Here is a 72,089-nt window from a genome sequence, read left to right as displayed (position 1 = left end):
TTTCCCAGTTTAGTCTAGTCAGTCTGGTATTCTGTGTTCCATCTGTTTTGCCCCCTCGTGGGTTTTGTTTTCCTGCTTTTGTCATTAAACCGTGTCTTATTTTATACTGTCTGCGTTTGGGTTTATCTCCACATCTCACCGTGACAAATCTACTGTAGTCTACACTGTAAAATAAACACTGTAAAAACAGCCACATTCTTAACAGTAACAATGTTTTACATTGTAACAGTAACATACTGTACTATAGGAAGCAATGCATTCCGAGCAATATTTGCAATTTACTATAAAGCAGCCTATTGTAATTTACTGTGAACATCTACAGATGCACTGCCCTACAAAGGCAAAAGGCCTTAACTCGCTAAAGTGTGGAACTGAGAAAAATGACTTTAAAGATTTTTAGTTGTCCCGCCAAATTAATTATAGGTAGGACACTGAAAATCGGTCAATTACATGTTTAAGTAATGAAATTTATCTAAATAAAAAAAATCTTGAGCTCAAACTTTGCTTTTGACCACTATTTTAAAGTTACTGTATTCTGCTTTTGTATTGTCAGCAAAAAGTGATAAGTCATGCCAAGGCAAAAGGCAGTAACTTCCACATTATCAAAATGTGGTTGCTGATCACCATTAACAAAATCATTATAGCAACACCTGTTTAAAATCTAGTGATCATTTCATTTATTTTGTATGATTTACAATTACTTATAGCCATCTACTTATTGCTATTCTGTGCTTTGGTTGCATTCCGGTGGCCCTATATTAATAGCCTATGTAACCCATACAAGGTTACGGAAGTGCAAACCTTCTAATCCGCCAGGGGGGTGGTGCGTGCACTCCAGGGAGTTTTGAAAAAAAACACACCTTTCTTCCGGTGGAGACGTTGTCCGAACGCATCAAGGACTGGTATGGAAATATCCTCTCAGAGATCGAAATTCAAAGAGAGAGAACTCGTACCAGATATTGATATATTGTGTCTCCATTAGGTTAAAAGCTGTGTGAGAGAGAGAGAGAGAGAGAGAGAGAGAGAGAGAGAGAGAGAGAGAGAGAGAAATCGCACGACTTTGCAAGCTCTTAAAGATACCTCCGGTAAGAGTGTTAATATTAGGTGTTATGCTGACTGTGTAAGATCCAGCATGGTGAAAAAACTGTTCTTATAAAACCAATCGGAGTTGTGATCCTGATTCTTACTATCTGATACCATATAGACACAGATTCAGATTGTTTTATGCTGTTTAAGATGCTCAGAAAAGATCGCTAATTTCGCTATCCGCGTGCTAATCACTAGTATTTACAATGTGAATTTGTCCTGATTTTAGCTCTGCTGTTAGCTCAGCTAAACTAGTAACTATTTAGCAGATCTTTGAAAGTAGTCACAACGTTAAGGGTGTTTTTATACTCTGTTTTGTTGATATAGAACCAATTTGATTGAGGGAGTATTTATTTTTGTTTGTTATCTGTAAGATGTAAGGGTGATTTAGTTCATTTAATTGCCAATATACATATTTGATATGTATATGAAGAACATAATTTATCTTAACTGTTACAAAGTATGAATATATTAAAATGTGATGTTAAAATGTCATTAAGATGCATAAATAGATTTTTTTTTTAGTTAAAAGTAAGTATCTGGGTTCAGAAATCTAATGATTCTATTTTATGCTGTGAGATGGAAGTACATACATGATTGATTGATTGTTGTTTATTGGAACTGACCTATCTTATATGGCGTGATGTGTAGCTATTCATTTACATAATGATTAGAGTGTTTATATCCTGTACAATTGGATATATTGATTTGACAGTTGAATGGAGATAAGTTGATTGGATTTGAATGAAAATGAGGCAATAGTAAAAAATGTATTCTGTACTGTATGCATAGATTGTTTTTTTAGAGAGGAACAAATCATCTGAATCTGACCTGCGGTCAGTGGCGAGCCAACCAAAGAAACCATTGATCGGACCGAGAGCCAGATGTGGCCAGCCATGGTATCTTCGGAACCATCTCCTGTGCCTTCTTTACATACAGATAAGAATACATAAACCTACCAGGGTAGTGAAACGAACATACATACTTTGAGGAACACACACAAACACTTTCACGGACTCTTTCTTTTGTTTGAAATTGTTTATTTTGGGTTCAGTGTGCGATTGTGCACTCAGGAAGCCAGCTTAGGTAGGCAGGGAATGTAAATAACTGTCATTAACTTGTACATTACATCTCTTGAGCTTCACCTCTGTTGTGTTTTCTGTTTTCTGCTGACATTTTATCATTTCAGGCTCCGTAGTCGTACCTAGAGTTCTGATATTAGCCCAGTTTGATCCACAGCTAATCAAATTAGTTGTCAGGTATATTTACAAAACCATTAGAAGGGTTACAAGTGGCGAGCCAGCCAGGAGTCTAGTTATGTTTTAGCAGTGAACTATTTCCACAGTGTGTAAATTCTGTTATCTGTTTAGAGATCACTCCCTACAAAAGATGGAATTCATAATGAGCTCAGGTATCAAAGTCCCCAAAGCAGTAATGGTGAGTGGTTTGCTTGAATCACCAGAAGATGAGGAAATCATAGACTTCCTTAAGAGATATGGCTCCATGAGACTCGTCCCAGTTACTGACATTAACTCAGAATGTTATAAAAACCTGATTATCGAGAATCAAGATAGTGTCGCCATTGAAGCCTTAGCCCCTCTTCTGCCCTACACACATGTACTTAAGGACCATTCAGATGTAAAATACTATGTTCAAGCTCTGGCAAGTGTGTACACCACTAAAGTTGGCTGCAGTGTTACCAAAGCCTACCTTGATGAAATAAAACAGTTAGCGAAACTGAGTGGAACGAGGCTTCGAAGAGGTGCTAAAAGACATGATGTCAGAGATCAGTGAGACAATCGAAACTGATGGCAGTGCTGATAATGAGTTTGGGCCCAGACAGCCCAACACGTCTCTTGACACATTTGAACCCCTACATCCCCAGCTGCTCTCAGATCCTCCACAGGAAAGGTCCATTCATAGTGGCGGTGAGCCATGCCCACCAGCTGACGTGAAGCGAAGTCTGTCCGTTGTGGAGAGCGACCTGAATCCACCTGAAATTCAAAAGGTCATTGTTGAGCACATTGTGAGGAGAGACGAGTTAAACACACATTCACACTTTCCCATCAAGCTTCGTTCATTCTCAGGCAAGCTCCCCAGACCCAATAGTGAGACAGATTACGACACATGGCGTTCACATGTCGAGCTTTTCAGAAAAGACCCCACACGGTCTAATCTTCAGAAATCACGGAAAATCTTTGAAAGTTTGCTCTCCCCTGCTGCAGATATTGTCAAAAGACTGAGCCATGAAGCCACTCCTGAAACCTTCCCTCAACTGCTGGATGCAGCCTTTGGAACTGTTGAGGACGGCGAGGAGCTTTTCGCCCAGTTCATGAATACTCTTCAGGATCCTGGTGAAAAGGCCTCTACCTACCTCTGCCGCCTTCAAGCTGCCCTGAACCTTGCTGTTAAGAGAGGAGGAGCTACTGCTGGAGAAGCAGATATTCATTCATTCATTCAATCATTCTCAAACAGTTTTGTCGCGGGTGTTGGGACAACCCCTTACTCTCTGACCTCAACCTCGAAGAAAAGAAAAGTCACCCACCAACATTTTCAGAGCTCCTGTTATTAGTTCGCACTGAGGAGGACAGGCAGGCAGCTAAAGCCACACGTATGAAGAAGCACCTTGGCAGCGGGTTATGGCAAGTTCTCAGAGTGCATGTGTCTGCAATCAACAAGCAGCATTCCAGCCTGAGTCCGATCCAATGACAGAGCTTAGACAGCAGGTTGATTCCTTGCAGAGCCAACTCACCACGCTGATGTCTAAGAAGGCCAAGAAGATGCCAAAGACCAAAGGGAATACTGAGCACCCATCAGGTAGGCCAGCATCTAAACTTGACCCTAGAGCACCAAGCTGGAAACCTTTCGACTCAAAGACAAGTACCCAGCCATGACCTTGGTATTGTTTCAACTGCGGTGAAGACGGACACATCTCCTCAGCCTGCAGCAACACTCCAAACCCCACTCTCGTCAATGAAAAAAGAGATCAATTGAGAGAAAATCGGCGCCTCTGGTAGACTAAAGAACACTCACCAGACAAAAGGGATTTTTAGATGGAGTCTCAGTTGCAGGGCAAACTATGGCTGGAGCAGTTCACCAACGCCCTGCTAATGATAAAAGTGATGCCAAACCCAAGTTCAGTGCTGCCATGAACCAATCTACTGTTAGAAAACACCCCTTCCGAGTCCCGCAAGAACTTATAGGCACAGAAAGTACAGGCCAAGTTACCATCCGGGGCAAACAGTTCAGCTGTCTCCTTGACACAGGTTCACAAGTAACCACAGTCACCAAGTCTTTCTATGATGAATACCTACATGAACAGCATATCGAACCACTCTATAACCTTCTGGAAGTTGAAGGGGCCAATGGCCACTCTGTGCCCTACCTTGGATATATTAAAGTCACAATCACCTTCCCAAAACAGTTCCTTGGAGCTGAATATGAAGTCCCAACATTGGCTTTGGTTGTTCCAGACAGCGGTACTTCAGGGTACCAGATACTAGTTGGTACAAATACACTTGATTTTAGCATATGGTATGTGCAGGGAAAAAAGTCCAGCAAACTACCATCCTGTCTCGAACGGCTACAGGACAGTGCTGAAAGTACTTCAACTGCGACGGGAACAAAGTCACGACAGTAACATCGGACTGGTGAGGATGCGAGGCAGAGACAGAAAGCTCATTCCAGCTAGAGGAAAAGTTGTTCTGGAGGGAGTGGCATCAGTTAAAGAGTTCCATACTGAGAGGTCTGCTATCATAGGGTACCCTTCATCCTCTTCTCTGCCTGGAGGGCTGCTAGTAAAGCCCTGTCTAGTTGATCTACCAGGCCGACTACCAGTTGTGGTCTTAAACGAGTCGGAACGCGACATTATTATCCCAGCTAAGAGTGTGATTGCTGAGCTCAGTGCAATCCAGGCTATCCTGTCTCACAAACAGAGCGTGACCCATCCAGCTGAACCAGAACACTCCAAGGCAGCTGATCTAGCCTTTGACTTTGGTGAGTCCCCGGTCCCTCCGGAATGGAAAGACAGAATTACTCGAAAATTAAATAGTATGCCTGAGGTCTTCGCCCAGAACGACACTGACTTTGGAAGGACAGACAAAGTCAAGCATCAAATCAAGCTGTCTGATGAAACACCATTCAAACTCAGAGCTCGGCCGATACACCCACACGACGTAGAAGCTGTTCGTCAACATCTTCAAGAGCTGTTGGGGTGATTCGTGAAAGTGAGTCCCCATTCTCCTCTCCAATCGTTATAGTCAGGAAGAAGAATGGCCAGGTACGCCTCTGTATTGACTACAGGAAACTGAACCTGCAGACGGTGAAAGACGCCTATGCACTTCCGAGGATGGATGACACCTTCACAGCACTCTCCGGTTCCAAGTGGTTCAGCGTCCTCGACCTAAAGTCTGGCTACTATCAGATCGAAGTCGACGAGGTTGACAAGCCAAAGAACTCCTTCGTATGCCCACTTGGTTTCTGGGAGTTTAACCGCATGCCTCAGGGCGTGACAAATGCCCCAAGTACCTTCCAGAGACTGATGGAAAAATGCATGGGAGACATGAACTTGGAAGGAAGTTGTTGTTTTCCTGGATGACTTGATAGTCTTCTCCAGAACGTTAGAAGATCATGAAGCCAGACTCACCAAGGTTCTCAACCGCCTGAAGGAGTATGGACTCAAGCTGTCCCCGGAAAAGTGTAAATTCTTTCAGTCCTCAGTCCGGTACCCTGGGCATGTAGTCTTAGAGCAGGGAGTGGATACCGACCCGGAAAAGATTGCAGCGTTAAAGACCTGGCCAGTTCCTCTGCATCTAAAAGAGTTAAAGGCTTTCCTCGGATTCTGTGGGTATTATAGGAAGTTCATTAAAGGCTATTCAAGTATAATGAAACCCCTGAATGACTTAACATCTGGCTACCCGCCTCTAGGGAAACACCTAAAGTCCAAGGAAAAGAGTGGCCAATACTACCACCCCAAATAACCATTCTTGAACCGTTGGACTCCTGCCTGCCAACAGGCATTCGATATGATCATCGGGAAGTTGACAACGTCCCCAGTTCTGGCTTTCGCAAATCCTGCACTTCCTTACATCCTTTACACGGATGCAAGTACCACCGGCCTCGGAGCGGCCTTATATCAGGAGCAGGAGGGACAGCTGCGCGTCATCGCCTACGCGAGTAGAGTGTTGTCACATAGTGAGTCCCGGTATCCAGCTCACAAGCTTGAGTTTTTAGCGCTAAAATGGTCTGTAACCGAGAAGTTCAGAACTACCTCTATGGCAATCAGTTCACAGTAGTCACCGACAGCAACCCTCTCACCTACATACTAACCTCAGAATGGAGATGCTGACGCACTATCGCAACGTCCCCATGGCGACCTGCTTGACGACCCCTCATCTCAAAAAGAGTGGGACAAGATCCGCCAGTTCACGCAATACCATCTATCAAATCCAGATAACATTGAGGCGGTGGATCAGGGGGTTGTTCGTGCCATCTGTGAGAGACAACTTGTTTATTGTACCAATGATGGAATGGGCAGCGGTGGAAGTATCTCCCTCGTTGAGAGGCTTGCCATCTCTGGAGATTCTGTACCTGATAGTTTTGAGCAGGAAGAAGAGCTTGGATGACTTCCCATCGTCCCACACTTATCAGAAGCCGATCTCAGAGACAAACAGAGGGTGGACCAGTGCATTAAACATGTTATCTCCCAGATTGAGTGTGGCGAGAAACCAGCGCCCACAGTAAGAGCTGTGCTTCCAGACCTACCTCTGTTATTGAGAGAGTTGACCAGGCTTGAACTGCGGAACGGCATCCTCTATAGAACACGCCAAGAAGAAGGCCACACACAGTATCAGCTAGTTTTACCTGAAGAACTTTGTGAGACGGTCTGCATGACAACATGGGTCATATGGGAAAAGACCGCAGACTGGACTTGGTCAGAGCCAGATTCTACTGGCCGAGGATGGCCTCTGACATTGAGAGGAAAGTCAAGATGTGTAACAGGTGTGTGCTCAGGAAAACCTGAGAGGGCAGCACCTTTAGTGAACATCATGACGACAAGACCGCTTGAACTGGTCTGCATGGACTTCTTGTCCATTGAACCGGACAGAAGCAACACGAAGTACATTCTCGTGATCACAGATCACTTCACAAAATACGCAGTGGCTATCCCAACACCAAGCCAAAAGGCTCAAACGGTTGCAAAGTGCTTATGGGACAATTTCATCGTCCATTATGGTAATCCAGAGAAACTGCACAGTGACCAAGGTCCCGATTTTGAGTCGCGGCTAATCAAACAACTGTGTGAAATTGCAGGCATACGGAAAATTCGAACAACTCCGTCCCACCCAAGGGGGAACCCGGTGGAACGTTTTAACCGCACACTTTTAGACAAGCTTGGCACTCTGGAAAACCAGGATAAGTCGCACTGGAAGGACTTTGTGAAGCCTCTGGTCCACGCGTACAATTGTACCAGGAGTGAAGTGACTGGATTCACGCAGTATGAGCTAATGTTCGGACGCCAGCCATGCCTGCCGATCGACCTTACATTCGGCTTACCTGTCAAAGAAGGGCAACAGAAGTCACACTTCCAGTACGTAAAGCACCTCAAATCCCACCTCGAGGAGAGCTACAAAATAGCTACAAGGAGTGCCGCCAAGGTAGCTGAAAAGAACAAAACAAGATTTGACAAGCGTTTGACCCCTTCTGCTCTGGACATTGGAGACAGAGTACTTGTAAGGAACGTACGTATTCATGGAAAGCACAAGCTCGCTGATAAATGGGAATCCACTTTCCATGTGGTAGTGCGGAAAGCTGGAGACCTTCCCGTCTATACAGTAAAACCAGAGACTGGAGAAGGCCCTTCGCGCACGCTGCATCGAGACCTCTTGCTCCCATGTGGTTTCCTCCAAGTAACACCAGAAGAACAACCCAAAACACTTGAGCGCCGCAAGACACGCCAGAACATTCGTAGTGACCCAAGAGAAGTTGATCAGTCCGCAGATGAGGATGATATCATTCCTGTTACATGGTCCCCAAAAGAACCAGTTCCAGAAGTAACCAGATATATTGTCTCGCGAGATGTTCCAATACATCATGGTCAAAGTCATCCTAAAGAGAATTTGATGACAAAACTCAACAAGGTGACTGATGATGTCCCAGCTAATGCGAATATCTTACCTGACATCCCTCCAGTCAACCGAGTAATGCTGGACATGAACTTACCTGGAAATAAACCTGTGGTAAGAGAAATGAACTTATCTGGAAATGAACCTGCGGAAAGAGAGACGAACTTACCTGAAAGTGATGACCTTGCGGAAGGCTCGTCGGAGAACTATCCTGAACAACTTCCAATCCTCTCCGACATGCCAGAATGTGATGAGACACCTGTCCCTGAAAAGAAAGGAGATTAAGGAGCTGGAGAAACCAGCAGATACTGATGACCTGATAAGGAGATCTGAGAGGAATCGTCAGCCACCTAGGTGGCTGGACTACACTGAATTGGGAACTCCTTTAGTTGCAGTGGTGAAGTCACTCTTTCAAGGGCTGACTACTGTGTGGAATGACGTCATAAGTGAGAGTGATACGTCAAAACATTCCCCTGTTTTGTCCCCTCCGGTGATAACCGTTTGAACACTGCCATGCACAGGGACGTGCATACGTTTGGAGGGGAGAGTGTTACCCATACAAGGTTACGGAAGTGCAAACCTTCTAATCCGCCAGGGGGGTGGTGCGTGCACTCCAGGGAGTTTTGAAAAAAAACACACCTTTCTTCCGGTGGAGACGTTGTCCGAACGCTACAAGGACTGGTATGGAAATATCCTCTCAGGGATTGAAATTCTAAGAGAGAACTCGTACCAAATATTGATATATTGTGTGTCCATTAGGTTAAAAGCTGTGAGAAAGAGAGTGAGAGATAAATCGCACGACTTTGCAAGCTCCTAAAGATACCTCCGGTAAGAGTGTTAATATTGAGTGTTATGCTGACTGTGTAAGATCCAGCATGGTGAAAAAACTGTTCTTATAAAACCAATCGGAGTTGTGATCCTGATTCTTACTATCTGATACCATATAGACACAGATTCAGATTGTTTTATGCTGTTTAAGATGCTCAGAATAGATCGCTAATCGTGCTAGCCGCGTGCTAATCACTAGTATTTACAATGTGAATTTGTCCTGATTTTAGTTCTGCTGTTAGCTCAGCTAAACTAGTAATTATTTAGCAGATCTTTGATAGTAATCACAACGTTAAGGGTGTTTTTATACTCTGTTTTGTTGATATAGAAGCAATTTGATTGAGGGAGTATTTATTTGTGTTTGTTATCTGTAAGATGTAAGGGTGATTTAGTTCATTTAATTGCCAATATACATATTTGATATGTATATGAAGAACATAAGTTCATCTTAACTGTTAAAAAGTATGAATATATTAAAATGTGTTGTTAAAATGTCATTAAGATGCATAAATAGATTTTTTTTTTTTAAAGTTAAAAGCAAATATCTGGGTTCAGAAATCTCATGATTCTATTTTATGCTGTGAGATGGAAGTACATACATGATTGATTGATTGTTGTTTTTTGGAACTGACCTATCTTATATGGTGTGATGTGTACCTATTCATTTACATAATGATTAGAGTGTTTATATCCTGTACAATTGTATATATTGATTTGATAGTTGAATGGAGATAAGTTGATTGGATTTGAATGAAAATGAAGCAATAGTAACTAAAGTATTCTGTACTGTATGCATAGATTGTTTTTTTAGAGAGGAACAAATCATCTGAATCTGACCTGTGGTCAGTGGCGAGCCAAACAAAGAAACCATTGATCGGACCGAGAGCCTGGTGTGGCCAGCCATGGCATCTTCGGAACCATCTCTTGTGCCTTCTTTGCATACAGATAATAATACATAAACCTACCTGGGTAGTGAAACGAACATACATACTTTGAGGAACACACACAAACACTTTCACGGACTCTTTCTTTTGTTTGAAATTGTTTATTTTGGGTTCAGTGTGCGACTGTGCACTCAGGAAGCCGGCTTAGGTAGGCAGGGAATGTAGATAACTGTCATTAACTTGTACATTACATCTCTTGAGCTTCACCTCTGTTGTGTTTTCTGTTTTCTGCTGACATTTTATCATTTCAGGCTCCGTAGTCGTACCTAGAGTTCTGATATTAGCCAAGTTTGATCCACAGCTAATCAAATTAGTTGTCAGGTATATTTACAAAACCATTAGAAGGGTTATACCTACATTAGAGATGACAAAATACCTCCATAGCGGTAAAGAGTATCTTCAAATGGTACGGAGTGGCATAAGACTTCTTAAACATGCGTTCAAAATAATCACGATAAAACAGATCCTCGCGCACATTCGACCCGGAGAAGGGTTTATAGCAGTGGATCTGAAAGACGCATAGCCTACTTTCACAGGCGCTTACCAAGATTCGCGTTCGAAGGTGTCACGCTCCTCGTCCGTTCACGAAAAGTAGCCTATGGAGTGCTTTCCCCCTTGAGACCCTTGTAACAGCTGGTCTAATGTTGTATGCACCAGCACTTCTTGCTTCCTTATGTTGTATTAGGGATGGGACGGTATGAAAATTTCATATCACGATTATAGTGACCGAAATTATCGTGATTATCAATATTATCACGGTTTTGTTGAAACAAGATGAAAGTATTAAAAAAGAACTGATGCTCACACTGAAAACATTTCAACAAGTTTTATATTTGAGAATCAACAAACAACAAATAAAACGAGCAGCTCTATGCACTTTTTAAAGCAAGATTCTATTCTGTGGCATTTCCTTCCTTATAATGACCGTCGTCAATAGCAACATATTATAACCATAACTCAACGCACATCCATGCATCACAACGGGCGCGCTCATTTCATTCAAACACAATTTGTCATCTCGCGTCTCCCTTTTTAGATTTTATTGAAAATGAAATCAGAGTTGATTTATTGTTTACAGAATTTGATAATATTGTTGTGATTATCTTGTCTGGACGAGTTTTGTACGCTGTACAAAATGGGTTTAACAGGTAAGAATAGAGACATTCATCTCTATTCAATATGTACCCGTAATTATGTGATAAAAAAAAATCGATGTAATAAGTATACAATGAATATACATTATTATCTCTTAAATGTCACTCTTAATAGTCTTGTTTGAACTTGTTTGTTTGTCTTTGGCTAAAAGCCAATTATTGCTGCAAACTTTTCTTCGCGGAAGCTTCAAGCTTATTTCAAGTGAGTGAGATAAAATATTTCAACTCCAAACAACATTTTGTGACAAAGTTAACTTGCCTTGCGTACGCTACAACAGTGGATGATGGTCACACAGAACGGCTCGGCAGATTTGAAGTGTTTACCAGTTTATCACAGCGACTTTTTTGAGCATGTTCTGCAGACAGAGTGACCATCCTCCATTAAGTTTCCCTCAGGATTTTTGTAAATGCTAAAGTATGACCACACCTCAGATTTGGTCCTCTTAAAGGGCTGAAAAATCTCCCGAACACAGTCACCGCCTTCCGCCATTCCTTCTCGAAATAAAAAAAACAACAACATTGCGCGCCTGCGTCAGACTGTTGCTGGCTGGACAGGATTTATAGTGAGTTATTAAAATCGTGATAATCAAACACGGTTTTTAATGATATTTGAATTTTAAACGATATTACTAACCGTCAGTACATTTTATCGTGGTTTATAGTGTAACCGGTAATCGTCCTATCCCTATGTTGTATGCACCAATATACCCTTGTTGCTTCATTATTATCACTCCCTGTGATATATTAATCACGCGTCGGCTCGACCGTGTTAGGGTGGTGCGCCGGCGAAGTTTTGGCACTCTGCCAGATACTGTAGATGCATGATTGTTTCAACCAGGTCCGGTATCCAAACTGGGTGAGGCAGGGCTTTAGTTCTTTGTTGTATTCACCTGCTACGGGATGTGTAATTTCTGTCATCATATATCCTTCGCTATCGTTATCGCACGTTTGTCGATGCGGGTTCAGACCGTACTAAATGTTCTGACCGCATCAGTGCAGGACAAAGCTCTGAGGACATCAGAAGACAGGGACTGATGGCAGCTGTACAAAGTAGTTACACAGGCTGAATCGTAATTTAACTTTTAATGGAGAGTAAAACAAAGGCAGAACACCGTATAATCTGATAGGTAGCATTATTTGATAGAACGCTGGCACAGTAACTTCATATTGACGCGCGGCTAAACAAAGGCAGAGTGGCGTAACTCAAGCGTGAGCATTCCAAAACAAAGCCAAAGAGCCGTAACTGGTGTTACGGTGTTCTGCCTTGGTTTCTCATGGGCTTTTGGAAGTTAAGGTTAAGACAATCCATTCATTTCTCGAAAAAACAACGGATTTGACTCAAGATACTTATCCATTTGATAAAGGAGGTTTTAAATGTGCCACAAATATCAATAACTCATTTTCGACAAAAAACGAAGTTAGGTATTTTGCCTTTGCACGGTAGTGCAGGTCATATAATTACTGTAGAATATCATCAAAGTTGATTTATTTCAGTAATTCCATTCAAAAAGTGAAATTTGGATCATATATTCATTCATTACACACAGACTGATACATTTCAAGTGTTCATTCCTTTTAATTTTGATGATTATAACTGACAACAAATGAAAACCCCAAAATCAGTATCTCAGAAAATTAGAATATTGTGAAAAGGTTCAATATTCAATGAAGACACATGGTGCCACACTCTAATCAGCTAATTGACTCAAAACACCTGCAAAGGCCTTTAAATGGTCTCTCAGACTAGTTCAGTAGGCTACACAATCATGGGGAAGACTGCTGACTTGACAGCTATCCAAAAGACGACCATTGACTTCTTGCACAAGGAGGGCAAGACACAAAAGGCCATTGCTAAAGAGGCTGGCTGTTCACAGAGCTCTGTGTCCAAGCACATTAATAGAGAAACAAAGGGAGGGAAAAGATGTAGAAAAAAGTGTACAAGCAATAGGGATAACCGCACTCTGGAGAGGTTTGTGAAACAAAACCCATTAAAAAATGTGGGGGAGATTCACAAAGAGTGGACTGCAGCTGGAGTCAGGGCTTCAAGAGCCACCACGCACAGACGTATGCCAGACATGGGTTTCAGCTGTCACATTTCTTGTGTCAAGCCACTCTTGAACAAGACACAGTGTCAGAAGCGTCAAAAGACAAAAAGGACTGGATTGCTGCTGAGTGGTCCAAAGTTATATTCTCTGAGGAAAGTAAATTTTGCATTTCCTTTGGAAATCAAGATCCCAGGGTCTTGAGGAAGAGAGAAGAGGCACAGAATCCACATTGCTTGAAGTGTAAAGTTTCCACAGTCAGTGATGGTTTGGGGTGCCATGTCATCTGCTGGTGTTGGTCCACTGTGTTTTCTGAGGTCCAAGGTCAACGCAGCCGTCCACCAGGAAGTTTTAGAGCACTTCATGCTTCCTGCTGCTGACCAACTTTATGGAGGTGCAGATTTCATTTTCCAAAAGAACTTGGCACCTGCACACAGTGCCAAAGCTACCAGTACCTGGTTTAAGGTCCATGGTATCCCTGTTCTTAATTGGCCAGCAAACTCACCTGACCTTAACCCTATAGAAAATCTATGGGGTATTGTGAAGAGGAAGATGTGATACGGCAGACCCAACAATGCAGAAGAGCTGAAGGCCACTATCAGAGCAACCTGGGCTCTCATAACACCTGAGCAGTGCCACAGACTGATCGACTCCATGCCACACCGCATTGCTGCAGTAATTCAGGCAAAAGGAGCCCCAACTAAGTATTGAGTGCTGTACGTGCTCATACTTTTCAGTTGGCCAACATTTCTAAAAATCCTTTTTTTTAATATATTAGACAGTCCAACATATTTTAACCTACATGAACTTAAAGTATAATAACCTATTTTCAAACAGTAAATTCACATTAAACAAATACTGCTAACCTAATTGGTCAGAGTACCCATTTCCCTCTAATTAGCGAGTAACAGCATAAATCACTGAAGAGGATTTAACAATATATTATATAATTCCCCTTTTAGCAATATGCTCCTATAATTTTACTCATTATAAATCATAATTTGATGATTTTTATCATTTGAATTAATCAATCAAACTTACTTGAAATCAAAGCTGTCCACTTTGGTGCATTAATAACTGCGCACATATATTCAAACGCACATAACTATAGAATCAATTCTTAATGCGCATGTGAACGCCATCAGCGTCTATCACAGGTTCACGTTTAAAGTCTGTTTAGAGAGAATGGTGTCTTCTTAGCGGCCCCTAATTTAATAACAAATGATCATTTAGACGGAAGTGAATCAATCAAAACTAACTTTAGCTGGAATTTTTTTTTCAAGAACCACTATAAAACCAAACCAATCTCTGTTACCTTAAATTATATGTTTATCTCTGTAAAGCTGCTTTGAAACAATCTACATTGTTAAAAGCTCTATACAAATGAGGATGACTACTGACCAATGAGAAGATGACTAGAAGGTTGATGGTGAAAGGTACTAGGGAGGAGATGATGGTGAGAGGAGCAAGAGCAGAGACGGGAGGAGCCAGAGGATGACCCAGAGCAGAACTATGATGAAGGGCAGTGGTGGAGCCGATGGAGGGAAGAGCCATGGTTGAGAGGCCAGACGGAACCAGGGGGATTGCTGACTGAAACAGAACAGGTGGAGGTGGAGACCCAGAGCAACATCGCTGGTCTGGAGGCCCAAGGCCGGAGTTTCAGGCGGGCGTGACCAAGTCAGACATGTGGGCTTGGCAGACCTGGGCCGAGTCGAGGTAGCTGAGGATGATTATGGAACCGGAGGGAAGGAGAAGCCCAGCGGAGCCATAGGGGTGGAATGTCAAGGTGCAGCTAATGACTGGAAAGCCTGAGGAAGAGCCAGAGTGACGATAGTCCAAGGTAGAGCCAGAGGGACGAGGAAGCCCTGCAGAGCCTGAGGGATGAACGACCATGGGGTAGCCGAGGTAGCATTGAGCCAAGGTGGAGCCAATGGGTCAGAGGGCTGAGGTGGAGTCCGGGGTTCATATGCTTGAAGTGGAGCGGAGGGATCCACGGGCCGAGGCGGATCTGATGACTTGGAAGCCCCGGTCAGATCCGTGTAGAACCACTGGAGGAGCCGAGGGGCTGAAGGAGGACAGCGGAGATGTGACTGAGGAACTGAATGGCTTAGGCAGAAGAGGAGGGAGAGGAAGGCTAGGTGAGACCATCCATGATGAAGGAGACTCGGAGCTGGACAGCACTGGAATGGTGAAGTGCCATATTGAAATATTCTTTTCACCGGAAAGGGATAAATTTACCCGTTCAACAGACATTGCTTGTTCCGAGTCTCCCATCTGCTGAGACACTAACAGTATGAAGGTATTTTAGGTGCAAATCAACTGAGCGCCTGTGACAGTGGAATTTGTAGTTGTAAAGAATAGCCACACATGTGTATCAGTAAACTTGAAGTCACAGAGAAAAATGTTTTAAGAGTTGCAAACTTGTAGATTTTTTTTCTCTCCCACAAACACAGCACAACAGTTACACCTTCTTAATTCTTCATTGCAGGTACACAAATTCTATTCTAGAAATCACAAATTAAGAAACTCGTACACTCACATATTTGCTAAAGTTGCTGCAGTGAATATGGTGCAAAATGCATCCACACAACCGCATCAAAAAAAGAAGTCACAGACAAATTTTGCTCATCCACAAGACAGTTTGTGAATTCATCCAATGAGAGTTGCACACTTGTAGAATATTTTCTCACAAATGTCTTTTATTTTTTATTTTCTAGCACAAACACAAGTGCAGTGGTGGTCAGAATTAATGGCACCCCTGGTAAATATGATAAAAAAATTACTTTAAAAAATAAATCTACATTGTTTATCCTTATGATCTTTCATTCAAAAAATTCGCAAAGATCTAACCTTTCATTGAAGTAAAATAATTGAAAGTGGGGGAGAAATCACATTATGAAATAAATGATTTTCTCCAAAACACGCTGGTCATAATTATTGGCTCCCCGTTATTAAATACTTTTTGCAACCTCCTTTTGCCAAGATAACAGCTTTGAGTTTTCTTCTATAATGCCTGATGAGTTTGGAGAACACCTGACCTGAGATCAGAGACCATTCCTCCTTACAGAATCTCTCCAGGTCTGCAGATTCACAAGTTCATGTTGGTGCTTCTCTTCTTCAGTTCAGCCCACTCATTTTCTATAGGGTTCAGTTTAGGGGACTGGGCAGAAGCTTCATTTTTTGCTCAGTTACCCATTTTTGTATTGATTTTGATGTTTGTTTTGGACCGTTGTTCTGATGGAAGATCCGACCACGGGTCATTATAATATTTCTAGCAGATGCAGTCAGGTTTTTGATTTTTTTATCTGTTGGTATTTGCTAGAATCTAAAATACCATGTATATGAACAAGAAGTCCAGGACCTCCAGCAAAAAAATAGGCCCACAACATATAAGATCCAGTAGTATATTTAACCATACTTTTTATCCCTTTTTGTACCAAACACATCTGGTGGGTTTGCTGCCAAAAAGGCCTTTTTTTGTTTCATCTGACCATAGAATCCAGTCCCTTTTAAAGATCCAGTCGTGTCTGAAAACCGAATATGCTGGTGTTTTTTTTTGGACGAGCGAGGAGGATTTTTCTTGAAACCCTCCTGAACAACATGTGGTGATGTAGGGGTCTGTTTGATATATTTTTTTAGGCTCTCTGACCCCCAAGACTCAAGTAATCTCTGAATTCTCCATCTGTGATCCTTGGAGAGTCTTTGGCCACTCAAACTTTCCTCCTTACCGTGCATTAAGACAATATAGACACACGTTCTCTTCCTGGCAGATTTGTAACACCTTTAGTTGATTGGAACTTCTTAATTATTGCCCTGATGGTCAAAATGAGAATTTTCAATTCTTTAGCTATTTCCTTACAGCCACTTTCTCTTTTGTAATGCTCAACAATCTTTTGACGCTCATCTGAACTATATTCTTTGGTTTTACTCATTCTGATGAATGATTAAGGGAATTTGGCCTTTCTGTTTCCTCATATTTAAACTCCTGTGAAACAAGAAGTCATAGCTAGACAATTTCATGTTCCTAGTCACCCTGGTGTGCTAAAAAAGGTAAATATTAATGGGAATACACTTTAGAGATACTTTACTCGAAAAAAATTCTACGGGTACCAATAATTGTGGCCAACATGTTGTGTAGAAAAACATTTATTTCATAATGTGATTGAATTTGATCTTTCCTAGGTCATGGTAGCCGGTATTATGGCTTTATAGTCATGTGAGTGAACATTAAATGTGTGTAATTCTGCATATGAATGTAACTTTATGTTTCTTCTACTCTTTCCGGCCATTCTTGGTACCTGTTTGGCCGTCTTGTTTTGAGTAAACAAGTCATACATAGGAGATTACAGTAAAATGTATTGTTCTGTGTGTACAATCTTTCTGGCTAGAAATGACAAAATGTTATACCATCATAAATTATCCTGACAAGACAAAGAAGAAGTTTTCCCGCTCGAGATGCTCTAAGATGATTGGTTCACATACGCGAAGCAGGCGTGAACCCCTCCTCTCTATAAGAGACTGACACAGAAGTTTCTTAGAGAGCACTTTCCCTGTGAGAGGTTTCCGTTCCCATGGCTCCTTAGGGAGCTTTACACCGCGTTTCTTTTCTTTTCCTTTCTTTACTAAGTTTTATTTTCATTTTCGCCTCTCCCTCCCGAGGGAGATGAACTCTGAACTATTTCCTTGGTAACTTCACGTTCGGTGAACCTTTAAAACTTCCCGCGAGTCTGCTCGCCCCGGAAGACACGAGAGAACAAGCCTATAGCCCCGAAGGACAAACACGCATACGACTCTGCGTTCTTCAGCTCACACAAAGAGAACCATACGCAAGTATAGGTTATTGATTTGATTTGATTTGATTGATGTGATTTCTTGTTGCCTCTCTAAGGGTTATTGTCTGTGATTTTTGCCATGCTGCGATCACCCCGGTGATCTCTCTCATCCTGACCATTAGTTTCACTTTCTCATCCTCTATCTCTCTCTCTATATATATATATTTCTCTCTCTCTCTCTCGTTTTCTCTCTCTCTCTCATCCTATTGTAAATTCGTGTTTGTAATGTCTTCCGTTCTGTCTGCCCTGGTTGTATATACATATATATTATGTGTGAATTGTAGTTCGATGTATTATTAGTCCAATTATTAAAACCATTATATTCTTGATTGCTTTCTGTCTAAAATGCTCATTTTTACAAAGTCAATGAAATGTTTGGTCTAGCTACAAAGCTTTACAATTCGTTACTATTTCAGTAACCTAAATTTTATAATAACAAGAAGGTGATGTTTCATGGCCAGAAAATAGCTTTTTTGGAATTATAAGAAAGAGATAATTTTTGTTGAAAATTGATAAGTTAATCTTACGGCCGTTTGCTGGACAAACAGATTGTTCGATAACTAAATTAATTCCATTTAAGGTTATCTCATATAATCGATCTGTAATAAGACTATTGATATATTAATGACCAACCATAACCCATTATGGTGATCATTCATATATACAATCGATCTATTTTCAGCTTCGATAATGGGTGTGCCTGTGGTGCCTCTGGTCCCCCTGGTCCGGTTATTCGAGGCCTTGAAGGTGCTCTCCAACCCGTCCAGCTGGCTCCTCCGTACCATCAGGCTCGGCTCAGGCTTCACGGCTTCACGATTCAGTTCCGCCGGAGTCCGCCCTGGTACAGTGGCATTCGCCACACTTCGGTGTCGAGCAAATCTGCTCCTGTCATGCGCGCGGAGATCGCTGTCCTGCTGGCGAAGGACGCGATAGAGCCGGTGTCTGTAGCCGAGATGAAGACCGGCTTTTACAGCCCGTACTTCATTGTACCCAAGAAAGGTGGTGGGTTACGACCAATCTTGGACCTGCGAGTCCTGAACCGGGCCCTCCACAAGCTCCCGTTCAGAATGCTAACGCAGAAACGCATCTTCCAATGTGTCCGTCCCCAAGATTGGTTTGCAGCGATAGACCTGAAGGACGCGTACTTTCATGTCTCCATCCTGCCGCGACACAGGCCATTCCTGCGTTTCGCGTTCGAGGGTCAGGCGTATCAGTACAAAGTCCTACCCTTCGGGCTGGCCCTGTCACCCCGTGTCTTTACGAAGCTCGCGGAGGCAGCCCTCGCTCCCATGAGAGAGCGTGGCATTCGCATTCTCAACTATCTCGACGACTGGCTCATACTAGCGCAGTCTCGGGAGCAGTTATGCGAACACAGGGATTTGCTGCTCCAGCACATCAGCCAGTTGGGTCTTCAGGTCAACTGGGAGAAGAGCAAACTCGCCCCCGTGCAGAGGATCTCTTTTCTCGGTTTGGAGCTGGACTCGGTCCAACACACGGCGCGCCTCACAGAGAATCGCGCCCGGTCGGTGCTGAACTGCCTGAATCTCATCAAGAGCAGTACAGTGGTTTATCTGAAACAATTTCAGAGGCTCCTGGGGCATATGGCAGCCGCAGCCGCAGTTACGCCGCTCGGCCTGCTTCATATGAGACCACTCCAGCACTGGCTTCGCGACCGAGTCCCGTGGTGGAGAGCGTGGCAGAGAGGCATGCTCCGTGTAAAAATCACCCCGGCCTGCCTCCAAACCCTCAGCCCATGGTCGGACCTTTCGTTTCTTCGGGCCGGTGTGTCCCTAGAACAAGTGTCCAGGCATGCTGTGGTTTCCACAGACGCCTCCAACACCGGCTGGGGGGCCACGTACAATGGGCATGCAGTAGCTCGCACCTGGACGGGGTCCCACCTGCATTGGCACATCAACTGCCTCGAGTTGTTAGCAGTGCTCCTTGCTTTGAGACGCCTCAAGACGACGCTGCTCGGCAAGCATGTACTGGTCCGTACGGACAGCACGGCGACCGTTGCGTACATCAACCGCCAAGGTGGTCTACGTTCCCGTCGCATGTCACAACTCGCCCGCCACCTCCTCCTCCTATGGAGTCAGAAGCATCTGAGGTCACTTCGTGCCGTTCACATCCCTGGCCTGCTCAATCGTGCCGCCGACGAGCTCTCACGACAGATTGTGGCCTCCGGGGAATGGCGACTCCATCCCCAGGCGGTCCAGCTGATTTGGGACCACTTCGGGGCAGCACAGATAGATCTGTTTGCCTCTCCGGACTCGTCCCATTGCCAGTTGTTTTATTCCCGCACCGAGGGGACCCTCGGCACGGATGCACTGGCTCACAGCTGGCCCCGGGGCCTCCGCAAGTATGCGTTTCCCCCAGTGAGCCTCATGGCACAACTACTGTGCAAAATCAGGGAGGAAGAGGAGCAGGTTTTGCTAGTTGCCCCTTATTGGCCCAACCGAACCTGGTTCCCCGAACTTTTTCTCCTCTCGACAGCTCCTCCCTGGCCCATTCCTCTGAGAGAGGACCTGCTCTCTCAGGGACGGGGCACCATATGGCACCCGCGTCCAGACTGTTGGAGACTCCATGTGTGGTCCCTGGACGGGACACGGAGGTTCTAGGTAATCTACCACAGGCAGTCGTAGACACCATCACTTCAGCGAGAGCTCCCTCTACGAGGCTTGCTTACTCCCTGAAGTGGAACCTGTTCGTTGAGTGGTGTAATTCTCACAGAGAAGACCCCCGAAGGTGTTCGATCATTTCCGTGCTTTCTTTCCTGCAAGAGGCTTTGGAGCATCGGCTGTCCCCCTCCACCCTCAAAGTGTATGTTGCCGCTATTGCCGCACATCACGATGCAGTAGACCGGAAATCCCTGGGGAAGCACGACCTGATCGTCAGGTTCCTGAGGGGAGCGAGGAGATTGAATCCGCCTCGCCCCCCCTCTATACCCTCTTGGGACTTATCTCTGGTGCTAACCGCACTGCAGAGACCGCCCTTCGAGCCTTTGCAGGTTGCAGAGTTAAAAATTCTGTCCCAAAAGACAGTCCTCCTGCTTGCTTTGGCCTCCATCAAGAGGGTAGGGGACCTGCACGCAGTTTCGGTCAGCGAGTCGTGCCTGGAATTCGGGCCGGCTAACTCTCACGTTGTCCTGAGACCCCGGCCTGGATATGTGCCCAAGGTTCCTACCACCCCCTTTCGGGATCAGGTGGTGAACCTGCAAGCGCTGCCCCCGGAGGAGGCAGACCCAGCCCTGGCTTTTCTGTGCCCCGTTCACGCTCTGCGCTTATACGTGGACAGAACGCAAAGTTTTAGGACCTCAGAGCAGCTCTTCATCTGTTACGGAGATCAGCGGAAGGGAAAGGCTGTCTCCAAGCAGAGTTTGGCCCACTGGATAGTGGATGCCATCATCTTGGCGTATGAGTCCCAAGGTGAACCCTGTCCCCCAGGACTACGAGCTCACTCCACAAGGAGTGTTGCCGCTTCTTGGGCGTTGGCGCAGGGTGCCTCGCTGACAGATGTCTGTGGAGCTGCGGGCTGGGCAACACCTAATACGTTTGCTAGATTCTATAGCCTACGTGTCGAACCGGTTGCTTCCCGTGTGCTCTATTCTCATAGAAGCCAGTAACACCGTGAGCCCCGGTTCACTGTCGGCTTGCTGCGCCATTCCCCTCCTACGGACCGGATACGTGCACCATTTCTGCTCCAGTTGAATTCCCTTATCCGGAAACTGTTGAGCTCCTCCGCACCCCTCCAATGTCGGACGTGGCGGAACGTCCGGTGTTATGCCTACCACTCGTATGCAGTGTGGAACCCGTGTTAGGCTGGGTCCATATGTTGCGGTCCCTACGGCGACCCCATATGTGTATTCTTCCACGATATGGCTCCCCAAGGTGAGCCCGTGTCTTTCCCTTGGCAGAGTCCTACCGTCACTGTAAATGGGTGTTGTCTCCCCCCTCTCTAGGCTGGGGCCACCCCAGTGATACTCCATATGTTGTACTGCCCGGTCCTCCGCCCAGTTCATTTGCGTATTTCCCCCCCCCGTTTTTGGGGTTGGTTGGGCTTCCGCAGCGTCCCTTCCTTCCGATGTTGGGCACGCTTTCCCAGTGTTACCAAGTCTAACTAAGTGGGTCTTGTGGAACAGCAGCGACTTCCTGGCCTAAGCCCTGTCCTCTTCCGCTAAAACGTCGGGAGGATCAGAAGGCTTTTGTCTAGGCACTGGAAGGTGGCAGCGTTAGTGGCGTGTTCAAAGGGTGATCCCATTCAGTCGACGTCGACTACGTCCGACGTTATTGACTGAAAGGGAACGTCCTGGTTGCGTATGCAACCCACCGTTCCCTGAAGGAGGGAACGGAGGACGTAGTCCCCTTGCCACTACCGCTGGACCACCGCTGAACTCCGAGTTACGCTCGGCTCCTCAGCGAAAAGCAAATGGTGCATGCATCCACTTCCGTATTTATACCCGCGCTGCGGGGCGGAGTGTGAGATGCAGATCTCGCACGCCAATGTGTATTGGCTCGTTCAATAATACTCAAAGACAATAGGCTCCCTGGCGTGATCCCATTCAGTCGACGTCGACTACGTCCTCCGTTCCCTCCTTCAGGGAACGGTGGGTTGCATACGCAACCAGGACGTTACAAACATACACATATACACATACATACACACACACACACACACATATATATATATATATATATATAAAATAATAATCATATTGTGTGTAGCTGTCATTTGTATCAAAATGATCATCCATCAAATCTTCCTTATTCCAGAAAATGTTCTTTTTTTCTTTCCAAATCCCTGTACTTGTGACAATGACAACAATGCTGACATAAATTATTTCAGTGAACAAAAAAAAACAACTCAAAACTCCCTCAACTTTGTCCAAGTGGTCAACAAAAGCCTCGTTGCTGTTTGCCACTTGATCATACATATTATATAGCACAGATCTTTAAAGAAAGAGAGAGAGATGTGACCCTAAACACAGCTTCCATGTCACCCAGCAGATGTAACTATAGCTTGTATGTCTGACAGCACAGCTAACATGAACATACATGAATGGTAAAAGAAAATCTATTTGTTTCCATGATAAACCAGCCTTATTGCATAAGTCATGTTTTCCAGCTTCGAGTCATTTATTGTGCATGCTACCTTATATTTACCAGTTGTTATTTTACTTTAATAAAATTGAGATATGTCATGCATGGGATTGGTACCATAAGGTTTAACCAAAATCTAAATGTAGATATCAGCAATATTATTTTGCATTAAGTTAGCAAACACTTGCTGTTAACATTAATATTTGCAAGCCTCCAAGCTTGGTAGCAAAGCTACGCATGATTCCATGGTAAACCAGAGATATTGCATTAGTTGTTTTCCAGATTCTTGTCACTCAGCGCTCACGCGCGCGCCCCCGCCCGCTCGCGATATTACCCTTCTATGTCAAAATAAATTCTATGATGGAATATTATGAGGGCGCCGGCGCCTACTCTAGCCTGTTAGTCCTCTAAAATTTATATAACTTTTTTTATATTTAACTTGTATAACTTTTATATAAATGTATATAACTTATAAAAAAATAGATTTTTTTTAACCATCGCTTTGGCACCCAAATGATGCGGCGCCCCTATGCGCCGCATATAGCGCATACCCACTTTTTGCGCCACTGCTTAGTTGTTGTTGTAAAATATTATATTGTAGAACGATATTAGGGTTTAAAGGTAGGTAAACATGCTTACAACATCCAGAACTGATTTTATGTAAGCATGCAATTTCCTTACCTGAAAATAAGGTCCTATCCTGTCAACTTAACAAACACGCACACGCAGCAGTCATTGTAAATCCACAAGACCGTAAGTGCAAATGAAGTGTGCCATTTGGGACAAAGCCATAGTGAACATTCTGGACTTCTATCCCTCACAGCCTCATTCTGGAATAAACATGGCGACAGGCTGAATAGGGTGTATACGCAGTGAAAAAGAACTGACTTACACAGAACCCGAGCACAGAAAGCCGCCCCTTGTGAAAAGAAAATATGTTTTCCTATATATAAATAATCAATATATTAAATGGTTTAACATTATATTTGAAAATATACAGAGTAATATCTTTTGTTAATATGTGTGATCAGATATGGTACTGCATGTGTAATATATTGCAGATATATGTACTCATGCAGCATAATCACATATATAGAGAAATATTTAATGAAATATGTTTATTATATTTTTTAATTATTTACATTATAAGTGTTTCATATTTTGAAGCTAGTTATCAAGCACTACTGCATGTACTAAAGTATTTACAACTATCACTGTGCTGAGAAGGACACAGCCATTACCTTAAAATATAGTAACTAATTATAGTCAACCGAACCACAGGCTCTACTCTTCAGCACAATGGTAACCCCAAAAACTCAGACATACCAGAAAACCTTTTAAATTCCAAAATAATAGAACATGAAACACTAACAGATCTCCCCCTATATTAATATTGAGCAAAACACATTAAATAGCACTTAATTTTAACATTTGCTCTCCTTTAACAATCAGAACCATAGCATGCTTGGAACTAGAAACCTGTTGTAACTCTTTCCATGAATGTGTGTGTGTGTATATATGTGTGTGTGTGTGTGAACATATACATGTTCCCATATGAATGTGAATGTACTGTGTGTAATATATGTGTTATCCACAATAAAGGATACAACGTTGTGAATATGACATGTAATGCTATTGTTAGTTATTAATATATAGCCATACATGGTCAATGTATATATTACAGTATATTGACAAATATAAGCACTAGTTTCCTATATATGGAAATGTATTATGAAATATATCTCATTATATTCTGCAGTATATTCCCATATATTTTTGTTTAATTCTTATGCTGTCCATCGATTTCGAAGATGATGTCACTTCTAGGATGCATTATTGGAGTGTTGGTGCAACCGCTGCGGACGGCGGTGCCATTGAAGGTGACTGTGAAGCCCAATCAGAGAGCCACATGTCCTACTGCAGTAATGACAAGTGAATGCTGATTCTGGGTGTGGATATAGTTGTGGCTGTGCGCGTTTAAGTCTGCGCAGATGTAGCTCGGTTCTATGTTGAGCACGCTTTAATTCGATCTGTCGGGCCCCTAGATCACATACAGAACTCCATGCCTGACGGTTGGCAGCTTTTGTTTCCAGAACTCCAGGGCTGATGCCACAGCTTTTCAGGGTCTCCTTGAGATGATCCTTGTATCGACGCTTCTGACCCCCAGGTCTCCTGTTGGCTGCATGTATCTGTCCATAGAGGACTTGCCGGGGAAGGCGGTGGGAGGGCATGCGGATAACGTGTCCGATCCATCGCAGTTGCCGCTTAGCAAGGATTGCTTCCATGCAGCTGGAGTTGGTGCGCTGGAGGATGTCCGTGTGGGAGATTTTGTCTTTCCATGTGACACCTAGTATACGCTGCAAACATCTGATATGAAAACCCTCAAGACACCGAATATGCCTGCGGTAGGGAGTCCATGCTTCTGCAACAAACAATAGGGTGGAAACGCAGACTGCCTGGTAAATGGCCGCTTTGGTGAAAGTACGGAGATCTTTATTACCAAAGACTCGAGCTCGAAGTCTGCCAAAGGCAGAGGAGGCGAGATTAATGCGTGCCTGGATCTCGCTGTCTATGAGGCAGGTGGGTGTTAAAATGCTTCCAAGGTAGCTGAAGTGCTGAACAACCTTTACTGGTGAACCATGAATATAGAATTCAGGGGGTGTGGGGGTAGGGACCATGATCTGTACAATGATCTCTGTCTTTTGAATGTTAACTTGTAGGCCACAAGCTTGATAGACTGCGCATACAACATCCAGAGTGTGCTGCATTGCGGTAGGGCTGTGGGCTAGGAGGGCACAGTCATCGGCATATTGCAGTTCATGAATTGTGAGAGTAGTGCACTTGGTGATGGCTTGCAAGCGGCGAAGGTCAAAGAGGTTCCTGTTCAGACGAAACTGCAGGCAAACACCCTCATCGGGGCTGAGGGAATTGCGGGAGAGGAGGGTGACTGCTGCCAGGAAGAGGTTGAAGATCACTGGCGCCAGTACACACCCCTGTTTCACTCCTACCTGCACAGGAAAGGAGAGAGATTGAGATGTACCCACAGTCACACAAGCCTGCATGCCAAAATGAAACTGTTGTAGAATGTACAGAAATCTTGGTGGCACCCCAAACTTCTCCAGAATGAACCAGAGGACTTGACGGTCAATGGTGTCAAAAGCCTTTGCCAGGTCGATGAAGGCAATGAACAGGTCTTTGTTCTGTTCTCTGGCCTTCTCTTGCATTTGGCGCAGGACAAAGATCATGTTGGAGGTGGAGCGATCCTTCCTGAAGCCGCACTGTGACTCAGGTAGGATCCTTTCTGTGATGCTCTTGGTAAGACAGGACAGCATGACCCTCGTTAATACTTTCCCTGCCACAGAGAGCAGGGATATGCCACGACTGTTACCACAGATGGACTTGTCACCTTTCTTCAATGTGTGAGTCTTTCCAGCCTTGAGGAACAGTTTTTGTGCCCATACTATCTGGATAAGTTGGTGGAGGGTTTTGGTGAGCAGGTACCCGCCTTTCTTTAGAGCTTCTGAAGGGATTCGCTCAGGACCAGCAGACTGATTGTCCTTGAGGCTTCGTACTGCTGTGAGGACTTCTGAGAACTCGGGTGGGTCATCAAGCTCATGTACAAGTGGAAGCATTGGGAGGCGCTGCAGGACAGTGGGGTCGGTCGGATTATTTTGATTGAGAAGGGTGTTAAAATGCTCAGACCAACGCACAAGAATTTCTTGTTTGTCCTTATGCAGAATTGTACCATCTGCAGATCTGATAGGGGTGATTCTACGTTTTTGGGGTCCATATAGTGATTTTATTGCATCGTAGAAGGCTTGAGAGTTGTTGGTGTCCGCATAGCCTTGGATTTCATGGGCTTTCCTAAGCCACCAATCATTCTCCATTATGCGAAGCCGGCGTTGCACCTCAGCACGGATATTACTCCAGTGTGAGCGCAAAGAGGGAGATTGTGGATTGGAGAGGTGAGCAGTGAAGGCTTTACGCTTCTCCTCCAGAAGGACCAATATTTCGGGGCAGCTATCGTCAAACCAGTCCTGGTGACGCCTAGAAGTGAAACCAATTGTGTCAGTAGCGGCTTGTTGTATGGCTGAGCTAAAATTAGCCCATACGCTTTCCGCTGTATTGTGTAGGGGATGAATGAAAACAGAGGAAAGGTTATTAGCCAAGCAGCGACGAAACGTAGCAATGACATCAGGGGATTTTAGGGCTCGGAAGTTGAGCCGCCTTTAGGGTTGATGCCTAGTGTGTTGGGGTTGGACCTTTAGGTGTATCTTGGATCTGATCAGCCGATGATCTGTCCAGCACTCCGCACCACGCATTGCTCGGGTAATGGAGATTTCATGTAGATCTTGTTGCCGGGTAATTATGTAGTCGAGTAGGTGCCAGTGTTTGGATCTGGGGTGCATCCGTGATGCTTTATATTTGTTTTTCATTTGGAAAATTGTGTTGGTTATGACCAGTTTGTGCTCAGAGCAGTGGGAAAGGAGTCGCAGACCATTCCTGTTTATTTTGCCTAATCCATGTTTCCCAATTACCCCAGACCAGAGCATGTTGTTGGAGCCTACTCTGGCATTGAAGTCTCCCATGAGCACAAGTTTATCAGTGTGAGGAACTTTAAGGAAAGCTGCGTCGAGAGACTCGTAGAAGACGTCTTTGATGTTTTCTTCAGCAAGTTTCTTCATCAGCCGCTCACTGATTCCCACAGGAGACTCTGGAATGTTCAGGAGCAGTCTGCTCTTGATAGCATAACCTACTCCATGTAGACGGCGGGTATCTTCTGAAAGACCCTTCCAGAAGAAGGTGTATCCTTGCCCGACTTCTATTAGGGAGTCCTCTCCTGCGAGCCGGGTCTCACTCAAAGCTGCAATGTCAATATTGTACTTTTTAAGCTCGCTCGCAACCAGGGCAGTGCGTTTGCGGGGTCTGTCAGTTCCGATCTTCACATCAAGAAGTGTGCGTACGTTCCATGTAGCCAGGTTTAGTAGTTTAGAACTATATTTATATTTTCGACCGCGTAATGGGATGCCTTGGCGACTGCGGTGGGCCGCCCAGGAGTGTAGGGAACAGGCAATGTTTGGGTCACCTTTTCTAGACCCTCCCCCTGGCAGGGGGTGAGGAGTGCGGACCCTAAAGAGGGCTGCTCAGTCGCACAAGAAGCTGCCGAAGGTGGACGCTGTTCCAACCCGTCCACGCAGCGACCATCACGTTTGTGCCGCCTCCGTGCAGGGCTCAGGCTAGAGGCAGCCAGTCTGATCCAAGACCTGCCCCCGTCGCATTTGCCCTGTCGCCGAAGGACTTGTACGGTGAAGTGACAGCATGCGCAAAGAATGGATTTAATGTGAAGAGAGGGGTGCGCAGACCCTATCTCCACAGCTTCACTCCAAAATCCATTTTCCAGTGGCAGGAGATGAACTCTAGACTACCGGATGGACGGTGGAATTGCAGGGGGCTGCCAGGTCTCTGTCCTTTGTTGAGCCTGCCTCTCGCGTGTCCCCAACGCGGCCTTGTCTTGAGGAGATGAAATGCTCACGGAAGACAACCCACAGGGCAGTGGGGGCAGCAGTCTTAGATGATGGCGGACTGAACTCGCCATGTCGAGGAGTATCATTGGCATAAATGGAGTTTTAACAGCGGATCTAGTGATGCCACTCGACTAGTCCCTCCATACCTGATAGACCTCCGCTGTTGGTCCACGGCTACTTATTCGACTGGGGACCATCACACGGAGCCCCCAGCTTATTTCGTAGCTTACCTTCATATCTGAAGGGTTGTCCATTATCCGCCACCTATGGACGTGGTTGGTAGCAGTCAGCTCTGCCCCAACTTTTGTTTAATAAGGGCTGTCTCTCAGCATGCGATTGCGAATTCAGGTTTTTCTTCACATTTATTTCTCTTGAATGATCGAATACACGCGCAATTATTTCAAAATACCCATCATGTGGAGTATTTATGTAAACATAACCGGTAATGTCTAAAGTGAAAGTACAGCTAGGTGTAAACTGGATGTGTAACAGTTTAATGGATCATTGTGTCTTAAAGTAACAACAGTCTAATAAACCTATAACTGCTGTTGTCTGTGTCTAGTGTGAAGCAAACAAAATAGAAACTGGCTTACCGCTCTTGACTGAATAACTTTTTTTAGCTTTAATAGGAATACATGTATGTTTAATTCACAAAGGGAAGACTGCAATGTTTTATTTTCATATTTGATTATTACATTTCTGTACTAATTCTAACTAAATGTTAAATGAACCTGTTAAAGCTGCAGTAGGGAGTTTTGAGAAAATGTTGACTTAGCCTGAAAATTTGAAGAAGCACAACTTACAGGTCCAACCCCCTTGCTCTCTGCTGCGGAGCCTGCTGTGAACGTGCAGGCTAGTAAGCAGGACCACCGATGACGGCGGATTATAAACAGTTATGGAACATTTACTAATAGGGACAAAACATCAACAATATGCTTTTTATTGACTATGGCCTGCCCATACTTTGTCTACAAACTTGGTCCTCAAATCATTATGTATTTTGCAATACATGTAACTTTATAAGGTTGCACTCTTTCTATAAGTTATAAATAGCTACTAAGATAACGTTAAAGGATTAGTTCACTTAAAAAAAAAACTTTTGCTGATAATTTACTCACCCCCATGTCATCCAAGATGTCCATGTCTTTCTTTCTTCAGTTGAAAAGAAATTCAGGTTTTTTGATGAAAACATTCCAGGCTTTTTCTCCATATAATGGACTTCAATAGGACACAAACGTTTCAAGGACCAAATGACAGTTTCAGCGCAGCTTCAAAGGGCTTTAAAAGATACCAGACGATGAATAAGGGTCTTATCTAGCGAAACGATCGGTCATTTCAAGAATAAATAAAAAACTTTAAGTTTTATAAGCACAAATGCTCGCCTTGCTCTGTTCTGTGATGCACGTTCGTGATCCTGTTCGAACTCGTTCATCCAAATGAACAAATCTTTTTTCGAGTCATTTCGTTTGTTGAATGAACGAAATAAAGATTCGTTCATTTGGATGTACGAGTTCGAACAGGAGAGTCACGAACGACGGTACGCGCTAGCGCTGTGCAAGAGAGGGGTGATCAGCGCGTACACGAGCGTGATTGACACTGCTAAGACATTCCTCCTGACTCTGATTGGTTGTTTCTGACCGGGAGCGGTGTATTTCTGCAAATGGCAATAGGACCACTGGGAGGAGCCAGAGGAGCTTGATTTTTTTCACAGATTATCTGTCTCATACTCTACTTTCAGGACATAATGACAGTTTTAACAAATATTTGTTTACAAAAGCTACCTACTGGAGCTTTAAATGTCCACTTTTATTTCTCCTAAGGAATTTTAGAAGAAAAAAACTTTTGAGACACTGTTGATTCTAAAATGTATGAGAATTACAATAAGTCTCCTGAGCTTAGAAAGAGCAACCTCTGAGCAACAAAATGTTCCTATTATGGAGTCTTGAAAGAGATTACAGCAAGACAATAAAGAGATGTTCTATGTTTCTTCCACTACATTCTCAGATATTTATTGTCTGATTTGTGTTTACTTCTATTCTCCCAAGGAGTTAATCTAAGTTAATTCTATGTTAATCTCTGAGATGAAACATCAGGACACACAAACAGCTCTTTTACTGAACATCCATTTATTATTATTCTTTCCTCGTTCTCCTCAAAACCTAACTGAACAGCAGTGCCCCCGAGTGTCCAGTTGGTTACACTACATCCTCCCCCTTTTAGTCTGAACATCTCTTGTTACTATTCTACATACTTATATTCCCATAATTGTATATTTTCTTTTCTCAGGGAACAAACATCTCAATAACATATAAAATTGTAATTTCTTTCTTAAGCTGGAAGCCAGGGTAGACTGCCTGGGCATTCCTGTCTCTGCTGAAGGGATTATTCTGCCCTTTTTCTTGACAGCAGCTCTTCCTATGCTAATTCATCTTATAAGTCCATTCTTTCTGGTGGACGGGAAATCCTACCCGACCTTGTCACTGTACCATTGACAACTTGCTGAGTGGGTTCTGGGAAAACAGTAAGATGAGTTCTATTCCTTCTCAGTGTTCCCATCTCAGTCTCTACCTGATACGATCTGGGCGATGATGCTTCTCCCCGGACCGTGCCAATGGTCTTTGATGTCCTGATCCACACTTTCTGTCCAGGTATGATGACTGGTAGGTTTTTCGCTCTGTGTCTAGATCTGAATGTTTCCTGTTGTTTCTCTTTTAACATCCTATCTTTCCTTCTGAACACTTTCAGGTCAGGCCATCTTGGCGTAAGAGATTTAGGTGGAACTGGGACCGTTGACCTTATTCTCCTCCCCATCAGGAGTTCTGCAGGTGTGAACTAGAGGCTGACATTTTTTCGGGAATCCCACGGGTCACGGGATTCCCGTGGGATTCCTGCAGGATGGGAGTCATCTTTGCTATTAATCACGGGATTTGGACGGTACAGGATAAATGGTTAACGGGAGCAGACGGGAGCGGGAATCAACCAATAGCAAAGACGACAAAAAAAAGAAAAAAGTAAATGCACCATTTTGTAGTTTCCTTTTAATACGCCTACAATGTAACGAATTAAAAAATAACTACACGACCCAGCCGTCCCAGAAGCCATCAGTGCTTTTTGTCACGGCTTACCGCCGAAATTCAAAGAGCAGTGATGGAGGGAGCTAACAGCCGCGGAGAAGCCGATGTGGCAAAAAATGATTTACAGCGCAAAGTCAGAAGTAATGACATATCTATTAAGTTCACAGAACTGGTCGGAAAGTCTGAAATATTGATTAAGTTTATGAGGGTAGAATGTGACGGTGATAGCACGATGTACGCTGCTTGTAAGACATGCTTAGTCTTAGTCAAGTACGCAAGTGATTCAGGGACGAGCGGTCTGAAGAGGCACACTTGCAAGGCAAATTCGGGGAAGAAACAGCCAAGCGTCGCTTCGTTCATCAAGCGAAAATTGCCGTCAGGTGTCAAGTCTCGTCTGACCGACAAAATTGCTCGCATGTGCAGCCAAGATCTCAGACCCTTTGCTGTGGTAGAGGGGAAAGGCTTTACCAACGTAGCACAGGAGCTGCTCGACATTGGAGCCAAATATGGAAGTAACGTGCAGGTGGAAGACATACTGCCATGTGCACGCACAGTTTCCCGTCACGTAGAAGGGGAGTATGAGAAAATAAAACTGCTGGTCATGGAGGAGCTCCGTCAGGTATGTCACTCTGCACTATTTTTATACATAAATTGTACCTCTCACGCTGTAGTCTGTGATCTATAGATTCTAAACCCTATACACCAGATTTTCCTTACAATTGTTAAACGCCATAATATCTCCATATTCTAAACTGGTAATCTTTTTTACATGTAAGATATTTTGTGGCCCATTAAAAATATAATTCCTCCTTTCATGCAGACTAGAGACCATGCTGTAACCACAGACCTTTGGACAGAGGAAAGGACCAACACACACTACATCACTGTTACAGTGCATTACATCCTTGACTGGAAGATGGTAAACCGGATTCTGGCCACAAGAGAGATGGAAGGTGTTAAATCCAGTGACCACATCAGAAGGACTGTGGAGAGAATCCTTCAGGTATCTCTCTCCGTGTGTCTGTCTGTCTCTCAAATCAGATCATCTTTATCCACAAGGCATATGTAATTAATATTGCTAATTAATGATAAAATTGGGAAAAGTATGAGAACAGAGTGCAACAGTAACGACAACAAAAAACATGTTTACAAGAAAAATTATACAATAAGAGAAATATATCAATAAATACAACAGTAGCCATGTGTGTGTCACTGTCCCTTACTGTACTGCACATCAGTTTGTTGCAGGCAGCTGCATTTGCTGCTCTCTGTGTCGGAGGCAGTTTTACTTTTTTGATAGATTAAGGAAAACGTTTCATAAAAATTTCAAACTTTTAAAAATAGTTTTCATATTTTCATATCTTAGTGTCCTCCTGTGCTGATATGCATTAGCATGTGTAAACACTGTATGTTTTGTCCTAATATAAATTTATTGTAAATTTATATATATTTATTGAAAAGTTCTCTGTTCAGTTACAGGACCGTTAGTCATTCTGTTTTGATGCTCTTATATCTGGGCTTCTTTTTGCAAAGATTTTGTGTTAGTCTTTTTTTAATCTTTTTTTTTTTTTTTTTTTACCTCACACAGGAATTTGGCATCCTGAGCAACGACACCGCTTTTGTAACGGATAATGGCTCAAATGTGGTTGCAGCATTCAAGGATTATGTCCGACTCTCCTGTGCTGGCCATAATATCAACTTAATCTTAAAACATGTATTTGACCACTTGGACGAGAACAACCCAGTGCACAGCAACATCATCAAGCTGTTTAAGGACACAAAGACCCTTGTCACACACTTCAAAAGAGCAGGGTAAAATAGCATACAATTTTATGTCTTCCTGGTAAAGCTGCTTATATAATTTGAAAGAAATTAAAGTGAAATAAATAAAAAGAAGCTACTGTAATTTATACCTGCACAGGTCTTTGTTTTTTTTACTCAATTTTAAATAAATCTCTTTTTTTTAAATAAATGTTGTTTTCCCAAAATAGAGGCCAATAAATTGGAATTTATGTCACCGTAACATCCATTTTTCTTGTGCAATCTCTTTATATTTTAGGTTGCAAAAAGCACTGGACCAGTCACTGAAGCAATCTGTGGAGACGAGGTGGAATACCAGACTAGCAATGCTCCAATCTGTTAATGATGCTCTGAGATCTGGGAGGCTGCATGACATCCTGCTTCGCCGAAACGAGCTCCGTTACCTCAACAACATAGACTGCGAACTTCTTGAAGACATCATCCAACTCCTGAAACCTTTCGATGAGGCAACCAGGCATCTCTCCACTGATCAGACACCTACCCTTCACCTTGTCCTCCCGACCAAGGCTACTCTACTGAGGGGTTTGTCGATCCAGGATGGAGACAGTGTGATTGTAAAAGAGGTAATACAATACATTTCTGATTTTCATTTAGTTGGTGGTCATTCAAGTAGCAAACATAAGCAGTGCAATGATGTTGCAAGTATCGTCATGCTCCTCCTCCCCTAGCTGAAAGGGAAGTTAGCCCAGGCAGTGGAGATGAAATTCAAAGTCCACCTGTACCATAAGGTAGCCACAGCTCTCTCTCCAAGCCTGAGGAGTTTCTTGAGGAAAACTCTCAACGATCAGGAGTATGAGGAGGTCATCAGCACCCTGACAGCACTCACAGAAACAGCAGGGACAGATGAGAGAGTGAGAGGCCTTGTGGAGAAAGAGGGTGAATAACACTAGCATCAACAGCATTTGCAGAGCAAATGACAAAATTTATTTTAATTTATTTAGAGTGACACACACATACAGGACAGGTGTGAGGATTACCTTATAGGTAATGTTTAATATAGGTGTGTTAGACAATTGAGTATGTTAGACTACAAAGAACTAGATTGTAAATGACAATGTTCTATAATAATCTGTCTTTTTTCCTGAAGATCCACCCCCAGAGCAAGGAGCTATGGAGGTGCATAACTTTTTTGCAAGTTGTGTAGAAGAGGATGAGAGGAAGGAGGACAGTGGTGATATGGAGTCACATGGTCGCCAGTTGGTGCTGCAATACATGAGTGACACTAAGTTGACACGTTTCCAGTGTCTTCTTGACTTCTGGCGGGAGATGTCAGGTGGGCTCGTACCAGTTGCCAAGAGGCTGCTAGCTATCCCCGCAACAAGTACTCCTTCTGAGCGTAGCTTCAGTGTTGCGGGAAGACTGATAGAGGAGAGGCGTTCTACCCTCAATCCAGAAAATGTAGATGCACTTTTGTTCCTACACAGCAACATATAGCTAAGATGGACTCATTATGCAAGAGCATAATTGATGAAAATTCAATTAACATGTAATAAAAAATATATATAAATATAAACTATAAATGTATTGTTTACTCAACAATAAATGAGTAAAATGCAGCTTTATGTGCTGTTTGGGTTTATTTAACTATTGTAGACATGGTGTGAACTATGTACTGTTTTTCTTTTATTTGCTGTCTTCCATTTTCTGGAGAAAATCTAGAAACGGGCTCAGCAGCTGGTCTAAAACAGGATGGAGAGCAGATTAAATCAAATTCTATGTATTAACTAAACACTAATTGAAGGAAAAAATATATGGGAGCGGTACAGGAGCGGGAGTCAGTTTAAACAGGAGCGGGATGGGAGTGGGAGTCAATTTACCAGGAGCGGGATGGGATGGGATTATTTTTTAAACTTTGGTCTGGGAGTGGGACGGGACAAGATTTCTTTCTATGGGAGTGGGACGGGACAGGAGTGAAAATCCACTCCCGTGTCATCCTCTAGTGTGAACCCATGAGCTAATGGAGTCGTTCTGTAGGCCAAAAGAGCTCTCTGCGGGTCTTGGTTCTTTCTCAGCATTTGTTTTACTGTACGCACCGCTCGCTCTGCCTCTTCATTGCTCTGAGGGTATCGTGGACTGCTTGTGACATGTTCAAAGTCATAGTCTTGGGAAAACTCTGCAAACTCACAATATACAAACTGTGGACCGTTATCTGTCACAAGTGTTTCAAGGATCCCAAACCTGGCAAAAGCTTCAGCCTCTCCTCTGTTGTTGCTGTTATGAGTTTTGGTAAGTTTGCAACCTCTATGTATCTCGAGAAATAGTCAACCACCACCAAATAATGGCCTCCTTCCCATTGAAAGATATCAGCTGCGACTCGTTGCCAGGGTCTCGCTGGTAAAGGTGTTGGCATCAATTGCTCCGTTTTCTGCTGTGAATGCTGACAGCAGATGTCGCATCTCTCCACTAACTCTCTTATAACTCTCGTATACTGTTTTAGTTGTTGGCAGGTTAGATCCTCATTCTGTATTTCCTGAATCTGTTTCAGTTTTGTTTTTGTTGCAGGGATTTGTTGAACTATGAGATCCACAAAAACTCTGCACTCGTCCTCCAATGTTTTGTTTTCTGTTGTATTTTCGGGTCCAGATGGCACTCGTGACAACGCATCTGCAGTAACCAGTTGTTTTCCTGGGACATATGTAATCACATATATATCCTGCCGGATTCTCCTTTTATCCTTCCGCAGGCATGCGCTAAACCTGCCCTTCACTTTCAAAGGAGTACTGTTAGGTCCCAAGATCATCTTTATAGAATCTTTGAGTTTCCCTTGCTTTTCAGCTGAATACATAGATGCTGGAATCGCTGTAACTGCTGCACCTGTATCTATTTTAAAGGTGATTGGTTTATTATTCACCAGGATTTCCTGTTGCCACATATTCTCTTGTTTTTTGGTCTGGATCGTTCCCAAGAAAGCAGACTCATCATATGAACTGTCAACTATCGCTTCAAGTCTTTGAACTGACCGGCATTTCCTTTCTTTCTACATTTTCTGCATTCCGATTCTCTGGCTGGACACGATTTCCACGGGTGTTGTGGAATTTTTCCGCATCTCTTGCAGGAATCCGTCTGTTTTATTTTATGAGCTGCATTATAAAAACTTTGCGTTCTCTGAACTGTCCCCTCTGCTTTTTGCGATGTCATTCTTGCTTTAGATGTTCTCTTTGTCACGACTGCATCAACATTCCCTTCTTTCACTTCCGACTTTTCTCTTCTTATTATTGGCTGCTGACGTTTTATTTCCTCATTTTGTCTGACCTGAGTTATCGTTTTATCCAATGTCAAATTTGGATCTAGTTGCAGTCTTTCTGAGAGCTTTGCATCTCTTATGCCCACTACAATACGGTGTCTGATCATTTCCTCATGGAGGTCGCCATATCTGCAGTGTTCCGCGAGCGTATACACGTCCGTTATAAAACTCTCTGCTGACTCACCAGGCTGTTGAAATCTGCTGTTGAATTTCACTCTCTCATAAATAACATTATGTCTGCCAATAAAGTGCTCACTTAAAGCCTTCTTGACTTCTTCATAACTTTTTTTCTCTTCCTCGCTTAGGGGTAACATATTTAATATGTCTTCAATTTTCTCCCCCATAATGTAAAGAAGAGAGTTTACCTGGTAGGCGGAGGGTTTTTCTGCAAGGCCCGTTGCTACTCTGAATCGCTCAAAGCGGCGCATCCACTGTGGCCATGAACTGGGCTCGTTCGAAATTGAAACTTCCCAGAGGTATCAGCGAAAATATCTGATCCATATTTTGACTATGTTCACTCACTCTTAATCTGGCGCGCACTGCTCCGCTGTTCCTTTTCTTTTCTTTTCACAGGCCAGTTCTCAATTGCACTCGTGCACTGTTTAAATTATTATTTTTTTTTTTAGCAGTCCGTGTAAAACATCGCTCTTTTCTCTCACTTCTTTGTTTACTTCTTTTCAGGTTGTGAAAATCACTTCTGACACCATGTAACAGACGTTTATATGTTAATCTCTGAGATGAAACATCAGGACACGCAAACAGCTCTTTTACTGAACATCCATTTATTATTATTCTTTCCTCGTTCTCCTCAAAACCTAACTGAACAGAAGTGCCCCCGAGTGTCCAGTTGTTTACACTACACACTGTTGATACTAAAATGAGAGGTTTAAAGCAACCACTGTGCAATACATTTTTTTCTATGAGATAGAATCTACTCAGACTAAAAATAAATAAATTCATAAACAGCATAGAAGATTGGAAATGTGTTTGGAATCAATTAAATTGACATTTACATAATAAATGGTGTACATGTACATCAGTATGGCCTTTGAAAGATTGTACCGTATTCTAAAGTCCAGTTTCTATAATTCAGGCTTTTCATTATGGAAAGAATTGTTTAGGTTATTATCAGTGTTTAAGTTATACCCCGTTCATGAGCACAAGACCTTTTCTAATGCATCTATTTGCACCCATAATCTTTCGACAAAGATCCTCATTCTCTGGCAATAGTAACAAAATAGGGAAGAACATCACAAACACACTAACAATTTAGCCCTCATTCATGGACAGTCTTGGCAGCTGCTTAAATTAAACTGGGCTCTGAAGGCCCTCCCAGGAGAAAAAGACGTACTATTAAATGTATTAAAAATGTACTTGAGTATGTTTTTAGTACAATACAAATATACTTTAATGCATTTTTAATACATTTAACAGTACGTCTTTTTCACCTGGGCTGGAAAACAAGAAGTAAATAACTGGATCCAAGGAGGAATTTAGTACTGCGAACAGGTTGGCCAGCTCCTTCAGGATGTGGAACACACGGAGTACTGAACAGTCATGCAGCAGCGGTTTGATGAATATGGAAGGCAGTTTCATCAGATAATAGGGCACAAAGCACACACAGAAAATGACTATTAGCACTAGCATGTTTCGCTTAGAATTTCTGAATGTTTGGCTATTGAATGGGGTCTGTGTAGAGAACTGAACTTGTCTCAGCTTTTGAAGAGTCTTCCAGTATAGAATAATCAGAGATATCAGGACAAAAATGAAGATCACAAGGGCCCCACAACTGATGATTGTGTAGCTCAAACTGAGCTGGAGACTGTGTTTGGATCCGTAGGTAAGTCGATCAAGCTCTTGATCGTGACTCCGGGAGTTCTGAAGAATGAGGATCAAGTAGATGGAAGATATGTGTAAGGACTGGGCTAAGTGGGTGAATCTGAATAACTAAATACATCCTGCTAAAGACCAAAAATCTCTGAATGTAAATTAACCCAACACACACACACACACACACACACACACACACACACACACACACACACACACACACACACACACACACACACACACACACACACACACATTCACCCACCAGTGAAGACCACACTCAGGACAGAGCGTGGTGTCCGATTACAAGACATTTTATGACTGATCGGAATGTCCCAAAGGAAGTGGATTCCAAAGCGAAAAGAAACTTCTTTTCTTTAAAAGACATTTAACCAGATATATTCAATGTGTTTTTATGTGTGTCCATTTGCCCATGTCACATTGGAATGACTATGATTTTATCGTAGCTTAAAGTGAATTATAAATACCTTCATTATGCATTTTAAATATAACTGTCTATTCCCATAACTTGTACACATAGTTCTGGACACCTCCAGAATGCTTTCGGTGTGATCAATCAGAACACGTACAGTAATATCCAGTAAAATATAGTTTACTATGTTTTCCATCTTTGGAGTGAAAAGAGACCAAAACTAACATCACTGGTGTTCTTAGATAACAGCGTTTACGACCCAAAGGAATGTTCACAGAACTGTGGCTCTCTCTGAATTCTAACCAAGGAGGAGAAATGAATCCTGTATTCATATATATATATATATATATATATATATATATATGCTATTATATATCCACTTGAGAATTGTATGAACAATGTATCTAAGTTTCCTATTTCATGAGTTGCCTTTTTGTGGTATGGTCTATGTTTCTCGACAACTTTAATGCGATAATGTTTTAAACTTTGCCAACTAATGTTTAACCAAATCCATTTGTGGCAAGTTTGGTCTCGATAAACTCCAATCTTCATTCCCCATTTGTTAATTGACATTACATTTTGCTAAACTTTGTGACACATTAGTATTATAAGAATTGTGAAGATTCTTCTCTTAAACACCCAATGAAACTAGAGATTTAAATGCCTGGTTATAACACAAAGGGTCATAAAATCTCCCTCCAAAGGGACAGCTCCTGATTGGACCCTCCTCCAAAGAAGGCGGAAACGTCAGGTCTTCAAAAGGACTGAATACCAGTTTATCGCTCTCTTACTTCTCTTGTCCTCGTGTCATAATGTAACGTCTCGCCTCCGGGCGAGCTCTTCGCCTTTCTTTTATTTGTTTCTAGTTTAGTTTGTGTTTTTCAGTCTTAGATAAGTCTCCGTGTTTAATTCCAATCGACGAGTGAAAAGAACACCGCGTGACATATCTCTTCAGCAAATCTATCTACAAGGGACCTTTAAACGAGCGCGCGCTCGTTTTGAAGGAGAAACACGCGCACGTGACCACGTGGCGAGAGACGCACACAAGCTTCTTCACCAGCCATGCAAAGATGTGACGTTAACTCCGCGTGATTTCCCCGTAGAGATCTTTATTTCTTTTCTTTGTTAGTCAAAGTTTTGTTTTCCGTAGTCGACTCTGTTCACTTCCACAAAGTGAAACGAACCAAGCCGAACTATTTTCCTTTGGTAATGTTACCCCAAAGACTTGGAAACTCCGTTCAACACGCGCGCCAAGCAGCACCCAGTGACGCTTCCTAAAGGACTCCGCTCACGCACGCGCAGGAATGCCGCGACACAGAGAGACCCAGAAACTTAAGTATATCTCTTTATAGAGCTTCTAAGAAGCATTAAGATGATGTTTTCGTGTTGTTACAGACAGGGGACTGTCAGGGTGAATGTTGCCAATGCTCTCTCTCTCTCTCTCTCTCTCTCTCTCTCTCTCTCTCCCTCTTCCCCTCTCACACGTGTTTCCATTGTCCACACTCTATGCATTTCTCGTTCATCGATGCCTTATCGTGTTTTGTTGTTTATTATGTTTGTAAATACATATATCCCATGTAACCGTAGTAAATACATAAGTAGTTCTGCCTTATTAAATTCATTATATTCATTTGATTGATGTACTGCCTTTTTGCTCATTTTCACCTCCCTTAAGTGTCAAAAGATCTTATAGCAACAAGCTTACAAATTAAAGATACTTTAAAGAGTATGTGTTTATAGGGCAGGAAACCCAATTCTTGTGGCCACAGAATTGCTTTTCCTGAAATCCTATAAAGTAAGATGATATTGTGGATTCCCACAAATATTAGTCTGACAATTGAGCTAATTAATTTAGCCTGTTTTGTAAGACGTGGTCCGTGTAGTTAATTGCAATCAACTTGTGGTTAAGTGCAAGGATACACAGACATGCATGCAGGTAAAATGACATATCATCCCTTATCGGGAGTTTTATTAACATGTAAGACTGATCTAATCCAAACATCTATGAATAATTATTAATTACCAATTATTAATTATGATATGCAAATTCCCCACGGATTAGATCCGCCCCAGAGTCTTTACATAATTGGTGGAGAATGCAGGCACATTTTAAACTTGTTTTTGAGCAATTTAGTTTCAATCGATGTCTATATTGTGATTTAATATTGTACGCGCGCCTCGAGTGAGCGAACGCAACGCGAACTCACTGGCTGACTGATTAAAGGCACAAAGCCGAGTCCATTTCAGCACATTAACAGCTGCAAAATAATGTCTAACATTCCTTTTGCCATTGTTAATAACTAAAAGTAAAACTACAGTTTCATAGTATTAAATTTGTCCAACAAAAGACGAAGAAACCTCTTTTGAATTGTGACATTTTAATGTTAAACTCCCCTGTCCGAACGAGATTCTTCTGTCAGGGTAAAGACTAGATTTAGTGAAACGATGCTCTTTCACTATTCTTAAGAAAGGCCTGATATTATAATCGTTAGATTAACGATGAACTCCTGGTTAAACATTGACGTAGCTACTCAATTGTAAAAAATCTTAAGCATATTTAATCATAAGTGCTATTTGATAATATGTCATGGGAGTCGAAAAAACAGACGAATATTTCCTGTTTTATTTTGCACGACGCAGCAAACCAATCCCGCCAGACGTGTTTGTTAAAATATAGCACCAAAAAAATCCAAAACCTAAAAACATTTTTAATCATAAGTGCTATTTGATAAATGTTATTTGGATCCGAACGACAGACGTATAATTCCTGTTGTCCATATTAGTGTGTGGAAGCGAAGAAATCCTTCCGCGCACACGTGTGTCGAATAGAAAAAACCCGCCGAGGTTTAAATTTCATAAGCGAACACGTGTGAATCATAGCGCTAATTGTTGTATGTGGGAATCGAAAAACCGATGCCTAATTCCTGTTGTCCCTATGTGTGTGTGTAGAAAAAAAATCTATTGTGTTCCTCTCGCCCACAGTGAAGCCAGTATGTTCCGGTCCTACAGTCCCACAACCCGCTGGGACAACCTGGAGACATGGCTGAGATTCATGACACCTCCATTCCTGACCAAGGTCGCCAGTGACTCAGAGCCCCGAGCCAAGAGCATCGCAGACGTGGACAGGCTGATGGCGCACAAACCAAGCCAAAGCTCCCACGACAAAGACCGGTCAGACACGTCAACCTCACTTGCCAGCTCATCGCACAAGCACGTCTCCACGAAAGGAGCCGCATCGCCCTGGAGCACGAAGTTGCAACGCTAAGGATGCAAGCCGAGGATGACAACGACCCCGAGCGACAGAAGGAAGTGGAAAGACTTCAAACTGCCCTATCTGATCTTCATCTGCACATAGACCAAAGAGTGCAGTCAGAGAAAAGAACCAGAGAGGAACTCAACGAGAAACTCCAACAAAAGTGAAGCCCCTTGCAAAGAGCAGAGACTGAACTTAAAGAGACTCGAAAGCCACGGCCTGCGAAAGAAACTCGCAAGAGGCCCGTGCTACCATCCACAAGCTCGTTTAGCAGAGACAAGATCTCGAACACGAACTTCACACCGTTCACACAGAGTTGAAACCCTCTTATAGACTGCAGAAGGACCGGGAAGGGGAAACGCACACCACAAAGTTTCCCTGACCAGCCAGTCTGCACCTTTCAGCCAAGAACCCAGAGCTGTACAGGGGGGTGAAAGCCCACTGTTCAAAACATCACCAGCCAGCCCACAGGAACCCCCATCAGCAGCGAGGGGGGGAAGAGCCTTTCCAGGAGAGCCCCGGCCACTAACCACGGCATGGCTCCCAAAAGACTTAACAAGCTGGCCAGAAACATCCCTATGTTCACTCCGAACCATGCAGGAGGCCACAACGTGCACGCCATCCGCAGGACATTGACTTTCACTTACAAACTGTTACCAACGTCACCGCGTGGGACAGATTGTACCTGCTCAGAATCACGTCCAGTCGTGATGCGCGCAGCTTCCTCGACCTCGACCAGAGACAGTCAAGTCGGACTACCAGCCGCTGCGGCAGGCCTTCACTAAAGAATTCTCTGATCCAGAATCAGACCAAAGACTAATCACAGCCATGGACCTCAATCAGTCCGGCATGGAGGATGATTTCAACTTCAGAACTTTGTCTCTCCGAAATCTGCACCCCACAGTGAGTCATCATCTAGACATCCTGGCCTGACCACATAGCATGACTACTCAACAGCTAAAAGAAGCTTACACAAAGCAAAAGACTGTGTCCGAAAAGACTTTGAAAAATCCCACAATCTACTCTTTCTCTGAGCCCTACTCAGAGCTGCCTCTAGAGGGCGCCCCACAACACCATAGCCCTTTTTACAGAGAGTCAAGACCGTTCCAGGCCAATGGAGGGCAGCACTACTGCGATGGTGCTCGTCCAAGACACCAGAGCGAGGGCTTTGACAGATTCTGGGACCTGCAACAACCACCCGACCACCCAAAAGGTGGAGCCACATGGGAAACCGACCAATGGCCCAGAAAGAGCCGCGCCCCATCGACCAGACCATCAAGCCCAGACAGCCCAGAGCGGAACCCCTCTCGACATGCCACTGGTAAGCACAAGTCTGAACCCACATCAGAAAAAAACAGTGCCGCCACATCTGAGACAGCTGAGACCCTGAAGTCGCTGAAAGAGCTTCTTCACAAAAGACTTTCCAAAGGAGACAAGAGGGACAAGACAGACACCCAGCCACCACAGCTGACAGCTGCACAGCCTGAGCGACACAGCACAGTTTCCCACAGCTGGGTCCAAAAGCCCAAAATACCTAGAAATGCTGCTTGTCTGTCTGTCTCCGCAGAGAACTACACAAGACCGGCCCTAACCGCCCATCGATCACCACACCAGCCCCTGCGCTAAGACTCCTGGGGAACCTGATCGAAAAGGGGGTGGCCCGGAAACTCTACCTAGCCATCACTTTGGAAAATGAGGTGAGCCTGGAAGCCCTGGTAGACACCGGCTCAGACCTCACTTTAATGTCAGCTCAGCTCTTTGAAAGACTCAGCGCTAAAGCTAAGAGCAAAGATTGAACTCTTATACCCCAAACGTGTGAGCTGAACGTGCAGTCGTACAGCCAGAACAACATCCGGCTTGAACAGGTAGCTCCCATTCACCTGACAGTCTGGGCCCAAGTTCAAGAACCCCTCCCCCTCCAGTCACACGGGTCACCAAAGCCAGACTGGCCGGTCACAGAGGTCACGAGAACTACAACAAAGCCAGACTTCAAGGTCACAGAGTTCCCAGGAACTCCAGCAGCCATCCATGGGTACACAGCCTCAGCACCAAGTCAAGATTCAAGTTCGCTACCCTGCACCTTCCAGCTCGCCAAAGACCACGCAATGCCCACTCAACGATGCGTGACCTAATGCAGAAGGCCTCTAACACAGAAGGCCTCCTCAGAAAGAATTCCTAAAACCCCAATGATTTTGAACTGCAAAACCAGAAGACACTGCACGAACACAGTGCACGACTCTGCTAAAAAGGTCCCTGATCAGCATAGGACATAGAACTTGTAAAAGTAGATGAAAATGTGTGCTCAAAGAGTTGCAAAACTCTGCATTCGTAAAATTAGAATTTTACTGATTTAAAAGAATCTTAAATGGACGTGTAAATCTCAACGGCCAACAGACTATGAACGACTCTTTTGAAACAAACAGTTTCTAGATGCTGGTTGAATTGGCACTGCTAAACATTAGTTTCCATGACAATGAAGGGTTACAGAAAACACTAGCTCCAAATAAGGCATACGTCACCTTGACGCCATAGTGTAGGAAAACCACCTGAGTTTAAACTACTGTAAACCTACAGGTGTGCATTTGATCATTGCGATCCAAACGGAACACAACATGCGATAAGCATTTTGATCACTGGTTGCTGGCTTGTCTAAATGCAGATAAAACAATAGCTGGAATTGACATCTCTACTGTAAGTGAAAGAGTCTTAGATTTCCAACTAATATAAGTAAGTTCAGCAGTAAAGCGTAAGTCTGTTTGACAAAAAAAAAAAAATCTCATCTCAGCAGCTTGTAAACTGTACCGATATCTATCCTGCTTTGGTTAAAGAAATCCAAATTGCAGTATTGCTAAACCTGTTTCTGACAAAGAAAGCTCAGGACAGTGTTATATATACGTAGACCTGGGTGATGCTCCCCTTTCTACAATGTAAAGGCCTTACAAATTATTGTTAGATTGATGTAATTCACCTAAAAATTTTAGCTGCATCTACAAGCAGAGAGCTACCTAGCGATCAAAACTGTTCACTCACTGAAGAGCCAGCATTTATGCATGAGAGGGACGTAACTATATAGGCTTAGACAAGCTTTGACTTACAGCAAATCTATTTCCTTACTCTGTAAACAAATAGAATAAGTTGTGTAAAGTAAAGAGAAGAGTTCCATGAGTAAAATTAGCAAATGCCAAAACACATTTGCATTTTACTAAATGTAACATCAAGTTCTTAAAAGACTTAAAGTATAGGCGCCCCCTTTTAACCCGTTTAAACATGCATAACTCAGTAAAATGTGCAGACATTCTTCAGGTACTGTTGAATTGTTCTGACATGCTCTGGTTCCCATGACAACAACTGGTCACAGGAAGTGCTAACTTGTGATGTCACTTTGTAAACAAACCAGCCTAGCTGGCTAAGCTAACCTAACCTAGCGTCCATCCAGCTTAGGCTAAGCTAACCTAACCTAGCATTCATCCAGCTTAGGCTAAGCTAAATAATAACTTCTACAGTTAGCAGTTAGCACCATTCACTTGAAGCCTTAATTACAGCTTTTGTTTACACAGTGCAAAGTATTCTAGAATACTTTCTTTAACCCCAGTTAGGGTTTCTCATTCTTCACTTTCCGTACTTTCAATTCTTCTCAGCTAAATTGCACCTTCACTAGTTAGGCGTAGTCCTGGCTGAGCGCTGTGGGCAAAATTTGCAGATTCCCTGTCAATTAAACTTAAGTTTAACTACATGTAAACTGTGTAGCTAGAGAAGAATTCGTATAGTAATGAGAATTTCCATCAGCATGTTGATTAAACCTTTGGAGGGACACACACAGTGTGGTCTTAAACACGCAACCGCTGTAACCCACTATGGAGTGTTGGTCCAGGCAAATCCAAAGTTTAGTCACTAGTACTACTGACTATTCTCACATTCAGATCAGTCCCGCTGTTCTGACCACTCACTTAAGTTTTAATTTTTGTTTTTTTAGTCTAATAATAATAGCAGTCAGCTATTACCTTGTCTATTCGGCCATCTATTTGACTTAATTCATTTCCTCTCTTGTTTGAATGTGGTTCCATTTCCCATAGGGCCCAGAAAGGAAACAGAGGCACCTTTATTTGTGATTTTGTTTATTTTCAACAAGTGCACTCATTTTTGTGACCCTGCAACACAAGTAATTTCAAAAATTACTAGAGCATAACTATAGGTCCTGAGGATTGATAATAAGCATAATTTGAATAGGAAAGCTGTCCTTTTTCCTCCTAGCAGCCACTTCGTCAAGGCGTAGTGAACCACTAGTTAAGTCCTGAGAAATAATTTAGTCATAAGAACCATCTTAAGTCAGTTATTTCATCTCGGCTATGCCCTTTCCGGGAAATACTCTCGGAACCACATAAGTCTTAGCCTCCTAACATCCACAGCTAAGATGATAAGGATACAAGACATACTTCACTAGCTAGATGCACATGAAACACCTAGCTTTATGCTACATACCTAGCGAACCCGTTAAACCGTGGTTCTGAACTTTTAGGGTCATGTATTAGTCTCTCACCACAAGTGCGACAAAATGGCACTGAGCCTCTTCTTAAGCTGACCTTAACCTTCCAGCTTACCAAAGACTATGACAAAACAATGGACACCATGAGAAACCACCTCTCATACCCCTCCAACCACCCACGAACGCCGTCTGCACCCACCGACAACCGGTGCCCCAGACAACCGACGTCAACAAGCAAATGCTGCATGCACAAGACAACATTCTGCGTTCTGCACCTGATGCCATCACTGCGCCACAGCTTGTGGTGCCACAGTGCAAAAGGGGGGTCATGCCAATGTATGTCCACGACGCACCATGTGCTGCACACCGCAGCACCAGAGACACTTGCAAGACACCGAAGCAAGCGGCATACCGGCGTCCTCAAGCGAAAAGACTGTCCTAGCCAACCAAGGACGACACTCGCTGAAATTTTTCCTCCCTTTCTCTTTCTCTCTCCCTCTCCCTTTCACTTTTACCAGGATGCTGCTGTGGTTCGCCATCCTGTGCCTCCAGCCAACCAGAGGGCAGCTGCAATCGGACATCTCACCAGGTCCAGCATCAGACATCGTCCTAAGGGAACAACCAGGACTCTTTTTCTGCCGGACCCGCACTCAGAAAGTGTATGTGCCACCTGATCCTCGCAACGCCTACAGAACACAATACAGCTGGGTGGGGGCCGATGGACAGAAGACGCCCTCACTCACGCTGAGGCCGATGTCGAGCACATGCTCAACGAACTTGAGAAAATGACTGTCACGCCAGTGGAGCCAGGTGGCCACAACCGCCGCCGCACTGCCGTCAGAACTCTGTTTAACACTTGTATGTCCAGCATGAATGCAGTAAACCTAGCCAACGTGAGACGGCATGCAGCCGAAATTCAGACTGAGATTCCACAGATAACAGAGCAACTCCCAACACAGAGTGCATCCCTGCAGACGATCGACAAGACATTAAAGGGAACTGTGGTAATTTTCAACACTCACAGCGTTCGGCTGACCCAGACAGTGAACTCCATGAAACGGCTGTTTACGGTCTTCCAGAATGACTTTGGTCAAACTCAGCTGGTAACAACCCTGATGACAGACCTGCTGTTGGAGGTGAACTCCTCCATTGACAGCCTAGCCATGGGTAGAATTCCACCGCACCCGATACCCTTAAGCCTTGTGCAAACCGTGCTGGCTTCCGCCATCACCACGCAACTGACTCTCTACAAATACACCTTGCCCACTCGCTGGGTAGGGCCATCCCACTCTGCGTCGACCACAAGCAGAGAAAAGGGGGCTTTCTCCTGAACTTACCCATCACAGTCAAGCCGAATCCACCGGCTCAAGAACATTGGCAATGTCAGATTCTGAAAGGTAACACTCACATCAAGATCCGCACGCCGTACGTGATTGACTTGCACGACAGCGACACTAAGCTGTCCCCAGCTCCGAATCCACACATGTGCACACTGACCAAAGACATTCACTATCTCTGCCCTAACAAAGCCTTGCTCAGAGACAACACTGACGGAATCTGCGGGCTGCAGATCAGCGACACCCGCTGCCCTGCCGAAGCTAAGCCTCGCACTCAAGTCATCAAGCCCCAAGCAGAGATTGTAAGTGGCAGGTGGCTCATTAACACTCCTGTGCGCACAGCTGCACTCACGTACGACCAGAATGACACTGACACCTTTGTCACCTCGCTCCACCAGAGCAGGTGAATCCAAGTACCGAAAGGTGCCATCCTTCACCGTGACAACCTGGCATGGTACCATCTTCCAAGCAAAGAGCACAAATTAGAACTGGAAATCCCATCCTTCTCCAGTAACCACACTTTCACTCTAACTCCAGAACGGGAGTTGTGGTTTGCGAAATGGGGGGGTCCCAGCGAATTGACATTTATCCTATCGACACAGCCCTCCAAGATTTGTCTCAACTGCCCTACTTAACCACCACATCTGCTGTCCAATCCTGGATTGCGGCCGACCCTACGCTGGGTACCTCTATCAACCACACCCAGACGCTCGACAGTCATCCTGCGCAAGAGGCTCAACGAGGTGCGAACATCTACAGCCAAGCCCACGGGACCCTCAGGAAGAGGGTACCACCCTGGAGGCTGCGTCGAACTTAATCAAGCTGAGCCCTCAGCCTCAGCCTGAGAGCACCTGCTACCCGATCATCATGATTCACCTGTCATCCGTCCATTGTGATGATTGTTGTCCGATTAAGTCCACACAGGGACTTCATCAGACAAAAAGGGGGACTGTAAGGACTGGGCTAAGTGAATCTGAAAAACTAAATACATCCTGCTAAAGACCAAAAATCTCTGAATGTAAATTAACCCAAACACACACACACACTCACATTCCCCCACCAGTGAAGACCACACTCAGGACAGAGCGTGGTGTCCGATTACAAGACATTTTATGACTGATCGGAATGTCCCAAAGGAAGTGGATTCCAAAGTGAAAAGAAACTTCTTTTCTTTAAAAGACATTTAACCAGATATATTCAATGTGTTTTTATGTGTGTCCATTTGCCCATGTCACATTGGAATGACTATGATTTTATCGTAGCTTAAAGTGAATTATAAATACCTTCATTATGCATTTTAAATATAACTGTCTATTCCCATAACTTGTACACATAGTTCTGGACACCTCCAGAATGCTTTCGGTGTGATCAATCAGAATACGTACAGTAATATCCAGTAAAATATAGTTTACTATGTTTTCCATCTTTGGAGTGAAAAGAGACCAAAACTAACATCACTGGTGTTCTTAGATAACAGCGTTTACGACCCAAAGGAATGTTCACAGAACTGTGGCTCTCTCTGCATTCCAACCAAGGAGGAGAAATGAATCCTGTATTCATATATATATATATATATGCTATTATATAGCCACTTGAGAATTGTATGAACAATGTCTCTAAGTTCCCTATTTCATGAGTTGCCTTTTTGTGGTTTGGTCTATGTTTCTCGACAACTCTAATGCGATAATGTTTTAAACCTTGCCAACTAATGTTTAACCAAATCCATTTGTGGCAAGTTTGTTCTCGAAAAACTCCAATCTTCATTCCCCATTTGTTAATTGACATTACATTTTGCTAAACTTTGTGACACATTAGTATTATAAGAATTGTGAAGATTCTTCTCTTAAACACCCAATGAAACTAGAGATTTAAATGCCTGGTTATAACACAAAGGGTCATAAAATCTCCCTCGAAAGGGACAGCTCCTGATTGGACCCTCCTCCAAAGAAGGCGGAAACGTCAGGTCTTCAAAAGGACTGAATACCAGTTTATCGCTCTCTTACTTCTCTTGTCCTCGTGTCATAATGTAACGTCTCGCCTCCGGGCGAGCTCTTCGCCTTTCTTTTATTTGTTTCTATTTTAGTTTGTGTTTTTCAGTCTTAGATAAGTCTCCGTGTTTAATTCCAATCGACGAGTGAAAAGAACACCGCGTGACATATCTCTTCAGCAAATCCATCTACAAGGGACCTTTAAACGAGCGCGCGGTCGTTTTGAAGGAGAAACACGCGCACGTGACCACGTGGCGAGAGACGCACACACGCTTCTTCACCAGCCATGCAAAGATGTGACGTTAACTCCGCGTGATTTCCCCGTAGAGATCTTTATTTCTTTTCTTTGTTAGTCAAAGTTTTGTTTTCCGTAGTCGACTCTGTTCACTTCCACAAAGTGACGAACTTAGCCGAACTATTTTCCTTTGGTAATGTTACCCCAAAGACTTGGAAACTCCGTTCAACACGCGCGCCAAGCAGCACCCAGTGACGCTTCCTAAAGGACTCCGCTCACGCACGCGCAGGAATGCCGCGACACAGAGAGACCCAGAAACTTAAGTATATCTCTTTATAGAGCTTCTAAGAAGCATTAAGATGATGTTTTTGTGTTGTTACAGACAGGGGACTGTCAGGGTGAATGTTGCCAATGCTCTCTCTCTATCTCTCTCTCTCTCTCTCTCTCTCTCTCCCTCTTCCCCTCTCACACGTGTTTCCATTGTCCACACTCTATGCATTTCTCGTTCATCGATGCCTTATCGTGTTTTGTTGTTTATTATGTTTGTAAATACATATATCCCATGTAACCGTAGTAAATACATAAGTAGTTCTGCCTCATTAAATTCATTATATTCATTTGATTGATGTACTGCCTTTTTGCTCATTTTCAAGTCCCTTAAGTGTCAAAAGATCTTATAGCAACAAGCTTACAAATTAAAGATACTTTAAAGAGTATGTGTTTATAGGGCAGGAAACCCAATTCTTGTGGCCACAGAATTGCTTTTCCTGAAATCCTATAAAGTAAGATGATATTGTGGATTCCCACAAATATTAGTCTGACAATTGAGCTAATTAATTTAGCCTGTTTTGTAAGACGTGGTCCGTGTAGTTAATTGCAATCAACTTGTGGTTAAGTGCAAGGATACACAGACATGCATGCAGGTAAAATGACATATCATCCCTTATCGGGAGTTTTATTAACATGTAAGACTGATCTAATCCAAACATGTATGAATAATTATTAATTACCAATTATTAATTATGATATGCAAATTCCCCACGGATTAGATCCGCCCCAGAGTCTTAACATATGGCTAAAAAGAAGAGCCAAATAGCTGCAAAAAATGTGGCGGGCGATACGAACTGTCAGTAGTCCATTAGTCTCCAATGGCCGGACAATCCTCAGGTACCTGAAAAGAGAGTAAAGAGCACTATCAATAGCACTTTACACTTTAAATAACAAAATAACTATATCATGATATATATCGTTATAGTGAAATCCAATTTCTCATATCGTGAAATAAGAATTTGGTGGTTTTGCCCACACAATTTAATCCCTTTCTTGTGTGTAATGTGCTGCAAATACAATGTTGGGCATTGAAGATACAATTTAACTAGTAACCTAAACCGTTAAAAACATCTTCAATGTTAATGGGTAAAGCATACGCGGCAGCAGGTCAGGCCGGCGCTTGCTGACATACAATGGCCATTTTACAAATGTATCAGGCTGACCTGCTGAGGGACCTGGAGACTAGCGAGGGGGCGGGTGCGGTGGAGGTGGAGCGGTGTTCACCTCATTATACGGTGCCCGCTCCACCTCGGTGCCCTCAGGAGGCCATTCGGCCAACCCCGAAACCCTCGGTGCTTCGGGGCGCAGCGGTTTCCAGCGAATCTCAGACCCAACGTCTCTGTCACGACGTGGTGTCGGGTTCGCGAAAATCAGTCAGTTTGAGTATCTCCTACCAGTATGTTCCAGTTCACCAAAGTGACGACTATTATTACACCAGAAGCCAGTCTCGAGAGGCTGGTTCCCTTAGTAGAATATTTGTCAGAGTGGAAGGTTCTGCCAAACATATCTCAATGGGTCCTGCACTTTGTAGAGAAGGGGTACAGAATCCAGTTCGGTTCTCGTCCGCCACGCTACAACGGGGTGCTACTCACAGTGGTACACCCGGAGCAGGCTCTGGTAATGGAGCAAGAGTTGAAAGCACTGTTAGCGAAAGAGGCTATAGAGTTGGTTTCTCCGGCCGACAGAAACTCAGGGTTCTACAGCCGGTACATCATTGTTCCGAAGAAGGATGGGGGGTTGCGTCCTATTTTAGATATTCGTCTTCTCAATAGCTCAGTCAAGAAATTGAAGTTCAAGATGCTGACATTGAAACAGTTAGTGACCCAAATAAGGTCCGAGGACTGGTTTGTCACAATAGATCTGAAAGACGCTTACTTCCATGTCTCCATCCTCCCACAACACAGGAAGTTCCTGAGATTCGCTTTGGGGGGCGAAGCATACCAGTATCGGGTTCTTCCATTCGGTCTAGCTCTATCTCCCCGTACATTCACGAAATACGTAGATGCAGCTCTAGCCCCGCTCAGCCCCGCTCAGAGCAATCTATGTTCCAGGACATCAGAATGTAGGAGCAGACATCCTGTCGATACTGGGGCTGAGGCCTGGGGAATGGAGGCTCCACACCGAGGTGGTGGAGCACATTTCGGGAGTTTATGGCCAGGCACAGTATTTACTTCTTGGTGTCACCAGCGACAGTGGGATCCAGTTAATTTCACCATCGGTCCAATACTTGAATTCCTGCAAGATCGCTTCATGGCAGGGCTATCCCCTTCTTCTCTGAAGGTCTATGTTGCGGCTATCGCTGCCTACCATGCCCCCTCTGGGGGCTCATCTATTGGAAAAGATCCTCTTATTATTCGTTTCCTCCGTGGCACCCTGAGGCTGAGGCCTGTAGTTCGTTCCAGAATCCCAGCTTGGGACCTGGCTATTGTTCTAGAAGGTCTTTCTGTTGCTCCCTTCGAGCCTTTTGAGTCTGTCTCAGAAAAATTTCTGACCCTCAAAACAGTGTTTCTTCTGACTATTTCCTCACTAAAGAGAGTAGGAGATTTACAGGCTTTGTCGGTTTCTCCGTCATGCCTTGAGGATACTTGCCTTGAGGATACTATACTACAAGGATACTTCACTAAGGTTCATACCAACATACCACGGCCTATCATTCTGCAGGCATTCTGTCCTCCTCCCTTCAAAGATTCGGACCAGGAAAAGCTGAACCTCATCTGTCCAGTCAGAGCACTGGACACATATGTACACAGAGCTTCCCATTGGAGAAGGTCTGATCAGTTGTTGGTGTGCTTTGGACCACCTAAGAAAGCCTTCCTGCATCTAAACAGACGGACAGCAAGTGGATAGTCAAGGCTATTTCTCTTGCATATGAGGTTCTGGGCCATCCTTCACCTTTGTTTACCAGAGCCCATTCTACTAGAGGTATGGCCGCTTCCAAGGCCCTTATGTCAGGGGTATCTATTCAGGAGGTTTGTGATGCAGCTGGCTGGTCCTCACCTCTTACGTTTGTCCAATTTTATGACCTGGACATTGATACCCCAGGGTCCAGAGTTCTCATGTCATGACAGTGCGACACAACAGGTTCTCGGCTGTATGGCGTTCGGGCATTCTCGTTCCCAAAGCGTCATTGACGCATCGTGAGTTCCCTCGAAAGGGAACGTCTCAGGTTACGACTGTAACCATAGTTCCCTGAGAAAGGGAACGAGACGATGCGTCACTTTGCCATACCTCCTACATCCCTGTGATCACTGCTTTGGCCCTTTTGAAGCTGACATGGGGCGATTCCGGATGTGCTTTTATCCTTTCCTGGTCATGACATCACCCGCCCGTGACGTTCATTCTTGCCATTGGAATAGTTGACACAAGTGCTCAGATGCATTCACACAGGGGCGTTCCCAAAGCGTCATTGACGCATTGTCTCATTCCCTTTCTCAGGGAACTATGGTTACAGTTGTAACCTGAGACGTTTTTAGTAAGTCTCAATGCCTTCTATGTGCCAAACACGTAGGTGTCCAAATGTAAAAAAAAAAAAAAAAAATAGCCTGATAAAACTTCTGATCAAAGCTTTTATAATTCATATCCAGAGATATTGACTTTTTTTGTAAATATTGGTAAACATTTTTAGACATCAATTTAAGTGTTTGAGTGTTAAGGATTTTTTTCTTTTACAAAGTCTTTCTACAAACACGACTGCCCCAATGGAAAAGTACTGTTCCAAAAAAGTATTTTCTGGACCTCTGCTGGGAAGGAAAAAAATATAGAGACCGGGCGTCTTGGAACTTTAATTGAATACCCCTGCTCTTGAGTGTAAAGAGCACTATCAATACATTAAATTGCATTTATTTACATGCAAACATGTAACACTTGTCTGATGTGTCCATCCAAATATTACAGGAGACTTATTACAGGGACATGATGTCACAGTTCATGGGTCTGTGTGTTCATCCTTGCATGTGTTGTGTTTCTGTCTGTGGCCTGTGTTGCTGGGCAACTCATTACATTAACTACATTACATTGCATTAATCAGGCCAACCTCACCTGACACTCATTATCTCTCCCTATATCTACCCTTGTGTTGCCGACAGTCTTTGTCAGGTTGCTGTTTGGTTCATGTCCGCCATTTGCTCTTGCTCTTGCTCTCTGGGATCTGGATTTTCCGATCAACAGTCTAAGCTGCCAGCCCACTGCAGTCTGCCGCGCTGCCAAAGCTTATCTACCACCTGCAGTCTACAACATCAGACCATCTCTCTACTGTGTTCCTGAGTTTATTTTATTTTAATAAATTCTCATTGATTCCATTTGCTTCTGGATCCCTTTGTTATTTCCGTGACTCATGGAGCAACATGGGTTTAAGAGCTGTGATGAGTCACAATGCTGTCATGGATCACACACTGTTGGGACTGAGCCTACAATCTTTCCAGTATCAGCTCTTCGGAAGTGCCACTATTATGATTTTTTGGATATTACCTTTCATGTATTGTGTAAAACAGATGTTTTTGAATGTAAAATGTCTGCAAAGTTTCAAAGTGCATGATAAATGGAGTTATTGTCTCCCAGAAGAAAGAACCGATTCTGATCTGCTAAAATGAGTTGTCGGTAATTCCAGTCTTATGTCCTGCACAAACCTACACAGGTTTGTCACATTTGCATAATACCAGCCTTTGGTTTTCATTGGCTGTCTGCTCAGTCTACTTTGACCCTCAAACACTGATGTTTCTGTGGACTTGAAGAGATTGCTTTGTTTTGTCAACTAGAAAATCTAAAAAATGTTGTGCTGCAAATGCAAATCCACTTTGTATGAACTTCCAAAGGACGTAGAAGACGTCTGTCACTTCGGTTGTGTTTTATTCTTGGTTTGGTTGCAGAGCTCTGAGACTCCTATTGTGTTATCTTTGTATGAGCATGTGGTCTCGAGTTTGTTCGGGCCGTTTGCACTTCCTTCCGATTGAGTTACTTTGGCTGCGAAGCATAGTGGAGGCTGGACAAACTTTTGAGTTTAAAATCTTAGGACACAAACAAAGCATTAGACGAGACGATTAGATGAGCAGACGAAGAGGCAGATCAAGATCAGAAGAACATGGGTTAAATATTTAATTCAAGCCATCCACCTACTCTCGCCTCACCTTTCTTTCTCTTATTTAGTTTCTTTTCTTTTCCGTTGAGAGTCCCGGTTCTAAGTTAAATTTTGCTGCAAAGTTTCAGTCAACGATTCAACAGCAAAACCCGCTTTCAACAAGATTTTCCATAGATCCGCCAACACACCACAAGCAACCACGAGCACTACACCACGAGCAAAGGGCGCCGACAAAGGGAACGCCCACAGGAACACAAAGACAAACGCAAGTAGCCTCCAGACTCTTAGCTGAACTGATGCATTGATATAAAATTTAATAACCCCCCAAGAGATGATAGAAGGGATAAATTAATGATTGATGGTTCATTCAGGTCAGGTCTTAAAAGTGCACATAGAAACTTGGGATTTTATCATCTCACTCTCAGGCCCCATCCACACTACTGCGTTTTAGTTTAGAAACGGAGAATTCAAACGAATCCGATCTCCGTCCACACCAGCGTTATAGCTACGTATTAGAACTGATCTCCGTCCACATTAAAACGACTGAAAACGCGGATCACGTCATCATTCACCTACACTGGGCATGCGCGTGCCGGAGTAAACAGGAAACAGATTGACAATTCCTCAGATTTCGCTGAGATTGACAAGTGCCGATCTGGACACTCGAAAGTTTTCGCACCATTCCTCAGGAACTACAACTTCTTTGATAAAATTATCTCACCATTCGCTGGTTCTTCCTGGCTTAACCCAAAACCGACGCTCCATGAACGGTCGATACCGCCGCTGCACACGGGAATTGTCACAGATCGCTCGAATAATAGCTTGACTCCGGCGCATGTAGGCAGCTATAGCATTGTAAAATGCAGAATTTACTTGCACTAACGTAACTGGTAGTCCAGGCTGTTGTTGTATGTTTTCTTCCGTTGTATGACACCCAATCAGAGAGCCGAGCGTGAGCCTCTGCGTCATCATTTCTAAAGTCCTCCTTTTTGACCCGTCTTCACTGAAATGCCCTCTGGAGATTCAAAATGCAAAACGGGGTCGGCAGCGTTTCTAAACTTCTCCGTTTTAGGTCTTCGTTTTTGCCGTTTTAGTCTGGACGGGAGATGCAAACGTAGCAAAATGTCTCCGTTTCTAAACTAAAACGTAGTAGTGTGGATGGGGCCTCAGCTCACTCTTTCCTCACATTCTTTCTTTCTGCAACACGTGTGAATATGTGTGTGCATGTGTTTATGTGTTAGATATTAGTTATATGTGTTAGAATAATCAATAAAGTCTTGTTTTTATTTAAAAAGAAGTGTCCTTGTGTTATGTGCTTACAAATGTAATGCCTTAAACTGCTGATCTAGTTACCTTGCTAATAAATAGTGTTTTCACTATAGTTTGGATATTAAAGTGCCCCTATTATGCTATTTTAAAGTTTTCTAATGTTGTTTTGGAGTCTCCTACAACAGGTTTACATGCATCAAAGGTCAAAAAACTGTTTAGTTTTCTCATACATTTGCACATCACCACATTTTCAATGATTCTCAAATGACTCGAATCCACAAACACAAGGAATCCCTCCTTTCCGCGAGCTACTCTGCTCTGATTGGGCAGACAGCTCAGTCTGTTGTGATTGGGCACCGCATACAGCGCGCGTCAAAAACAAAAACACCCATTGCCATAACAATGTCAGCTCTGCTTGTCCTGAGGCTTCCTACACCGTAACTCATGTGTAAACTAGTAAACAGAGTAACGAACAATGACGTCGATTTTAGCATATAAATCCGAGCGCAAATCCAAAGAGGAAACATTCGAAGAACTATTCATTCAACCCGAACCTCCATCGCAAGGACGAATCGAGCAGGACGTTTCTTAGTGATATACTACTCAGTTTGAGCCTACATTATGCAACTGTAATTCCTTACCATCAACATTAACAAGGGCATGTCCATCAATAAACCGATTATTTTACTTGTACATATTTACAGAGTATTTTTCTAATTTAATGCGGTGAACATGTGGAAACTATCAATAACAGTGCATACATTAGCTGAGCTCTAGCGTGACTGACTGATGTAACATAAAAGTTGGTAAAACAAATCTTGCTCCATGCTTAATCTTTCAGACAAACTGCATTAATAGACACAGTTTTAGGTAGTGGCCCACAACTGATTAGCAGAAGTATTTCAGTAAGACAGTGATAACATGAGTTAGCCAGTTAGCAAGATACCAAGACCTACACAATATAAAACTCAAAACTAAGTTTTTTCTTTACTTTACTTTACTAGCAAGCGTTTTGTGAATCCTGCATTGAACTCCGAGATTTGAGAAGAACTTTCAGTAAAATAAAGGGAACACAGCAAAAGTTTAGGATTATACTGCTGTGACATCTTGGTAAAGATTAATTTTAACCACTGATTATTCACATGCTCCTCCTTGGGCAGTGAAAAAAAAAACTGTCTTTACCTTCATATTGTAGAGCACCGCATCTTCTCGACATGATCCTATCCAGTATCCACAGGAATCAGCTACAGTGTTTTGAGGTTCAAGTTTTCCCTGGTGTCTGCACGCAATAAGTGGGCGGACCAATATGCTAATATTTCTTGTTGACGTCACGACGAAACGGCTTATGACTCGTTTGAAAAATGATTCATTTCAATGACTCAGAGTCGACTCTTACTTTTGAAAGACAATTACTTTATATACGGTGCACTTTCAGATTTAAAACTTTGCAGGATGTTTTCATTCACCTAGAGCTATGTTACACACTACATGAAAGGTCATTTTCAAAAATCCATAATAGGGGCCCTTTAATATCAGCTGCATAGCTGATAGTTCAAGTGATTGCTGGACAAGTCATTTGTTCGGCCTTAAAATAAGTGATTATTTCAAAATGAATGAATGGTAACACTTTACAATAATGTTTCTTACTTACTGCATAACTAATAAGGAATTACTGAAGAACTAATAGGTAGTTCTTTATTAAGGTCCTTCGGCCCAAATGGACCCGAAACATTTAAATATTAATTTTTTTAAAATCATAGCTTCATCGGACTGGTCTGAAATTTGGTGAGGGTTTTGGTACTTGGTATATGAACACCCAAAAAAATTGGGGACAGGTATTGAATAATCAAAGTGGTTGTAAAAAAAATTGTCACACTCAGGACCTTCGGGTCCAAATGGACCCGGCATAGGAAAGTAATGGGAAATTGGCAAAAATGTGAAAATACCGAGTTTTTTTGTGCGTACAATCTACAAATCAGCCACGATCCAGAAAAAAAGCACACAACAGTGAAGGGGTGAATCTATAAAACATCAAGAGTGCAAAACAGACACATCCACACACACACACACACACACACACACACACACACACACACACACACACACACACACACACACACACACACACACACACAAACACACTTTTATACATAAACAAACTAAAAAATTCAGATTTCATATGTGTTTTGCATTTTTAAAATGCTCAGTTTGTCCACCAGATGGCATCCATCTCATTTCAAAAATTGCTTTCATGAGGTCTAGGCTTGACTCTAAAATGAAATACAGCTTTAAAAAAAATAAAAAAATATATCTTTTTTTATAATTTTCTATTATATTCAATGGGGGGGAAATTGGGGGAAAATGGGTCATATTTATTGCATAAATATTAATTATAAATCATAAAATTATCTCAAAACACCAAAAAAAGAAAAGAAAAATATTATAAAAAACAAGTAAAAAAAAATGATGATTTTCTTTTAATAAATATGAATCCCACCCCTCCGGCCCATTTGGACCCGAAGGTCCTGAGTGTGACTCTGAAATGAAGGACCCCAGAGGGTTAACACTTAAGTCACTACTGTTAACTACTAAGGGAGATTAACTAATCAGTATGTAATAGAATTTTAAGATTGCGTTAAGTATCCGTTAGTTAATCAATAACTAATGAATTGTATCATACCTCCTGAAGAACCACTATTAATTATCTGCTAATTTAGGTTCAAGAAAAATAATTATTAAGTAACTACTAATGAACAGTCATACAAAGTCGTCACTACAATAATCTGAGTTTTTTTAGCAGTGGAGTGGTGGATGAAGTAAACAAATCAAGTACTTGAGTAAAAGTACAGATACCCCAATAAAATATTGCTCCAGTAAAATTATAATTAGGCCTATTCATTTTCAAATTTACCTTAGTAAAAGTACAAAGGTACCTTCACCACCCCCACACCTGATAATCAATGTTTTTATTTTTTCTAGACAGTTTTAGTCATTCTTCAGCACTTATAAGAAAGATAAGTGCTGATAGGTTATTTACCTATAGGCTATATATTGATCTGCAAATAAGCAAACTTTTTATTTGATTAGCAAAGCTTAAAATAATGTGCATTACATCTTATTATTATACTTAGTTATTATACATTTTAAACTTCTTTTGGACCATTCAAGTTCTGGGAATATCGCGGTAGCCTACATTTAAATTTTACAGTAATTTGGTGATGCAAGAGCGCAGGCATTTACATCCTCTTTTGGAGGGTTTCCAGCACCGCTGATATGGTCCAGTTCTTCTGCGAAATACAGGTTTGTGTAAATTTTTTTTAATCTATAAAATCATTAGTGCGCTGTAAATCTATTTAATTTTTATGCAAGGCAACATACAAGGACGCTATGTCAGTAAGCCTTACCTAGCTTTTTTGCTTGATGGAAACGTTGAATGCCTTGCATAAAAAAAGATTCTAAATCTATTTACATCAGATGTAAAAACATATTCTTAGAGCTGTGCACTGTTTGTTTATGGGCAGGTTTTGGAGTCAGTCACAGCATATTTGGGCTATAAGTGAAACGCAGGGCAGTGGTCTGAATTTAAGCAGTTTCCTTTTCAGTCGATAACGTCAGACGTAGTCTACGTCGACTGAATGGGATCACGCCAGGGAGCCAGTCATCTTCGAGTACTATTGAACGAGCCAATGGAATTGGTGTGCGTGATTCGCAACACACACTCCGCCCCTACGGCACGGATATAAATGCGGAACTGGATGCATGCACTAGTTGCCTTTCGCTTCGGAGCCGATCATTTGATGTCTCTGAAGAATGCTGTTGTTGAGCGAGTCTGTCTGTGTTCTTCAGGAAGACTCTCCCAGTGCTGGTGGTTTCTACGGCGTGAGTGCAGTGGTGATCGCGAGCTTTGAGCTCTCAACTGCTGTTTTAACAGCAACAAATTATAAAGGTTTGTGTGTGTTGACGACTGTTTAGAAGGCGGAAAAGTGAGTGCTTCACTGTTTCAGTTCACTGTTCAGTGTTGCCGCGGTCATTCCCCTGTGTGCTCCGGCACTGGTGATGGGTTCTATTTCCTGAAAGAGCAACACGGGTACGTTTGCGTCTTTTTCAAGATGTCATTCCACCTGTGCGTTTCTGGATGCGGTCGTTCCCTTTTCCTCTCTGACGGTCACAATTTTTGCATCACGTGTTTGAGCTATATATTTATGTGTATATAAATATGTATATATATATATATATTTATATGTTCAGCAAGCTGAAGCAGCTTTTGTGGACGGCTCATGTTCTCATTGCGGGAATATGACTGTCGCGGTTTTGAGATCGAGACTCGCCTTTGTCCGTGAAGCGCGAGTCCCCATTACCATGCCCCACCCCCGGGTGCCGTGTGGGATGGGTGATTGGAGGATAGTGATGGATGTCTCGCCCGGTAACCATTCCCTGTGAGGTCCTCACTCCTCCATCACACTGCAGCCGATTGAATTCCTGTTGAGTGTGCTGGTCCCTCTGTAATGGACCGATCAGCTGTTTCAATTGGGGTTCCCCCAGAGGATAAGATGTCAATAGCAGCATCGGAGGGTGAGCTGGCCTCTGGAGAGGACGACTCGGCTGTGTTATCTCCCTCTGGGACTGTAACATTGCCCAAGCCAGATCCAGAAATGTCAGCTATGATGAAACGGGCCGCCGAGGCTGCCGGGCTCGAGCGGAACTCCACTGTGTCCCGTTCATTCTCAGTTGGAGGATTGGTATCTCGGGCAGGCCACACTGGTTCTCAGCTCACCGCCCCAGTGCTTTTCTTTCCTGAAGTGCATGGAGAGTGTGGCGAACAGGACGGCCGAGGGACGTGAGAGAACGGCGCGAGGCCGGTGGTGCGATTGCTAATGAGCAACACCTGTGAAGCACACCGGTCTCGCATCTCTCACGGAGGAGCGGAAGCATAAAGGAGGAGCGACGACGTTGATGATCGAAAGAGGAACAGGCCTGTATTTTAGTTGTGTTTTGTTTTTGTATTTGTGTTTTATTTTATCCAGCAGTCCTCCGCGAGGGGCTGCTGGCCATTATGTTTATTTTGGGTAAGCCAGCAGTCGTCCGCGAGGGGTTGCTGGCGGTATTTTAGTTTGTTTATTTTAAATAGAGATTATTTTGATTGTTCGCCGGTTCCCACCTCCTTCTTCCCTGAACATTGCTACAGAGAACTTTTCAGGTTGTGGACAGCACCTCTCTCTGCAAGAAGTTGCCTGAATAGTTTTTCCCCCTCACTACCCTTGATGGAGGAGCAGTGAAGGGTTGCGAGGGTGTCCCTCCAGTTGAGCGGTCTGTCACGACACAGGTGCACCTGTGTCTGGCGGCCGCTCCCTTTTGGAGGGATCCTCATCCCCGCCTAAGGCCCGTGAGTTCTCGTCCGTTCCGATGGGCAGAGTTTACAAACCCTATGGGCAAGCCGCCTCCTCTTGCGTGCCATGGCACTGCTACAGGTCTGTCAGGCCAGAGCACCCATGGACATGCACGAGGGTAGCCCAGACAGTGCGCTCATAGGTGAGCACCGCACTGTTCCGAGTGTCGTGGTGTGCACGATCGGTCTGGCGATGTCCACCTTCGTGGTCTAGGAGCGCCATCATTGGCTCAGCCTGGTTGATAAGGCCACTTGTTGTAAACTCATTCTTCATGCTACTAGGTGGTGGGTTGTGACCATCTTGGCCCAAGATGGTCTGCAGCATCTGACCTGAATGACATGTGCTTCAAATCTCTACCTTCCGCACCACACGCCATCCTGTGAGTTGCGTGTGAGGGTTTGAAGTATCAGTACAGAGTCTTTCCCTTCGAGTGCTCCATAGCCAGTTGGGTCTTCAGGTCTTCATCTCGCCCATGGGTTGAGTATCTCTCTTTCATTTTTGGAGGTGGACTCGGTCCAACACGTCTCTCCAACGAGAGTGTGTTCAGCTGGTGTGTATAGAAGTGAGAAAGGGTCCTACTGAAAGAACTTTCAGAGGCTCCTTGGGCACATGGCAGATGCACCCACTTGGCTTCCTCCATATGAAGACCGCTTCAGCACTAGCTTCATGATCGAGTCCCGAGGTGACCGTGGCAGAGCAGCACACTCTGTGTGACAACAGTTCACCCGGCCTGCTGCCAAACCCTCACCGACAGAGGGGCCATGTACAAAGGGCGTGCTTTAATGGAGGCCTGGGCGACCTCCGACTGCATGAACATTCGTGCCTCAAATTCTTGCGAGCTGGTACTGGTCTGAAAAGGCAGACATTATGACCGTTGCGTAAGCTTCCCTCGCATGCCGCAACTCACCTGTCACCTCCTCCTTGGAGTCAGAAGCTTCTGAGGATGCTTCATTCCATTATTTTCCCGGCCTACTCAATCGTGCCGCTGACGAGCCTCACGCAGTTATGGCCAGGGAGAGTGGAGACTCCATCCCCTTGCAGTCCAGCTGGGTCGGGACCACTCTGGGGCCGCACAGTTACTCTGTTGCCTCTCCAGATTCGTCCCCCTGCCATTTGCTTATATTCTGTCTGAGCGGACAACCCTTGGACAGACACCTGCTCTCAGCTGCCCCCGAGGCCCCGCAGAAATGCATTCCCCAGTGAGCCTTCTAAAAATAGCGGCAATGCGATTCATTGTTGCTTGACGCCTGCTCAAGTTCAGTGATTAAGTTCATCACACTCAAGTGTTGAGCAGAAATGCTCCTGTACATTACATTTACATTTATTCATTTAGCAGACGCTTTTATCCAAAGCGACTTACAAATGAGAACATTAGAAGCAGTTAAACTAACAGTAGGACAACAATACATAAGTGCTATGACCCCTCTCAGTTTAATTTAACTCAGTTTTTATTTTTTTTTTTTATTTTTTTTTTTAGAAATAGTAGAATAGAAGAGAAAGTGTTAGTATTATTGGATCAGGTGCTGCCGAAAAATATATGTCTTCAGCAGTTTCTTGAAAGTGGCTGTAGCTAAGTGATCTTCACATGAAGTGTTGAGCCGTGCTTTTGTGCACCTGTCGCTTGCTCCTACTGTGCCAGGTCAGGAGTGGAGCAGGTCTTGATAGTTGCCCCTTATTGGCCCAACCAGACCTAGCTCCCCTCAAAAGCCTTCCTGACTTCCCCTGAACACAATTCAGGGACGGGGCACAATGGAACCCGCGTTCAGAACCCTGGAGAGATTAACTTTTAAGATTATAAAATCTTTGTTAAACGAGTTTAAATGTAGGCAGTATTGTATATGTTAAAACAAAATAAAATATATGCTGTATAAAGAGATGTTCTCATTTGAAATAAAGGAAGATCATGTAGCCTAAATGAGTCATTGTCATGTATTTTCAAAGGTTAAGATGATTATGTTAATAATAGTGTTGTTGTTTTTTGTTTTTTTGTTTTTTTACAGTAAGTTTGTTTTGAGTCAGAAGTATGTGGTAATTCTTTATTAATTAATGGGTTCCCTATATTTTCACTTTAGAATACTGTTTCAGGTTTTAAGTAATTCCTGAAGAATTATCTAATAATTCTTCATTAATTACTAATAAGTTCCCTATATTTTCACTTTAGAATACTGTTTCAGGTTATAAGTAGCCTAATTCCTGGATAATTATTTGATAATTATTTATTAATTACTAATGGGTTCCCTATTTCCACTTTAGAATACTGTTTCAGTTCACGAATATTAAAGGCTGGCCCACCATCTGGCCCAAGCATTAACAGCAAATAAGTTAACAAAAGACAACATGCAAATTATTAAGTCAACATGCTGGAAGGGTTGCTAAAATAATCTCTTAAAGGTTTCTAGCCAGAAACACCAGTCTCTTAACATGATCTGGTTTAAGGGATGAACGCAAGCAGGTGACAATGTTTCCACTTGTACTAAAGACCCTCTCTGAAGAGGAACTTGTAGCTGGAATGCAAAGGTATTTTCTTGCCAGGTTTGAAAGCCGAGGGTATATCCTCTGGGATTCTGTCCACCACTTCAGTGGGTCTTCCTCAGCATCCAGTATTTCCCTCTGGAGGTAAGACTGTAGCTCACTAGCTATGGCCTGGTCCTGTTGCTGAAGAGGTGTGACTGTAGTGACCTTGAAGAAGCTCCCTAGGCCCTTCTTCTTCTTTGGAGCATCCTCTGTATCCTCAGCAGGTGTTGCTGCAGTCTCAAGAGGGACGTTCTCCTGGAGGGAACAAATTACAAATTTGGGAATTTTATTTTTAACCTGACCTAATCATTGTGGTATTAATGTTCACAATATCTTTTAATTAGTATTATATTTATTATTATTATTATTACCATGATGACAGTCTTCATCTCCGCTATCAGTCTGTCTTCAATGGACCCTCGGTTGTCTTCATTGACATATTTAAGTTTGAACCTTGGGTCCAGGGCAGAGGCCATGTCCAGCAGTTCTTGTGTTGTTGTGTCACTGTATTTGTCATTGAGATGATCTACTATCTTCAGTTTGATGCTTTTGGCAAGGTCTGTGTCTTCCTCCTGCACTTCCAATATTTGGTTATTGAAGAGGTGGAGGGTTGGCTTCAGGAAAGAAACACTGACATATTTCTCTCCAGAAAGGCATCAGTGAACTCAACCAGAGGGCTGAGTGACTTGTTGATGGCCTCCAGCACATCAATATCCTGCCATGTGAGGGTGAGATGTCTAGCCTTCCGGTCACTAGAGAAAAGCTGGGCAATGGCCTTCTGCTGTTCAAGGACTCTCTCGACCATAGCCTGCCTAGATCCCCATCTAGTTGGGCATTCAGTCTTTAGTGAGTGTTCAGGCAGGTTCATCTGCCTCTGAGCCTCTGTCAGAGCCCTCTTCTTTTTCCAACTGTAGGAAAAGCTACTGACCACCTTCTTGCAGACCCCCACCGCCCGGTCAATCCTGGGATCCTACATTGCATTCTCTAAGATTACAACAAATACATATTTAGCATCACTATGTTTATCACAACCTTCATCAAAGCATTATTTTCCATTTGTGGTGTGTGTTGTTATTATTACTATTATTATTATTAAAGTATAATAGTATATAATTAGCCTAAGCTAGTAATAGTAGTAGTCTAACACCGTGTCCTAACCAGATGTGATGTGATAAGATTCCAGCGACAAATAATTTGTCTGTCCACACTAGACACGACGATTTGAATTATCCACTGTTGCTTTTACAGCAACAAAGCTGGGAGCACTAAATGATATTCAAAGTCACATTACACACTTTTAACATTAAATAAAGCACATAAACATTACCTAAGATTATCATTGCCACACTTTGTTTGTTGTTCCAGCGCAAAGTCACAAAAAAAATGGAAACAGTTTCTAAAATAGAATCGTCGTGTTAAAAACCAAAACTCTGATTAACACGGAAAATATACCTTTTATCCCGCGTCGCGGCATCGAGTGTAGTTAGGACACGGTGTAACTGACAAATTATTATTTATTAGTATTCCTATTTCCTACTATTGTTGTTGCTGTTGTTTTACTTATAATTAAATCACCACATATCATATATCACTTATCACACTCACCTATAGCCAAGTGGAGTCTGTGGCCGAAGCACTGAAGCCTTATCCATCCATTTAGCTCAGCCGCCAGCTTTATGTTTGAGGCATTGTCCGAAGTGATTCAGATTAGCTTTTCTTCGTTTAAACCCCATGCAGCCAAAACTTCCCTCAGTCCATTAGCGATGTTTTGGCCCGTATGGTCTTCGGAAATAAACGCCGTTTGGAGGCATTTGGTATTCAAACGGCAATCGGCATCTATATAGTGGATTGTGAGGCTAATATATGGCTCCATGGTTCGGCTAGACCATATATCCGTTGTGATTGCAAAGTATTCTGCTTTGGTCACCTTGTTAGCCACTTCTGCTTGCCATTGATCGAACAAATCTGGCAGAGCAACTCTAGAGAAATAGTGTCGAGTTGGCAAAGCATAACGTTTATCCACAAATTGATCATTTTCTTGAATCCAGAGTTGTGAACTGTGCTAATCGGGCGCATGTCTTTAGGTAAATAATAGGCAACAGACTCAGTTATTTTTTTGTGCCTTTCCGAATTTAACTGATAGGGAGTTGCGCTGTAGAGTGTGTCTGTTATGAATGCCTGGGTTACGGAGGATGTTGAGGGGGTTGCGGATTGCTGTTTCTTTATTAAATTATCATAGATCATCTGTGTTTAATTTTCAAGTGGTTAAACAAATTCGTGGTGTTCCCTTTCGTTGCAGCCACTACCATGTTGCAAACCTTTCACGTAGCATGTTTCTGCTCGTCGTCAGTTTCCCCGAAGCCAAACTGTTCCCAGACAACGGAGTTGGTTTTGCCTTTTTTGCTCACCAAACGCTGCTGAGGCTGCCCTATACCTTCTGCCATCTTTACTCGCGCTAAGTTTTTTAAATTCCAGCGGGTGACATGCACACGACCTGCCTCCCTGACTGTGTAGGCTGAGAGAGTTTATGGCTTCGGGAGGGGCGGATGTGCGAGTGTGTGTGCGCGTGTCATTCAAGTGTTCTTGCAAAACAGAACATGGCAAAATAATCGTTTTTACTCGATTGTACTATTTTGGAGATCGTTGGGAGCCCAAATCGAAATTCGATTAATTGCACAGCCCTACTTCTTAGTTATTTTTCTTAAACCTTAATACGTACATAATTAATAGTAGTTCTTCAGGAGGTATGACAAAATTCATTAGTTATTGATTAACTAACTGTTACTTAACACAATCATAAAATTATATTACATACTGATTAGTTAACACGTCTTCCTTAGTAGTTAACAGCAGTGAAGAAGTAGTTAATCAAGAATTACCTATTAGTGGTGGGGGTGTACGTGTCAGGGTGCTCTAATATCATTTGTTGTGAGAAAATGCTTTTGTGCCCTGTGTTGTGCTCTGTTTCTTTCCTACTCTCTCACGAGTACCATCAGCTGCAACTCATTGTATAAATGGCACACTCAGAAAGGCCTGTGCTGAGGAACACTTCTCCCTAGCCTTAAGCCCTATTCAGACGTAATTGTTTCTCAGGGGGTAGTAATATATTTTCACCAATTACAGGGGTTAGTCTGAGATCGTATTGCCGTCCGAATCCAGAATGTCAATGTTTTTCTCCCACCTCCCGCATAACAATCCCAGGGGGAATTACCTACAGATTTTTGACAAACACCATGGTCTTGTGGTGATTTAATTGCCGTCTGAACTCACATCTCTGAGTTTACAAGAAGAGATCACTTCAAAATTCACTGTTTATAAATACCGATTTAAAATATTATGTAGCCTATTATATACAGTTACATTAAAAATATAAACCAAGCAGTTGTGCTTACCTCATGTACTGTAAATAAGAAGCTGCATTAACTTATTTCCGCAAATTTCCAATTTTTAAAATGACATAAATTGCAAGACAGAAAATGTCTCGGTTACGTATGGTAACCCGAGTTCCCTGAAAGAGGGAATGGAGACGTTCGTCGGAGGGATCCGACAGAAATGGGATCTTCGCAGAGAGACCAAATTACTTTGAGAGAAACTAAAGAGCCAATGCACATTGGCATGCGATAAATGTGCCAGCTGCTTCTATAACGCAGTGCGGGTATATAATGAGCAGCAGGTGCAACGCATCTTTGGTTTTCGCTGAGGAGTCGAGCCAGGGTCTGCAGCGATGGTACAACAACATGGCGACGGGACGAACGTCTCCATTCCCTCTTTCAGGGAATGTTCCACTCCAACGTTCGTCGTAGGGATCCGACAGAAATGGGATCCCTACCAACATGCCATGTTTTTGGCCCTTCCAGTGCCCTGCATAAGCCTCACGTCTCTCCCTTTATTAGGGGCAGAAGCTTATGAGGAGAGTACTGGCCACTGATATTCCGCATGACCCACTCAGTGAGAACATTGGATAACACTGGGAAAGCGTGCCCTTCCTAAGGGAAGAAGAACGCTGCGGATGCCACGACCTGCCCGGATGGAGGTAACATGTGGAGAAAACACATATTGACTAGCCAAGCAGGGTAGTGCAACATATGGAAGTCTATGGGGTCGCTGCAGGGGCCGCTACATATGGACACCCAGCCTAGCACAGGTTCCTCAATGCAAAAAAGTGTCAGGCCTGGCGTCAGCCGCTCCGCAACATCTGACTGCCTTAGAGGTGACGGAGGAACTCAACAGGGTTAGCCGTCTCTGGAAAAAACACTGGAGCAAATAGACGCACGTATCTGGCCAACCAGGCGAGAATGACGTAGCAAGCCGACACTTGAGAGGGTTCCCTGCGCTACTGGCCACTTGGGGCGAGTATACGGGAGGATACCGGCTCTACATGAAGGCTATAGAATCTAGCGAGCGTTTTGGGTGTCGCCCAGCCCGCAGCACTACATATATCTGTCAGCGAGGTGCCTTGAGCCAACGCCCAGGAGGAAGCAACACCTGAAGCCCCAACAGGCTGAGTTGCCCAAAGGGCAGGACTTTGTACTGATACGCCTGACGCTCAAAAGCAAAGTGCACGAAGTACCTGTGTCGATGAAGAATCGAGATGTGAAAGTGCGCTTCCTTCAGGTCGATCACTGCAACCCAATCTTGGGGACGAATGCATTCAAAAATGCGTTTCTGTGAGATCATTTTGAATGGGAGCTTGTGCAGGGCCGAATTAAAACTTGCAGGTCCAAGATTGGCCGTAACCCACCGCCTTTCTTGGGTACAGTGAAGTAGGGACTTTAGAACCCTGACTTCATATCGGCTAGAGGGACCGGCTTGATCGCGTTCTTCGCCAGTAGGACTTTGATCTCTGCCCATAAGACAGGAGCACCAGTAGCTATCACTGTGGTGAACCAGATACCCCTGAACTTGGCTATGCAATTCAGTTCGCCCGGCGCCCTCCCAAGTCTGATGGTGTGGATGAGCCAGCCGGATGGTCTGGGGACTAAACCATTAGGACCAACGTAACCACAGATGTAATGCAGAGGGGCAGTGCAGTGGATTTTTATTAAATTTTGCACCCGGCCGTTCTCCGGGGAAAGAGCTTCTTCATCCCGGTCCGGGTTGCCCGGAGTCTAACTACAGTACTCTAATTGGCTGCAGTAACACAGGGTTTGTGATGTGAATATATTAATGCTACAACACATTTGTTAGATTCAAAAGACATCAGTGAATCAGTCTATTTCATGATGTTTATAAAGCCATCAACAAGTAGCCATCATCACCTGATCTCGTTTCACTTTAGGTTTCTTTGCTGCTGCAAATGTATTTAACAAACACAGTGCCACAGCAGCCAAAAACCAAAAAAAAAAAACCCAAAAAAAAGATATAATAAGAGTTAAGAGCCCAACTAATGGAAACACTAATCACTGTTATGGTGACTTCAAATGAAACACAGAGTTAAACCCCTGTTAATTCTCAAAAACTTTTGTAGACGTCAATCTGGTTAGTAATAAGGGAAGCTGGTAATGCTGTTTGTGGAGTTTTTTAATCCTCCTCTGCTGCGATCTTCAGATATTTAATGTCTTCTTGTATCTTCAGATGATTTAATCTAAGGCTGTGGCTGGAAGTCAGTTGTAGTTCTTGTGTGTCTGCTCGTCTCTTTTTCTGTTCTCTTATCTTCTTCAGTGATTCTGCTTGTTAACAGTCTTATTAATGCCGAGTTTACTCCATTTTTAATATACACAGATTTTGTGGCTCAGATAAGGTCCAGTTCTGGTTTATTTCTTTGCTCATGGCTGACACATGGCATTGCTTGTGGCCCAGATCTGGCAAACAGGAGTGAGCCACCAAAGGGTCCGTCATTCCACGCTGCATGTGGGCCAGATCATCATTCCACATGTGCCAGATGTGGGCCGGATCTGGGACATCACAATGTTGCTAAGTGGGTTGTTATCTCCCCTCCTGACCCCTAGACTGGGAGGGGAATGTAACACAGCTCTATGGCAACACATATCCCCACAGGTCTGGCCTGCCGTAGATGAGCTGTAGAGTATCTCTTCATCAAGCTGACACGCACAATGACACTGAAAGCACACTGAAACTGAAACTTTTGCAGCAGGAGCATGACATCATTACAAATGTTCATCCTAGAAAAAAATTCACATTTTGGTACTGCTGAGAAATTAAGTAATGACAATGACAATGACATTGCTGTACTTGTTTACAGCAATGGCGTCCATGAAGAGAATGCTTGCATAGACAGTTGCTCCTGTAAAGCTGCAGTAAATATTTAACATTATCTCTGAATTATTGGCATAGGAAACACTGCGCAAAAGTAAACTAAGGGTAATAAAGAAGTCCGCTGTGGCCAGATTCTTCATGTAAACCGTGATGCTGGACTGGACACGCTGATTAGTGCAGAAATACACACGCATTGTGAAGCAATTCAACACCTGACTGATGAGAAAGACTAGTGAGTATGCAAATATGAAAACATTATTAGCTGTAAATTCACAGAGAGCTTGTGTTGTATTTGTCATGTTTAGTTCCATGGTGTAATTTTTGAAAGTTATGAAGATAGCTGCAGGCACTGGAGACTCCATCTATGTAAGAAAGAAAAAATACCCAGTCTGACTTTGAAAGAATTCCACAGTACCTAATAGTCTAAACCAACTATCTAATACCTAAAAATAAAATAAAAATATATTTTAGATATACACATATTATATATATATATATATATATATATATATATATGTAATGACGGAGAAGAGGCAGTCGAATCCATCTGCAGCACTTTATTCAAACAGGTAATAAAACAAGGAATCACTGACATAAAAAAAAGCACACGTTTCAGCATGTAGCGTGGCAAAACAAGACTTCGCAAAGAACATAGAACTGAGCAGTCCAGATAAAGGGTAGGTAATGATTAACAGGTGGGAGTGATGAGACTGAATGGAGAAACCAGGCAGGGATGGAACCTAATGATAGCAGAGGGGAATGATGGGAAGTGCAGTTCTAGAACTCAGGTGACAAGGAGCGTGTGAGATCGGGGAGAGGTGAAGGCGTGCGCTCAGTGACAGCCGCGCGCTCCGTGACAGAGCCCCCCTCCTGCGAGCGGCTCCGGAAGCGAGGACCTGGACGACGAGGTCTTCCACGGGGTCTTGGAGCTGGACGATCTGGGTGAGTGTGATGGTAAGTGTTAAGCAGA

The 72,089-nt window shown here is 43.4% G+C and overlaps 1 protein-coding gene across 1 annotated transcript; it reads right to left on the bottom strand.

Moving 5' to 3' along the window:
* Nucleotides 1-35,412: 35,412 nt before the first annotated feature.
* LOC143715698 (putative G-protein coupled receptor 34) lies at nucleotides 35,413-71,418 on the bottom strand. Its single transcript, XM_077207453.1, has 5 exons — nucleotides 71,096-71,418; nucleotides 51,430-51,500; nucleotides 42,670-42,683; nucleotides 38,219-38,690; nucleotides 35,413-35,639 (listed from the first exon to the last, which is right to left on the bottom strand). Exons 1-5 carry the CDS (start codon nucleotides 71,416-71,418, stop codon nucleotides 35,413-35,415), a joined length of 1,107 nt encoding a protein of 368 aa, XP_077063568.1.
* Between the last annotated feature and the right edge of the window lie 671 nt (nucleotides 71,419-72,089).

This window comes from Siphateles boraxobius, unplaced genomic scaffold (genome assembly GCF_051911475.1).
Source record: "Siphateles boraxobius isolate OS27281-9 unplaced genomic scaffold, OSU_SipBor_1 6, whole genome shotgun sequence".
Classification (NCBI taxonomy): domain Eukaryota; kingdom Metazoa; phylum Chordata; class Actinopteri; order Cypriniformes; family Leuciscidae; genus Siphateles; species Siphateles boraxobius.
Note: the sequence above shows the minus strand (reverse complement) of the source record. Positions and strands in the feature narration are given on the sequence as shown.

Bases quoted from the DNA above. Each gene is read 5' to 3' on its own strand.
- LOC143715698 (XM_077207453.1), bottom strand. From the start codon at position 71,418: ATGACAAATACAACACAAGCTCTCTGTGAATTTACAGCTAATAATGTT. The intron at 51,501-71,095 runs GTACAGCAATGT...CTCTCTTTTCAG, and splicing joins GACGCCATTGCTGTAAACAA to GTACCTGAGGATTGTCCGGC. The intron at 35,640-38,218 runs GTGAAAAAGACG...GTGAGTTTGCAG, and splicing joins CTTCTTGTTTTCCAGCCCAG to AGTTTTCCCAAGACTATGAC.